Consider the following 72,089-nt stretch of genomic DNA (forward strand, 5'->3'; position numbering starts at 1 on the left):
ATATATATATCTAAAAAAAAAAAAAAAAAAAAGGGATACAGAGTTCTTACTTGGAATCTATTACCCCACTACGCCACATCTACTCCTAAATAAGAATCAAAGTTCTTAGGCTTTTAATATGGAAGGGGTTAGATTTAATCAAACAATATCACAATTAATTTATTCACTATATGACTTATCACAATTAATTACTTTCCAAAAACTATTCTTATTATTTACTATCTATTGGTGAGCGAATTCGATCCTCTCTTACAAGACTCTCGTTTAATGTTCACCAAATAGTGAGAAGTGTCGTGATTTCGATTTAAACAGAAATACTAAACATATATATTTGCTTATATAAAAGGGGAAAAGAAATGATTGAGCAAAGTCTTAATTGCAAAATTCTCTTAGTACTGGCCTATGGGTTTGGGTTTGAAGCCAATATAGATATTAGAACATTGCAAACTTGCAGTTACTGGAATTTGAATGAATATTTCCTTTACTTGTTCTGTATGCCACATTTCATACAACAAAAAACAATCAATCACCTCTGCATGAAAGATATATATAAGAATTGTACACTAACAAAAACACTCGAGAACCGATCAAGCCACCATACAAAAAAGAAGGAAAGAACAGTAAAATCATCTGAAAGACTGCTGGATTTCTTCGAGAGTTCTTCCCTTGGTTTCTGGAACCCAAAGCGAAGTAAAAACAACAGTGAACGCAGTCACTACGGTGTAGATTGTGAAGGTCGCTGTTCATAATTAGCAAACCACCACATAAGTTAATGTGACATAACATTAAGATGTGTGTATAGTGTAATAAAGAAAACAGAGAGAGAGAGAGAGAGACCTCCACTACTCCAATTCAAGAGTAGGTTTGCAGTAAATGTGATAGCCCAAGATGTAAGCCAATTTAAGAATGTTGCTGCACTGCCAGCAAGACCCTTAATGTTCACCGGAAGAATCTGATAGTGTAATTTTAAAAGTTGTGAAGAGAGTCAGTATTCCATGCCATCATAACACATTATTGATACAAAAAAAAAAATCCTTCTTACCATAACCAAGTATTGAACATTTAAGTTTCACAGGATTAAGAGAACTATCACAATGCTTAACAAAATAAAAATTGCATACCTCAGACATAATAATCCAAGGAATAGGTCCCAATCCCAAAGAGAAGAATATCACCACAGCCTGGTAATAAACAATCCAACAAACAAATCAGTCTATAAAGGTGTAACAGTGCAAAATAAATCAATTGAAAGCAAGTAGAAAAGAATCAGACCACAAGCCCAACGAGTGAAAGTACACCCATCACTTTATAGAGTTGAGTCTCTTCTGACACAATCCCCTAGTACAAAGAACAGAAGACATCAAAAAGAAGACTCAGTATGATAATGTTAATAATTCTTAATTTCTTATAACTTAAAACTTGATAAAAGGATTGTAAATGTACAATACAAAGCCATTAATACCAACCTCTATATAAAAGGCAACTGCAACAACGAGGAGGCTAGTGGTCATTCCAACCGATGATACCTACAAAATGATTGAAATTTTGTTCATTTTCAGTTATATCTTTAAATTAAAAAGACAAATAATTACTGAATGAAATATGCCCATACAATGAGGAGCAGCCTTCGACCAGCTTTGTCTAACAACCAAGTTGCTACTCCAGTGGCCAAAACCTGTAATGACGGTCATTTTTAATGACATCAGTATAACTTATTTCCCAACACTCTGAATACTGACTTGATGAAGAAACATGTTATAAATGACTGTACCTGAACGGCCCCAAGTCCAAATGTGGCAACATTACTTGACGAAATCCCTGTTGTATCAATTGCAGTCAAGCAAATAATCAATATAAAAAATTTCAGCCAATAAAGAAAATCACCGCATAATTACGCAACCACACACTTAAGAGAAACCTAAACTGATGGTTATACATCCAAGCAGGGTTGTGAGACAAAATGAGGAGATATGGCAAACTTAAATTGATATACCCAGACATGTAAACAGAGAAAACTAAAGAAGAAATTACCAAACATAGCAAACAACAAATATGGTACTTTCTTACATAGTAGAATAAACTGTATCAATTACTCAAACCCATTTTTTAGTCAAAATTGTGTTTCACCCATTCCAGTGTGTGTGTCTGAATGATATAAAAGCTCAAACATCTCAAGAAGTAGGCCTAACCAGCATTTTGAAAGATGTTGCTAGAATAGAATAAGATGCCATTGATACCACTGAGTTGCTGAAGCACAAGTAATCCAATTCCTACCTGTAGCACAAACATCATCAAGAGAATAGAAATGAACAAAGTAAAATGATAAAAGTTGACATGGAAAGAGAGAGACAGAGAGAGCAAGTTGAGATTACCATCAAGGGAAACCAATATCTTCTTCTCTTGAGATCTGCAAACCGGATTGCAGTTCGCCTGTTTGATGATGACGCTACTGTTCTCTGTAGAAAGTAGATTGTTAAAAACAATAGCAATTTAGTGTGGAGCACAAGAAAGAATTTTTTTTATCTGCTATCATCTTGAACTTGACTAATCAAGTTGTGTGTTGTGTAGATGATATAATATAATTTGGAGCATAAAATTAGCTTGTCCTTTTTCTTTTAAGCAGAGATTTTTCAATTTGATACCTTGATATCATTCACTTCTGCAGTGATGTCTGTGTCAAAACCCCGCAAAACTTGCAAGGAGGATTCAAAATCTTCGGTCATCCCCATTTTGGCCTTCAAACACCCCAAAGCCAAAAAAAAGAGGTAAAGGGCAAACAAAAAGTTGTCAGTAGAATTTAGTGTGTCAACATTCATTTTATAAATTAACCAAATAAGACGCTTACAAGCCATCGTGGAGATTCTGGGATAAAAAATAATCCGGGTATCAGTATTGTGCATGGCAAAATTCCTGCAATAAATAGTTTATGTTCAAATTAGTTCAAAGTGCATATTAATCTTGTGGCACAAAGACTCCTTTCAAAATTGGGCAGTAAAAATTCCAAACCCATTGCAAAGTTTAGCAAGTAAATGAGTTGAAATATATGGGTTCACCTAACACGGCAAGCACTCTCCAGTTCACAAACATCCCCAACAAATAAGCCAGCATTATGCCGATGGTCACTGAGAGCTGTATGATTGATACAAATTCAGTTATGTGCAGAAACATAAAAAGAACAGTGTTAAAAAAATCAACCAACCTGGTTTACAGCCCCCAAGGTTCCTCTCATGTTTTGAGGTGCAATCTCAGCTATATATACAGGTACCTAGATGTAATCATCACTAATTAGTATCAGCCATGTTCTGAGCATTACCCCAGCAGTTCTAATAGAAAGAATCAGGTGTTGAAAAGTACCGTATAAGAGATTATACCAACACCAAAACCTTCCAACAATCTTCCCATGAACAAAAATGATGAATCCTACAATGAACCAAAGAATTATACACCACTAAAAGCTTGCTAGGATTAGAAAATGAAATGTGGCCAAATTATGGATAATTACTTTCGCAAATGATATCGTAAGCCATCCAATGATATTAGGAATTGCAGCAATCATTAGCGACTGTGATCAACAACACAAAGCAGCTCTCAGAAACTGTAACTCGGTATTTTCAACTGGTATTACATAATGCAAATAAAAGTATCCTCAAATCACACATACCAATTCTGTTAGAAAACAAATAATAAAAGTAAACTACTAGTACTAACATGGTTGCTGAGGTGAGAAAAACTACCAATATAATTTGATACTTTTCTAATTTAATCTACTTTCTTGAGGTTAAAGTGATCATTAACATTATCTTGCTCCCGTGTGAATAGTAATCAAGTTTGGAAAGACATAAAGATATGAAGAAAGAAAATTTAGTGAATAGTACTACATAATCTTACACCATATTGAATAGTACAATCAAGTAAAGAGATTCAGAGCATACCCCTTTACGCCCAATGTATTCTGCAATCTGACCACTTGCTATTGCCCCAACCATGGCACCAACATTTGATAAAGAACCGAACAAAGAATACTGAACGTAGCCATTAAAACTCAAATCAGCAAGAGGTAATAATACTAATACACAGAAGGAAACCTCAACAACAAATCACAGCATGAGCCAAAGCCACACCTCTGAAAGAGTAAGATTAAGATCCTTAATGATTGCCGATTGAGTTGGAGAAGAATACCCACACTGCAACACAAACAAAATCAAATTCAATTCAATCTACACAAAATTTGACCGTTAGTTGGAAGATGAACAGGAAAAAAAAAACATTGAATGGAGAAAGCAAGTGGAGTTGAGATTGAGAGACCGTGAATCCGAATTGGATTGGACCCAAAGCTACGATGAGGACACAGAGCACAACGGAGATGGAACCATCACGGAGAACCTGAGCGGAGGAACTGATAATGCTAGATGACTGTCTCGACCCCATTCTGTACCAGCTCCCGGTGTGGATGAACGGTTTCCTAAGGTCCCTTCCTTCATCACTACTCTCATCCCTGAAACTCATTCTAGCTTCCTATGCAAAACTCACCTCTGAATCAGTCAACTGCAATCATCTATACATACATATATATATATATATATACAGAGGAGAGAGAAAGTTGGTCTGTGCGAGTGAGGATCGGATGGGCTTGGCTTGGGTGAGAGATTTTGTAGAACGATTGGGGCATGTGAATACTGACTCGTGTTCATTATTATTATTATTATTATTAACACGAGTTTTTGGACAAGGATTTGTAACTTTTTTTTAGTTAGGTGGTTTGTTTTATTATTTATTTGTATTGATAAATTATATTTATTTATTATTATATTATTTATATTTTGTAAAATAGTTTAAATAGAGCTCCAAAACAAATTTTGGTCAAAATTCTCTCAACTAATATCACAAATAATTCACTAAATTAATAATTCAGAAAAAAAATAAAATTATTTTGCTTAAAAACTGTGTTGTTATATTTAACTTTTTTTCATCAAAATTGAATTTTGGAGTCTATTTTAACCATTTTACAAATACAGGATCAAAAAATGAATTTTTTAAAATACGAAATCCAAACAAGTAATCGAAAAAAACACAATGTCCAAAAAAATATAAACGCTTTGTATAATTACCTCTTTGAGTTTGTATTTTAATAAAAAAAAAAGTTTATTCTATATTTTTATAAAATGATTTAAATAGATTACAAATAATTTATAATAAAAATACAACTATTCTGTTTACAAACTATTCAATTTGTTGTTCATCAAAATTAAATTTAGTACTCTAATGGAATCATTTTATAAAATATAAAATTCAAAAAGTAATTATCAAAATATAATATTTAAATAATTAACATAAAGTCAAAAAAAACTTATTATTATTATTATTTATTAATAATAATAAATACCATTTATTAATAATTACAAAATTTATTATTATTATTATTATTATTAGAAGTGACATGCAACAACAAGATTTGGACCAAAGCCTGATAGATTTTAAAGAAAAGAAAAAGGTTTGGTCGGAGAAGGCTTCTCTTCTTATCCGGAATTATTAATATTAGTCTGTTTTGTATACGTTTTCACTCAATCATTTAGTATTATTTTGTATCATGTGTTTTTGTAAAGAATTATTTTGGTATTTTTTTTTTTTAATAATGTTTATTTGGTATCATATATTTTTAAATCATACATATTTGGTATCTTATACTCTTATTTAATAAATAAAATTTTACAAATGTGACTAAACTGTCATAAGTTATATATAATTAAGTAATTAAATTTGAATTTGAAACTCATATAATTGATAACAGTTGATTAAATTGGTAAACTTTTATAAATTAAATTTAAGTTTAGGGTACCTAATATGTACGATTTTAAAATATATAGTACAAACATGTACGATTTCAAAATATAGAGTATTAAATAAGCATTATTATAAACATAAACTACCAAAATAATATTTTACAAAAATTAAAGTATCAAATAGTTACATACCATTCAAATAAATATCACTTTATCTTGCTCCAATCGCCTAGTTTCGTACTCATTTGTCTTTTTTTGGTTAATTAAAAATAAAAATGTGATCTCTTTATTTAAGATGACCAGTTCAATTTATATATATAAAAAGAAGAAAAAAAGATATTTATTTGGCTATTATTATGGAATCTAGAAGTACAAATATGAATCAATTTAATGATAATAATAAGTAGTTGATATTAAATGCATAAATTTGATGACATTGCTTAGTTTAGTAGTAGTGATGTGAACATACATGCTACCTTAATAATTAAGTCTTAATGGTAAGTATATTTCATGTGTGTGAGTGAGTTAATTAAAGAAAAAAAACTAAAATATCTTTTTTTTTAATCAAAGTAAAATATTTAATTATAAAATTCATATCAGAAGTAAATTAATTTTAATAATAATAACTATATAATAATAATTCAATATATCTTTACGACATATGTAATAATTTAAATTTAAATTTTTATTTATTTAAACTATATATAATTACGATAAAATATTTAATTAATTTATAAATACAATAATAAATTTCATTTTTTATTTTATTTTTCTAATTTATAGTTATTAATTAATTAAGAAAAAAACTCAATCTATTTTCTCTTTTTTCTCTTTTTTATTTAAATAATAATTATGATATATGTCAATTAAAAATATGTATATATATAATAATAATAGCAAATAATAATCTAACTATTTATATTTTTAACTTTTTTGACAAAACACATAGTTTAAATGAGTACAAAATGACTTAAAAAAGTATGTCATTTTCACAAATTATCTATATATTTTATATAATTTATTATATTATATATCTTTAATAATATTTATATTAAAAAATAAATTAAAATAAAATTACAATATAAACAAGACAAGTCCTCACGAGAAGTCTACCCAGCGAGTTAAATTGACATCCCTATGTATAGCTGAGTTAAATTGACATCCCTATGTATAGTTGTTATTTCACATCATAATTAATACACGAACCCATTTTAAAGATGTGATGCAATCTTTACCAACCTTTTTTTCTCTTAGAAATTTAAGCCCAACATTTAAAGTCATTAAAAATAATAGGGGTATTTGTAGTATAAATATCTTATATTTTCAAGTTTATACACTTATATACATAATATATTTTTTCGACGACAAAAATACCGAATGTTACGTTTTTGTTACATTCATCACTACCATGTCTGTTAAGTGTTAACATGATTGTTCTGATGACACGTGTCTCACTACCATTCGAAAAATAAATGTAAAATATAAAAAATAAAATAAAAACTAATCAATTAAAAAAATAAATATCAAATCTTCATTTTCTTTTTCTCTCTCCCTATCTCTTTTTCTTTTTCTTTTTTTTTCTCTCTCCTTCAATTATTTCCTCCGACTTACCTACAGTCATCTATACAAAAATTCCAAAACCCCAAACATCAAAATCAAACCAAAAACGATAAATTCAAACAAACCCCAAAAGACCCCATATGCCAAAATCCAAATATTCATCATTTTTTATTATGAAAATACCCATATGGACCCAACCAAAAAAAAACAAAACTTACAGCCTCGATTGGCTTGAGGGAGAAGGGTGAGTCCCCATAGAAAACACCAACGGACCATGAACCCTCATTGTCCTTCTAACACCCGAGTGAGGCGGTTTCCATGCCGGTACAGAATCTCGACGTGAAAGTGAACAGTGCGTAGAGCATAACAAACGATCTGAACAAGACGAGGCAACCGAGGAAGAAAACAAATCTCGATGATGAGAAGATCCACCACCTCTATTGATGTTCCCATCTCCACCTACACCAACACTTAAGGCTCATATGGCAGAAACTCCCACTGCTCGAACCATTGCTACCACCACCACCGTCGTCGCTGGCCCCACCCCCACCCACAAAGAAGAAGAAGATGAAGAAGAAATCGGGGGAAGAACTGAAGGAGATAGAAAAAAAAACAAAACTTACAGCCTCAATTGGCTTGAGGGAGAAGGGTGAGTCCCCATAGAAAACACCAACGGACCATGAACCCTCATTGTCCTTCTGACACCCGAGTGAGGCGGTTGCCATGCCGGTACAGAATCTCGACGTGAAAGTGAACCGGGCGTAGAGCATAACAAACGATCTGAACAAGACGAGGTAACCGAGGAAGAAAACGAATCTCGATAATGAGAAGAGTCACCACCTCTATTGATTTTCCCATCTCCACCTATACCAACACTTAAGGCTCATATGGCAGCAACTCCCACCGCTCGAACCATTGCTACCACCACCACCGTCGTCGTCGCTGGCCCCACCCCCACCCACAAAGAAGAAGAAGATGAAGAAGAAATCGGGGGAAGAACTGAAGGAGATAGAAAAAAAAAAAAGAGACAAGGAGAGAGAAAAAGAAAAAGAAAATTAAGATTTTTTTTATTTTTTACATTCATTATGAAAAAACCATGTTAGCACTTAACGAACTTGGCAATGATAGATGTAACAAAAACATAAAATTTAGTATTTTTACTGTCGAAAAAATAATTAAGTATAAGTGTAAAAATATGAAAACATAAGATTACTCAAAAATAATATAAAAACTTATAAAAAAGAATTATTTGCCAAGTTTCTTTTTGGTATGATATCTGACAACAAATTGGTATGATATACTTTTTTTTTCTAAGTTAATTGATTCTATGATATTTAAGATATCTTTTGGTTACCTTATAAGCTATTTTAAAAACATAAGGAAGTTGCTAGGTAAAAATGACTTATTTAAGATATTATATAGTAACTTTTAACTGTAAAATTGTAACGCCCCAACTCCAGGGACCGTTACGGTGTGCCTTGTAAACAGTGCTAAACCCGCTCATCGAGTTATTTGGCCAAAAGCGTGTAGCTAAGTATGATTAGCGGTTTAGGGATTAAAATTTTTGGTTAAGATGTAACGTTCCACTATAACGTTTAATATATACATTGGGATCCCAAAAATATAATTTCAGAGTCAATTACAGAAAAATATTTACAACAAGCCGTTCTATGCGACAAAACAGGGTTTAACCCTAGTTCCACTTTAAACCTCGGTCATGGCGGACGAGCAGCTGCTTATGTACACGTCATCACCTAAGCTCTCCAACTCAAGGATGGTCCAACTTTCTCTTGCCTTTACCTGCACCACAAAGCACCCGTGAGCCGAAGCCCAGCAAGAAAACACAATACAACATGATATAATATCAACAGTAATTGTATTAATTGTTCAGGACCAACAGTCCACGCAGATAGGTGACTATCACAAAAGTCACAAATGTGGGGACAGCACCCTTTAGCCATGTGATGATAGGATCACCAGGGCTTAACTGATATCAAAAGTCATTAATATGGGAGCAACACCCTTTAGCCATGTGACGATAGGGTCACCAGGACTTAACAAGTGAGTGAGCATCTCATTAGCTTTAACAGGATAGGTGCATGGTGATTGGTCACCAATATAACCTTCCTCCCGACTCTAGAGTCGTAACTATGGAACAGCGTTCCCTAGCCATGTGACAGACAGTCACCGGGGCCCTATGCCCTGGCTCTGAGTGCTAGTCTTAGACTAGTCAAGCGCTTATATGTTCATCAACTTTAGGGTCGGTCCAGCATTAATGCCATAGAGCTATTCAATGCTGATATCGATTAGATCTAATCTTCACTCGGTCCTGCGTCCTCGACGCTTATGCCGTTTCCGACCCTCAGGTCAGTGAAACACGACCAGTGCTCAACCCGTTGTGAGCTTAATTAATAAGTCACAGCCTCACAAACGGATTTGACACCATTGCCGATTTTGACTAATAAGTCAGTGCCATACACAAGTAAGCCATGCCACCAAACACATATATCACATGTATCCATAAACAAGGTATTCAACATGCTTACTTAACAGGTACTAGTACAATTAGGACCATGCACAAACCCAGAGGCACAAGCTCTGAACAATATCATACTCAGTACTCAAAGCATGTCCTAATCACATGCATTATATTTAACAATCCAACATGCACCAATAATAGTCATGCATGTCATATTTAATAATCAACCAACATACATCAATAACAGTCATGCATATCACATTTAATAATCAACCAACATGCATCAATAATAGCCATGCATGTCACATTTACGCAGGGTGCAGTTTTCTTACCTCAGATTCGAGCTAGAATGATTTAAAGAACGACCCTTGAGAACGATCAACTTTAATCCTTTAGCAGTCACCTAATCATAACCAAAATATAGAATATCATCAATAAAAATAATCAACATAGGTTCCTAAACCAATATCTAGCTTCCGGGACATCAATCCCTTGGGAAATTTAAGCCCAACATTTAAAGTCATTAAAAATAATAGAGGTATTTGCAACATAAATACATTATCTTTTCAGGTTTATACATTCATATATTTTGTTACATTCGTCACTTCTATGTATGTTAAGTGTTAACATGATTGTTCTGATGACACGTGTCTCACTACCATTCGATCACTTTATAATAATTTTTTTTTAAATTATACATATATTTTAAAAATAAATGTAAAATATAAAAAAAAAAACTAATCAATTAAAAAAATCTTCATTTTCTTTTTCTTTTTCTCTCTCCCTATCTCTTTTTTTTTTCTCTCTCCTTCAATTATTGCCCCCTACTTCCCTACATTCATCTGTAAAAAAAATTCCAAAACCCCAAACATCAAAATCAAACCAAAAACCATAAATTCAATCGAACCCCAAAAGACCCCATATGCCAAAATCCAAATATTCATCATTTTTATTATGAAAATACCCATATGGACCCAACCAAAAAAAAAAACAAAAAAAAGCAAAACTTACAACCTCGATTGCCTTGAGGGAGAAGGGTAAGTCCCCATAGAAAACACCAACGGACCATGAACCCTCATTGTCCTTCTGACACCTGAGTGAGGCGGTTGCCATGCCGGTACGGAATCTCGACATGAAAGTGAATCGGGCGTAGAGCATAGCAAACGATCTGAACAAGATGAGGCAACCGAGGAAGAAAACGAATCTCGATGATGAGAAGAGCCATCACCTCTATTGATGTTCCCATCTCCACCTACACCAGCACTTAAGGCTCATATGGCAGCAACTCCCACCGCTCGAACCATTGCTACCACCACCACCGTCACCGCAAGCCCCACCCCCACCCAAAAAGAAGAAGAAAATGAAGAAGAAATCGGGGGAAGAACTGAAGGAGATAAAAAAACAAAAATAAAAAGACGAGGAGAGAGAAAAAGAAAAAGAAAAAGAAAATGAAGATTTTTTTATTTTTTAAATTCATTATGAAAAAATCATGTTAGCACTTAACGAACTTAGAAGTGATAAATGTAACAAAAACATAAAATTTAGTATTTTTACTTCGAAAAAAAATTAAGTAAATAAATGTATAAACATAAAATATATTTCTACTGCAAATACTAAAAAATAATATAAAAACTTATAAAGAAGAATTATTTGCCAAGTTTCTTTTTGGGCACATGCTCAATGTGAGAGTAGAGATATTTATTCTCCAATCTTCCTCGACACAACATCATCACTTATTATAATACAACATAAGTCCCTACTTGACTTACAAAAAATATTTGTTTGACATAATTATAATCTCTACCTAATCAAACATTATACCTTTCAATTAAAATTTACACTCAAATATTATATAACTAAACTTTATACTCAAATATTATATAAATATTGATGTGGCGATACTTTTTAAAATAATGAATGTCAATTTTAATAAATACTTCAATGACATTATGACAAATGATTATGTGAGATGATTAAATGCTTATTTTGAATCCACATTTCAATACTCTAACTAATAATAATATGAAAAAACCAACTCATTACTTGCAGAGCAAGAGAATACAATGTCTAAGCCGGACCATCTTCAAAATTCAAATCCTAATTTGTTAAATACCCAACTCAAAACCCTTATCACGTTTAACCGTTTTCCTCCTCTTTTGCCGGGAAACCGTTATTTTCTCTTCTCTCACCGCCGTTTCTGATGGTTAAACGTGCCCAAACTCAGTCTCAAACGGAAATTCAACCACCTTCTCCTCCCGAATCAACGGAAATGGCCACCGTTAATGTTTCTAAAAAATCCCCAAACTTTTCCAAAATTCCATTCCGGGCCAGAAAAGTCCGAAAACTCTCTTCCAAGTCCCCAATCGGCGAAGTCTCCGTCTCTGTCTTGGACTCCTCCAAATCAGTCGCGATCTCCATCAGTGAAACCCCACCATTGAAACTCTCCACTGTTTTGCCCAAAACCCTTAAACCCTTAACTTCGAAACCCGAAATCGAGCTCGCTCTCGACTATTTGCGGAGCTCCGACCCGCTTCTGGCGACCCTGATCGATTCCCACCCGGCTCCGGAATTCAAATCCGATAGCTTACCGTTCCAGTCTCTGTCGAGAAGCATTATCTACCAGCAACTCGCTTCCAAAGCGGCGAACTCGATCTATGCCCGCTTCGTCACGCTCTGCGGCGGCGAGTCGCTAGTCCATCCCGACTCAGTGAGTTCGCTCTCGGCTCAGAAACTCCGGCAAGTTGGTGTCTCCGGGAGAAAAGCGAGTTACCTTCATGATCTGGCGGAGAAGTTCAGTAATGGGTGTTTGTCAGATTCGTCGATTCTTGCGATGGACGACGAGTCTCTGCTTACGATGCTGACAATGGTGAAAGGAATTGGGGCTTGGACAGTTCACATGTTTATGATATTTTCTCTACACAGACCGGACGTGCTTCCGGTGGGTGATCTTGGTGTGAGGAAAGGGGTTCAACGCTTGTATGGGTTGAAAGAGTTGCCTCGGCCATTGGAGATGGAGAAATTATGTGAGAAATGGAAGCCTTATAGGACTGTTGGGGCTTGGTATATGTGGAGGCTTATGGATCCCCCCAAACCCAAGGCTGAGGAAATCTCATCAACAAGCTAATTCATCTTTCATTTCAGGTACGTACTTGTGAGTCTGCTTAGTTTTTGTTACCATAAAACTTTGGTAGATTAGTTTTGAAGTTCATAGTTGCTAATTTGAGACAGTTGAGTTGGTATAGCTTTGAAATGGCTCCATCCACCTCCATAGTTGGTACTCATCGTAAATGAATTTGAGCTATATATTCAAGTGTTGCATGATAGTTATTAGTTAATATTTTGACTATTATCAAAGCCACTTAACAGCTAATATGCAACGCTGTATGTTCAGCTCCTTGATTCAATTATTTAGGCACTGAATACTTTTAACATGTTTTGATTAATAATGATCATTGACTGATGTTGTTGGAGGTTATACTTCTGGGGGACCTTAGCTTGGAAATCAACAAGGTTGCCTGTTGCAGGGCCCCCTTCACATCTGCCCATTTGACTTCGATCATTGATTGATTGAAATCCCATTTACATGTATCGTCATCATGGACAATTCATCGTTTATTGTTTATCTGATTCGGGTTTTGAGTTTACTGGCGTACTGGCGTGATTAACATTTCTTTCGTCAATGTTAAAAGAGTGTTGTTATTTGGCTGTTTAAGGTGTACAACACCATATGAATAGTACTTTATAATTGTTAGCGATACCTCGTGATACTTATTAAATTCTAATGTGTTAGATTCCATATTAGATTGCACCAATAACGATTTGTCAACTCTTTATGGTGTTGGACACCAGAATCTTAGCATTTCTCATGTTAAAAACAATGCGACTTAGGTTAAATTCAGTTGGAGCTTCTCATTTTGCAAACCATGAATGAATTAATGTCTTTGCTTTGATATAATCCTTCTGCAAATACCTGAACTAGAGAGAAACATATATAGATGAAGATGGAGTTTTAATTTAAGAGAACATAACAAATTTTAGATGGTTGAAGTTATTAACAATCTTATGAACTGTTTTTTCAAGTAAATGGACTGTTTTATTGGTGGTGTAAATAATCTGATGGACTTGAATAGTAAGTAGTCCAAATGTAAAAAAAAAAAAAACCTAGAAGTCTTAATATTCTCTCCATCACCTCCTTTAAATGTTTATGTAAAATAACTTTGCACTAAAATCAATAAATACTATACTAAATGTAGCTAAGTTGCAATCAAAATATGTAAACATTTTTTTATTATCTTTTTTTCTTCTCTTTTGTTAGCTAATTTATTTATTTTATTTTTTTAATTATTAAATAATATTTATAAATATAATAGTTAAATTATGTAAATAAAAATACAAAGAAGCCGTTGTAGGATATAATATAAAATTGGTTGGTAAAATATAAAAAAATGGATTTCCATGGTATATTTTGATAGATGGATTAGAGCATTGAGAGTGATCTTAGTATTTGAAAATGATTTATTTACCTAAAAACATTAGACTTGTCAAGAGTCACTAAAATTAGTTATCTCTTTTCAAAAATACTGAAATTTCAATTCTTAAAACACGTTCCCAATTCCTTGGTAAAAATGATAAAATCAAAAGTATCATTTTGACTGTATTATCTACTTTCTCTTTAGTTCATCCAGAAAAAGAAATTAGTTGACTGTGAGCTTATTTGATGCCTTGATATTCTTATATTTCATCATATGTATATATCTTTTCTATAAGCAAGGTCAATCATATAGCTGTTTTAGAAAACTTTGGGCCACCACGCACAATGAGTTTCCTATAGTGAACCAAACAAGTGATGGGCCAATAGTAGTATATAATAATAAAAAAATCAATGGGATTTTTTTATGGGAAATTTCAGCTTATATGTTTAATAATATATTCTATTTTATTTACGTGACAAATTTATTAAGCATCCTAAATATGTCATTTTGTATAATTTTGACTATAATACATTTTTCATTAAATTTCTCACTCTTTCTTACATTAATGTGCACCCATAATTAATTTTTGTGTTCTACATAAAAAATTTAAGGCTTTAAATTAAATATGTTAAACATACAGATCTCGAAAAAATACTAAAATTAAAAAAAATCAACTAAAACAGACATGTAAGCAAAAATTTATGGTTCACTAAAATTTGTGTCAAATTTCAGTGCAGATCATTGATATAGCATCGATGTACCATCGATTTTGCATCATTTTGACTAAAAATTAAGTTTTCATGATTGTATCGCAAGAATATCGATTTTGTCCAAAACATAGTTGGAGCCACATTAATGGAATGAGTATTTAAGTTGGCATATTTAAAAAATTTCCTATGTTATGATGCATAAAACCTAAAATTTCCCTTTTTTAATCACTATGCTTTAAATAGGTTACCTAGCATAAAAATAATTACAGACACATACTCATATTTAAAAAATTTACACTCTTTCTACACTCATTGTTTGGGGAAAAATTAAATTAACTTGTTACTAATCCCATAATATATCCCAAAAATATGGGTATTTGCTAGCTCAAAGTGCAAAAAGAGGTTAGGAAGCTCGGAGTGCAATTTTTTTTCTCTAATTATGGGTTTTATAAAAGCTACATTTTGATTGTCTTCTAAACAATTTAACATACCAATTGATTACTTTTTATAACACAAATTAATTTTTAGTTTATATTATAATATCTTGTTATTTAAGATACATTTTGAATACCTTCAAATCTTTTTTAGAAAACTAATAAGTTAATAAAAAATGTGTTTTTATTTTACATTTAAAAAGAAGTAAAAGAAGAAGAAGTGAAAAGTGTGGAAATTCGACCCCGTACCCATTTTAAATTATCCATTTTAATTTTTACCCACTATTTTTAACTCTTATTTTAGTTCCCAAATTTTTAATTAATGTACCCATTATACCCATTCAATTACATGTTTTTTTTTCTCCTTAAACACGCTACAATTAGAATGCATTTCTAATTTAACTATAATATGACACATATAATATACATTACAATAACACTTAGAACTATGTGTTCAAATAAGGGTAATTTGGGAAGTCTCATGATAATAATGGGTAAAGTTCAACTAAATATATTTAGTGTCTAATTTTAGTTAACTAATCCTAAAAGTGGGTAGTTCTCAATTTTTCCCGTTCAAACATAAATAAAATTTAACAAGTTACTATTCTGTAGCATATTATTTAAGTTAATATCTAGCAAAAAATTGGTATAGATACTTTTTTTTTTTTAACTTAACTGATTCTATGATATTTAAGATACCTTTTGGTTACTTTATAAACTATTTTAAAAACATAAGGAAGTTGCTAGGTAAAAATGACTTATTTAGGGTATTATATAGTAACTTTTAATTGTAAAATAATAAAATATATTTTGGTAAATCATGAGGCGGGTTGGTTTTGCGTTGAGTTTAAGTTTGGATATCAGTTACTTTTAAAGCCTAATAATTATAGTCATCTTCTCCAACAACAATGAGAAAACCTAAGTTTGTCCTATACAAAAATGAGCTCCTTAATAGTGGGTCGTGTTGATATCACTCTTGAGTCCTAATAATGATTATTAGTAGCGCCAGAATATGCTTAGAAAGTGGCTGATATACTTGCAAACTCAGGTGATGTAAGGGGGAAATGGTGGTTGGGTTTTGTTTGTCTCAACATGTTCGTTCTAATGGTATCACTTTTGATCTTGGAGTGGCTTGAGTTGATTGAAAAATGTAGTCAAAGTCACACCTCTGGTGACTTTGATCGGTGCATGTAGCTTGCTACGATGTCGGAATTTGACAAAATTTTGGAGTCAAGTTCATTGGTCTGTGCTCTTTCTAGATGGACGACACATGTGCGAAACAACGACAGTCAGCAGTTAAGCATTGCCGTGGATGTTCATGGAGAGAGAGAAAGATAAAAAAAGAAGAAGACAAACTTATCATGTCAACATAAATAAGTTATTACATACGTAAATAAACTTATGACGTTATTTTTGTTATTAAAATGAAAAAAAAAAAGTGAAATGTAATCATCCATCAATTTTCTACAAAGCCGGCAATTATTATTAATGTGCTTCTAATCAACTTATAGGAGCACTTGGTTCTCTTTAAAGTCTTGGCACATTTCAACTTTGTTTTGTTAATGAAGGGCTAAGATTTTTTTTAAAATTGGAATCTCGATATTGGAAAGTAAAATGATTAGCATCGAAGCCAAACTATGGTCAGTCACTTCCGAAAAAAAAGCTCCAATTAAAATAAAGAAACCAAATAATATGTGGAAGTTCCACCAATATAATTGAGGTGGATATAGTTTTTTCTTTTAATCATATTTCTAATCGCGCGTGTTTCGTATCAAATCAAAGATTTGACTAAAAGAGTAGCTTATAGAGATGTTAACTTGTTTTAATTATATCCCATGTTATGTTATATATATATATATACACACTAATTATTTCTTCACTTGAATTCAAATAAAGGAGAAAACTCTTGTTCTTTTTTATCAAATGAAAACGTTAGATATATCGTTCATGAAAATATGCCAAAACAATTTGGACCCACGTAATGAGACACGACATGACAAAAAAATTGACACATGAACAGCAGTTGTAAACTAGCTAATCTTCCTTTAGTTGTTTTTTTTCTTTCTTTCTTTGGTTCAAATCATTGTTTTGTTTAACAGTAGATGCATGTGGTGGTGGTGGTGTGGTGCTAGATATCCTAATTCTAAGCCAGCCACCACTGATCTATAATTGAGGTTATCAATTAATTACTCTATAACACCTACTTCATTCTGGTTCATAGAATGAGCTAAATCATTCTTGTTGTGAAACTTATGTTCTCCACGTGTATATATACACACATATATATATATATGTGAGATTCTGATGTAGGGGTTTCAACCGGTGGAGCTCTTTTGTATTCCCAACTGTAAACAATATTTTCGGTGCGATTTTTTTAATGGTCGTGTGTATTGTAGTTATTTAGAGTATCTTGCAAATTTTAAGAAAAATCTGTATGATTTTCAGTGCCGAAAACTACACTGCTACAAAAACACCATTTTATGACATTTTTTAGGACACTCACCTAGATGCGAGTCCTTAAAAGAATTTCTTTTAGGACTTGCTGTATCCTAAAAGTTTGATTTTTTTTTTTTTGCAAATTGATGTGTGTTCTTAAAGTTTGAATTTTTTTTTTTAACAAAAGTTCTTGGACTTTTTAGGACACTCATTGAGAGTCCTTAAAAAATTTCTTTTAGGATTCGCAACGCAAGCCCTAAAAACTTATGTGTTGCCTAAAAGTTTGAATTTTTTTTAACTAAAGATTTATTATATATTAAATGTCAAAGAACAAAAAATAACAACTTATTTTCACTCTCTCTCCTTGCTCTCTTCCCCCTTTTCTCTCTCTCTCTCTCTCACTCACATAGCCACGAACGGTGGTGGTCCAACCACCCGTTGCCTACACGCGACGCTCCCCGGCCCCCAAAACCCCCAGCCCCACTAGCCCATGGCCTCACGTGCTACCTAGCTTAGTCAACGGAGCCTCCAAAGTTCAGAAAATTTTGTGGGTTTCTCCCATGAAACCCCACTGCCCAGCCACTTACGGCGGCTCTCCGGCCACCCACCGCCTACACGCACCGGCCCAAGGTGTTCCCCGGCCCCCGAAACCCCCAGCCCTGCGAGCCCCTAGCCTCACGCGCCCCCTAGCCTAGTCGACGGAGCCCCCATAGTTTGGTGACCATGTGGGTTTCCGAAACGTTTTGAGCATTTTCCGACCACCTCGAGCCACCCCGAGCCAAATGACTACCACCACTGCATTCCTTGTGTTTTGGGCTTCAAAACCCACTAAAGGATCGGACTGAACCACCACCATGGGGTGGTGGCGCCGCCGTCATCTTCGGAGCTCCGGCGAGAGCTTTGGCTACCATCTAATTTTTTAAAAATAAAAAATAAAACTTTTCAAATAGATGACTCGCAAAGTGAGCTCTAAAAAACTTTTTTTATAGTAATTCTAGGTTCAAATATGTTGTTTTCCACGTGCATAGAAAAATTAGTCATGCGTTAACAACCTATTTTTTAGCATAATTTTTGGTACTATAAATTATTCAATTTTTAAAAAAAATTTGCAAGATGCTCTAAAATAACTACAATATACACCATCGTAAAAAATATTACATTGAAAACTATTTATGGTCATGAATGCACAATAACCCCACCAGTGAAACTCCTTTTGAATTCCGTACATATTTTCTCAATATATATATATATATATATATGAGAACACAAATAATAATTTGGCTTTGTTACGTTCAATCAATTGAAGATATAAGATCTTTATACACTTTAAACCATCGGTCAAAAATTAGTTGGATAAAGCTAAATTTTAGCAAATAATATCACAACTATTCAGGTTCTGACTTTTGTCCAAACTTAAATGATGGCATACTTATCGAAAACTATAATGATATTACATATTGGTAAAGATACTTATTAATCTACTTGGTATAAATTACTTTACAATAGTGATTATGCTGTTACCTTTAATTATTGTAATTTTTTTAAAGATCATTTACAATACCAAAGACAAAATGTATGTTTGTGCAATATTAAATAAAGTGATTCGTCAATAATGTATTTCCATAAATGATAAAATCTGGGAAGAAAGTTAGTGTATTTGTTGTTATGTCATTATATTGCTAATATATGTCATGTTTATGGACTTAATGGATATTCATCCGAAAAAAAATATGACAACGAATTAGAGCACTCACGGTAGATTCTGTAAATAGATATATTTTCAAAATATAACAAATTATGGTAAAAAAAAAAAAAAGCACTTCAATGAATGCTTTATAGTTATTTTTTTAATTTTATTTTTACCTTTTGTTGTAATATTTTCTCAACATTTAGAGATTACTATTCATCATTCAATTATTTTTTTAATAATATATTTCTGGTCGCTCTTTTTTTATTTCTTTTCATTTCTTCTCAATAATTAGTACATATTTGAAATAAATAAATAAAAATATTAAAAATATATAATATTTAAACAAAATAAAGAAAAAATAGATAAGTTGGTGTAATGTAAAAATTGGATATAACATAAAAAAAATTTAGTGATGTATTTTAGTAATCTTTTGAAATAACATTGGACTAGAAATGTAGGACACTAACAAATTTTTTTATATAAAAAATGTATTATATTTGTACATACTTTTTACCTACTTTTTTTAGAGAAAAAAAACATGTAAAATAACTATTAAAAAAATTCAAAATCATTAATTGATATAACTATTTCAGTATCAATTTTGTGTATCTCTAACATCTACTCTACTTTAAAAGGAAATACTATGAACCAATACTTTAAATAATGGAGATACCATTATCGTACATATATTTATTTTCTTTCTTTTCCAAAAATATATATCATTATTATCTTAAAAAGAAAGACGTGATCAACTTTCATATAGAAATATTATCGGTATATTCTCAACCATAAACACAATTTGGTATGTGTTACCTCGAAGAGTAGAGAAAAAAAAGAAAAGAAGAAAAATAGTGGACAGGGGTAAATGCTTAAGTCCGCTCTAATAATATTGGAATGTTACCTAATCTAATCTCATAAATATTATCTTTATCTCAAATAGAACACTATAATCAATTATACACGTATCATTATTACCACAAAGTTCAATTATATTGATTAGTAGGGTTGAGTATTAATGGAGGAGCATATATATAGAATGATATAGAATCAAATAAGTTTGGAAAGAAAGTAGTGTAAAATGAAATAGGTTTGTCGTTATTCACAAAAAAAAAAACCAAAATAAGAAGAAGAAGAAGAATAGTATAGAAAAGAAAAGAAAAGAAATAAGCTTGTGTGATGTTCATGTAATATATGCTTTTGTGTTTAACTTTTCTTTTGGTTTTGGTTTTGTTTTTGGTGCTGTGAGATTATTAATAGAGAAATTGATGAAAATAATATTTTATTTTCAAGTGATTTTGTACATGATAATTTTTTTAAAATGGCATCGGTTTAAAATTTAATTGGTTGTTTAAATTTTTTAACTAATTGTTTAAAAATTTTGACTAATTATTTGAATTTTTCGATTAACTGTTAAAATTTTTGACTAACTATCCAAATTATAAAATGACATTTTACAAAATTTTATTAAAACTTAGAACATAACTTTAATAAAAATAAGAAAATGATCGTTATTAATATTATGATGAGGAAGAGATTATTAGATTAGATGAGATTATTATCAGATTAGATAGATTGATAGATTCCAGCTGCATACGCACCAAAGTAAACACCAAAATATTATCGCAGCTAGCGTGCAGCTGATGATGCGACTCCTGACCCCCTAATCCCTATTAGATTTCCTTGTCTCGTTTACTAGATTCCCAGTTTCTCACACACACTCAAAACCTATTCTTCGTACGGTTTTCACTTTTTCTTTTCTCTTCTTTCTTTTTTCTTTTTCACTCACAAAATTTAGGCCACGTGTGAAATTTCATTGCCAATGTGTCACTCTAATTCCTTTTTAGCAAGTTAATATGTGAACTATACGAAATGTATTAATTAAACCACCACTTGGCTCACGTTCTGGTGGGGGCACTCCTTCTTTGAAAAAAAGGTGCATCGTTCGAATCGATTCACATCTTTTTGTTTGCATCTTGTAAACTGTTTTCAGTGTAACTTTTTTAATGATTGTGTATATTATAATTATTTAAAGTATTTTGTAAATTTTTAAATTATTTTGAATAATTTAGAATACCGAAAAACAATGTTCAACCATATTATTTTTCACACGCATAAAAAAAACAGTCACGTATGCAACAACCTGTTTGAACCTTGTTTTCAATACTGTAAATTATTCCGAATTTTCAAAAAATTTACAGAATGCTCTAAATAACTACAATATATATAATCATAAAAAAAAATTGGACGCCGAAAACTGTTCACGGGGTAAGGTGAGGTGCACCATAGAAATACCCTATATACATATGTATTTGTAGGAATATTCGTGGTGAGGGTGGTGCAGTTTTTTTCTAATTTTTTAGACCGCACCGCATAGACCTCAAACCGCATAAACTGCACCACAAAATGTGGTGTGGTGTAGGCAGTTTATACCTATGGCCAAATAATTTAATAAGTAAACATTATAATTAATAAACATTCACAATAAATCTCATAGCCATAGAGTGTTTAACAAAATAATTAAATATACAACAAACTAATAAATTTTTAGCAAAACAATAAAAATATAACAAACAAATAACAAATAACAAAGAAAAAGGTAATATAGAATTAAAGATTTTAGTTAACGAGGAATATCTTTAGATTGAACTAGAGAATGTGTTCACATCCTATAAAACATTATATATTTTTTCTAGATATTATGTATATTTTACTATATAAATATTTATGTATTAATTTTAAATGTGGTAAAAAATAAAAAAATATATAAAAAATGTTAATATATATAATGATGCGGTGCAATGTGGTTTGAACCACATTTATAAAATTTAAAATCGTAAACCGCACTGCATCACGCGGTTTGTATTTTGCTAAACTGCAACCACATCGCGAATGATTTTTAACCGTAAATTACAGTGCGGTATGAGCGGTTTTATAAACACCCTTAGTTATTTTTCCTCTATTGGTGGTGGTATTGGTCCTCTTAGTGGTGGTGCTATTGTTGTTGTCCTCCCTCATCAGTCCCTCCCTCATGGTATATATAGTATTGAGAATTAACATGTAATGATATTAAAAAATATGTATTAATTAAGTTCGTGAACTTAATACAAAGTAACAATTAAGTATTTGATATGTAATTTTTTGACTAATTTTTTATGAAAAAAATTGCATGACATCGCCGCCAAAGGAGAAAAATATACAAATTTTTTAATTTATCATTTTCTTTATGACGTCATAATTTGATATGCAGAAGTTTTTATTTTTCATTGTTTGCTTTTTACATAAAGAAATAAATAGTGATTATGATGTTAATTAATTGAAGCAATGTATTAAATATTTTTGCCTTTCTATAGTGCCACTTAGTAATTATGTCATGCAATTTTTTCGTAAAAAAAATAGTAAAAATAATCACATCATGGACTTAATTACCATTGTTTAATAAGTTCAAGGACTTAATTGCTACATTTTATAGTTCATGGACTTATTTGCTAAATTATGTATAGTTTAAGAGTTGAAATACTAAAATTCATTTTTTTTTGTCAAGTAATATGGTACCTAATAGAAGTTGTATTAAAATATATTAAATCGTACTAGTTATCATATGTCCCCTTGAAGCAATATTCTTTTTTGTTTACTAGTGCTTTATATCTTTTAAACATGAGTTCGTAGTGTAAAGTGTTCTTATGTGTGAACAATTGCGTGTTACAACAACTTACATACGTTTTTATATTTATAAAATATATGTATATATATATATGTCCAATCTCAATTAAATATTCCGATCGATTCCATTAATTTCACGTTATTTGAGTGTTTGGATATCTTAAATTGATAAGAACAACTTTACATCAATGTGTGCTTGAAAATCTTCGATTTAGAAAGAATTTTGAGAGTTTCTATGGTATATTATTCCTTATAATCCGTTAACTATAAATATTATAAATTAAAAATACTCATTTTTTGGGGTGATGAATAAATGGTGTACTATTTTTTTTTTTTTTTGTGAGCATGTATATCATTAAAATATAAATAGCACATGTATTACTAGAGAAATGTTCTTAATTAAAATCACAATATATAAATATATATATTTATTTATTTTCCTAATTCACATATGCTAAAATTTGACAAGGAGATTAGGATATCTGACGCTATTAATGTATGAACTAGACTATGCTTGTAATAATATATATGGTACAATAGTAGCAATTAAAATCTCTAAAAAAATATAGTTTTTTTAATGATTAAAGTATTTTTCGCTAAAAATACAAATAGTTTACTGAATAAGTTGGAAAAAATTATACAAATTAAAAAAAAATTCTTAGATATATTTTTAAACACTAATTACAAAAAATGTGCATTGCATGTTTGCTTAATTTTATTTATAGAATTTATTAATTGTATTTGTTAAATTTGTATCATTGCCATATAAATTTCATATAAATAAACAATATTATATATAAAAACTTAACATAAATATATTAAATGAAAAATTAAATATTTTTTTAAAATATATATACAATATGATAATATTTTTAAACATAAATGATATTTTTTTAATAAAAATTAAGATTATGTATTATATATTATTATAATGATATTTTATTATATTTAAATTTATATTGATATAAGTATTAAATATCTAGTCTTGTATTAAATATTATTATTATAATAATAATATTTTATAATATTTGAATTTATATTAATATAATTAGTAAAAAATTAAGATTATATATTATTATCATAATAATATTTTATAATATTTGAATTTATAATAATATAATTATTAAATATCTAGTCTTGTATTATTTATTATTATACTAATGATATTTTATAACTTTGAATTTAAATTTATATTAATATAATTATTATATATAGTCTTATATTAAATACTATTATAATAATGATATTTTATAATATTTGAATTTATATTAATATAATTGATAAATATATATTTTTAAGTTAGTTTTAAATGTATATTTCGTTAAATATTTAGAATATTCTGTTAAAATTAACAAAACAAACAGTTAAAACCAACAATTTCCGTTGTCTATACCCTTTTTATATAGGAGATATATATGTATTTTTAAAAAAAAAAAAAAACTCCTCAAGAGAATTGTATTATCAAATAATCTCAATATAACATCACGAATACAAGTGAGAAAAGAAACTCAAACTCCCTAATATCGTAAGAGAACCCAACTCATTTTTCCTAGAGCATGGGCAACCATTATCCTAAGTCTAGAAACATGACAACATATAACACCTCCAACCAATAGGATCAAACATTCTCTCAACGCCCACAATTCAACATGTAAAGTTGATTCAGTCGTCTCCAAAATGGTAGCACATAATACCAATACCTAGCCATGAGAGACACGAACAACAACCCTATAACTTGCCTCACTTGAAGCTTAAATAGAAGCATCGTCCAAGTTGAGTTTCAAACGTATTAAGGTGGAAATAGATGCATCTTAAACAATTTAATTTTTTTTAGAGCAGGACCCACTATTTTATATAGGGATATTAGCGGCGATAATACCTAGTTAAGTTAAGTTTCAAAACATCGAACGTATTAAGGTGGAAATAGATGCATCTTAAACAATTCAATTTTTTTTAGAGCAGGACCCACTATTTTATGTAGGGATATTAGCGGCGATAATATATATTTTTTTTAAAGCTACACTTTAATACCCAAATCTTTTTTTTTGCGGTAATAATACATAAATTTACAATTTTTGTGCAACCGTTAAGACTGTTAACTGTCCGTTAAGTATCCACGTGTCATGTTTTTTATACTTGTAAATTTAGGTATTAAAGTGTAACTTTATAAATGATTTAGGTATTATCGCCGACAACGTCCATAAATTCTTCAAATATTATAAAAATCATTTTAAATTTTAAAACATCTAAATGATTATTATAAACTAATTAATAAAACTAAAATTTGTAAATTCGAAACAACCCAGATTAAAATTGAAACTTAAAATCATCTCAAAATCCATATTATTAATTAGTTTTTTAATCTTCTTTTAGATTTTTTAAAATTTAAAATGATTTTTATAATATTTAAAGAATTTAAATAATTTAGTCTAAAATCATCCCAAAATCCATATGTGCCACGTGGATACTTAATGGGCAATTAACGGTGAATACTAACGGTTGTACCAAAATTGTAGATTTAGGTATTACCGCTAAAAGAAATTGGGTATTAAAGTGTAATTTTTGAAAAGATTTTGGTATTATCACTGCAATTAGACTAATAAGAATGTGTTGCATGAATACTTAACATGCAGTTAACGTTGAGTACTAACAGTTGTACCGAAATTATAGATTAAGATATTATTACCACCAGAAAAAAAAGGGTATTAAAATGTACCTTTTGGAAAAAAAATTATGTTTTTTTTTCTTCTAAATGAATTAGTTTTGAGGGATTTTTTCTTCTTCATTTTTTCAGATATTTAATAATTTAACTTTTATAAATCAAAATTGATTTTATGAATTATTTGAGAGATATATGTGCTAATAATATTAAATATTTGTTAATAGTTATACTTCTATACCAATTTAATATTATGATCACGGTACTAATTTGAATGTGCATGACAATATTTAGCTACGTCATTACTTAGTGGTTTGTACTAACTAATGCAACAAAATGTAGAGATTATGTATTATTATCCTTAAAAAAAAATTGGTATACATATACAACTATTTAATATTATTGTCACAAATAACTCTATATAATAAATAATAATAAAAAATTAACCAAGGTCATATCATGGTGGAAAATGCCACCTTTGCCTCTGCCCTCGCATTAGGAGAAAACGAAATATTTCCCATTTTAAGAAGAAATCTTTCGTGAGAAAATTTTTCAACTATGAGAGAAAGATTTGTATTTTATTTTATTTTTTAAATTGTACAAGTTAGTAGTTTTTTTCCATTCTATATTAAATGTGATAATATTTTTTAATATATTTGGTAACTAAAATGAACTGTATTTTTATTATATTAAAAATAATAATGGTTTTTTTTCTTCTTAATTTGTAAAACTGATGGTTAATTTGGAGGAGATTATATTTCAACAATTACGTAGTATTAAAATGTATAGTTTTTTCCTTCCAATTTGTTTGGTTAGCAGCATTTCATGTGAAATAGAGTGCGTGTGTGACAATCATAGTTATTATTTATTCAAGCAATTAATAACACATGAATTAAATGAAAAGAAAATCTGAATAGTAATTAGAATAAATCCGAAGACTACCTGATTTTTTTAATGGCAAAGTACCAAATAGTTCTTGAACTTGTGTTGATTAGTCGAACGATGTAAAAAGGAATTATATGGGATATTTGTTTTAATTATTATTACCATTTTGTTGTTGAAATTACAGTTCAATATTTATATAGGGAAAAATTACTATGTTATAATAGTTTTTTTGTCAAGGTGTTGACAAAAATTGGTTCTGGCATGCGAATAGTTATAAATCCTAGTTTTTCACTATTACAGTGTATATTGTAGTAATTTAGAACCTCCTGCAAATTTTTAAGAAATTTTGAATAATTTACGGTGCAAAAAATAAGGTTCAAACAGTCAAATTTTTCACGCTTGCCTATTTTTTAGTATATGCATGTAACTAGCTGTTTGAACTTTGTTTTCGACAAATAATTTATAATTTCTTGAAATTTTATAAGATATACTAAATGACTATAATATATACTGTCATAATGAAAAATTATAATTTATAACTATCACGTGCTTAAATTAACAAAAAACTGTCATAGTCGTTCCATTATATTTTATTGTAAAAGTTTCCTTCATAATTAGATTAGTGTAGTTGTTGTTCCTTCATTATAAAAATAATGATGATATGGTTGAGAGCAAAAAGAATTTTTTTTACCCCATGTTATTTTTTACTTTTGTCATATATGTTGTACTTATATTTCGATTTTTTTTCTTTTATGAAAATAGTGTGTATTTAAAAACACATGCAACATTTTTCTTATATTTTTTTTTAATGTTATATGAAAAAATTGCATTATAATAACACTAAAATGTTTATGCTTTCAATATTTACCACCTTATATCTAATGTAACATTATTGTATATTTTTTTTATATTTAATAATTTTAAAGTGTTTTGAAATTTTGAATGAATTAGATACGTCTTATGTCGGCGATGTCCATCTTCAATTTAAAAAAAAAAACATTTAGTAACATAACGAAAATTCTTAATTTTAACTTTTTTTTATTTTTTTTCCGTTAATTTTAACAGTAGATTGTAAACATGACTTAAACTTAAATAAACAAATAATTAAACAAATTAAAATAAGATATTTTCGTGATATTTTACAATGATAATTATTTAAAAATAATAAAACTATATATTTTATAACTTAAATAAAATTTAATTAAACTTAAACTTAATATTATATTAAACATATAATATGTAATATTTTGTTATCACTGCCAAATTCAAAACCTAGAACAAACATAAACTTCAACAAAAATAAATAAATAAATGAATTAAAATATGATATTTTTAAGATATTTTATGATAATTTAAATAGTTAAATCATATTTATTTAAAATAATAAAGACAATTATATCATATTTTTATCTTATAAATTTGTGTGATAGTTTGTTTTTTTTATCAAGTGATTGAAGCTATTTTTCTTCATCAAATTCACCAAATGCATTATGAGATACATTAGAAACTAAAAATAATTGATGCTTGTATACTACTGTCTACACTATAATCTTCTATTCTTATTTTATTTCTATTATTAATTTCTTTTTAAATATTATTATATTTTATATATATGTCATGTAGCCATGTAAATATATATTTATGTCAATGTTGTGTTTATATGTCATATATGTAGAGATTATTGATATAAATATTTATATATATTATAGAACTATAATTCATTCTATTATATATATATTTTTAAAAGTGAACCAGTTTTTATTAAAATTGTAGACAATGTTTACAACTTTGAAACTAAGCAAACGTGCATTGTATTTTGCTTCTACCTAGTATAAAAAATGTGTAGATAATAGAAATTATTGGTTTTAACGGTTTATTTTGTTAACTTTAACAGAATATTCTAAATGTTTAATGGAATATACATTTACAACTAACTTAAAAATAAATATTTATAAATTATATTAATTTAAATTCAAATATTATAAAATATAATTATTATAATAATATTTAATATAAGACTACATATATAATAATTATATTAATATAAATTCAAATTCAAATGTTATAAAATATTATTATTATAATGATATATAACACACAACTAGATATTTAATAACTATTTTAATATAAATTTAAATGTTATAAAATATTATTATGATAATCCTAATTCTTTACTAATTATATTGATATGAATTCAAATATTATAAAATAGGTGTTGTGTTTTTTGTTTTGTTAAAATCCTATTTACACTTATAAATAGGGATTTATTGAATTTAATATAATATTAAGGACATATGTGAATGTGAGCCGGAAAAATAAATGTTGAGATCTAATTGCTACAAAATAAAGATTGAGAATCTAAGTGATATCAGTGGTAAAACTTGAGGATTGATAGTGAGAGAAATTAGATGAAGCACCCTATACCCTTAGTTTAACTTATCTTAATATATTATTAAACAAAAGAAAATAGTTAAAAGTCATTATAAACTCAATAAAACTTGCCAAGAATATTATCAATAACAAAATATATTGAAGATCGCATGGTACTTGTGGATATGTTAAACAATTTTATGTGTAACTTGATTCTACTCCAAACATATATGAGACAAATTAATGGAGGAAAATGAAACATCTATATTCTAAATTAGAAGCTAATTTATTTCCATGATTATCTTAATTCAATTAATCATGGCACATAAAAATAAATAAAATAAAAATCACTGACTACTTGTGCTATAAATCCGCACCCTTGCAGTAACAAAACAACAAAAATCATATGCAACAATTTATAGCCACAAATAATTGAGTGGTTGAGAATACTCGATTGGACTATAAGAATAATATTAGCAGGTTTCTCACAAGAAAATAATGACTTTCCCTGCAAAAATAAAAATAAAAATAAAAATTGTCCTTTTTGTGCAAATTAGAGTATCTATCTTTTAGATCATCTGCAGTACTTAAAAGTAAAAAAGAGATTTCATAAAAAAAAAAAAAAAAAGCTTCAGTAGATTTGAATATTTTGTGGTCATCAAGGGTGAATGAATATATGGAAGAACCAATATATGCTTATGGGTTTTTCACTTTTTTATTTATTTTATTTTATTTTATAGATTTTGGCTAATTATACAAGTAGCATTATTATCAGAATAATGTCCCCAAAATACCCTATATTAAGAATTACTTTTAGATATATAGACATAAATATCTACATCAATGTCTTTGATTTTGGGTACCTATATAAATATAATATACAAGTAGAGCAAATTAATAAAAACCAACTATCTTTAATAAAAACCAACTTGGCAACTGTATATAGTTAATTGAAATAATTAGAGTCTTATATTAGTTTTGTTTTGAATTTTTGGGTGGGAAACCAAAGCACACTTCTGAATTTGAGCCCACAGGTTTGAGATGAGTTTAGACAATAATATAAAACCATGAAAGTCTAGGTTAGAACATGGAACAATATCCAAACAGCCTTGAAGTTCTTCACCTCAATGGATTAAGCTAGTTGGCAGTCAGAGTCAGCGACGAAATATTAGAACATTTCAATTTATATAAAATAATAATTAATATGTATAATATATATTTAATTATGGAAAATACTATTTTGGCTTTTGGTCAAATATGCATTTGAATCTTATGTTTTGCAAAATTTAATTTCGGATCTCATGCTTTATAAAATGTATCAAAATAATAATTGAATTCAATTTTGGTAATGTTTTCTTCTTTACTTCTTAACCATATTCTTCGTATCTCTTAACTAATCTCATTGTTGATGACTCAATAATTAATCTTATATTTTAAATTATTTTGACCAAATTAGGTCAAAGTACTATTTTTATTCATTTTGCAAATCACAAAATTTGAAATGTAATTTAACAAAAATATAGTCCAAACATGTAATAGATCAAAACATGGGGCCAAAATAGTATTTTTATCTTTAATTATAGGTTTATGCATTTTTGAACATTCTATTTTGTCTCATTACCTGTTTGGATCCTGTATTTTGACAAATTATTTTTTGGATCCTATATTTTGTAAAATTGTTCAAATTGAATCCTAAACTCGATTTTGGTCAAAGCTTTCTCAACTGAAATCATAAATAATTCACCAAATAAACAGTTCAGAACAAAAAAAAATCATTCTGCTTAAAAACTGTGTTGTTATTTTTAATTTTTTATTTATCAAAATTGAATTTAAGAGTCTATTTGAATCATTTTACAAAATATATGATTCAAAATTGAATTTTTTAAAACACATTGTCCAAACAAGTAATCGAACAAAATATAATTACAAAATTAGTATGAACCCTTAATTATATATAGGAAAAAATTAAAGCAAATAAACAAAGCAAAATGGTCTTGGTTAGGCTTTGGCCACGTCCCTTGTAATCATACTGCAATTACTTGTGCATGCATTGATTACAGAAAACAGAAGCTGTCGTAATAGTTTATTGATAATATTACTATATATTTGATTTTCTCATTCCTATTAGAATAATAATATTAGTTTAATCACTAATAATAATAACAATGTCTTGGAAATTGATATTTCAGCTCCTGAAGTAGCTAGCTAGCTAGGTGTGCCTTTAGATTAGATAATATTAAGAATTGATTTAAGAAAGATTATAGGTAGCTCACGAGATATTCTTGATCTAGTTTTATTATTTAGGAACCTCTCCACGATTAATTACTTCCCAATTATTGGAATAAAATTAAACAAAATGGACTTTTTTTTTCTACCAAGGCATTGTTTCCCAATTTCTATATGTATATTGTGTCAGGCCAAGAGAGCAAAAAGGTAACACATTCAAACGTGGCCACACAACACATTTACATATTTAATTTGTTTTGAATAATTAAAAATACTAGATGCTTCATCAATAATATACTCATATTTTTTATAAAAAAAAAAAGAAAAAGAAAAAGATGAATCAACCCCATTAAATTTTTCATGCCAAATCTATATATGACATCGAGCTTATCAAAGCTTTGGAAAATCGTGTGTATGTATATATGTAAATACTTATCTTGTTTGTGATTTTGAGTGGTATATATGAGAGGTAGAAAAGAATATTATATATATGTGTATGTAGCATTAAACTTCATATTCAAGGGCTGTAGAATTTGATTCCAAAATCTGATATAGAATCTTAGAATAAATTACCATGCATAATTAGGTAAGATATTTCACATTCAAGCTAAATTAACTTTCTCTCCAAATAGTCTAAAAAATGCACTACAGATTCATTGTTGTAAGTATATTTTAATTTTTCACTACAAAAAATCTTAATTTTAGTCATAATAAATTTTGTAACTAAAAATAAAAAAATTGTGATTAAAGAAAAATCATCTTACCTATGTCATTACTAAAAAGTCTGTGACTAAAAATATTAGTCACAAAAATCATAATTTGTTGTCATTAAATGTATTTTTAGTCACAATAAACTTTATCACTAAAAATAATAGATTGTGACTAAAACTACATTAGTAATAATTTGTGATTAAGTATGATATTTTAGTCACAATTAATTTTTTGTTGTTACTAAAAGTGCAATTTAGTCACACAAAATATATGTTTTTATACTTTACTTGTAGTGTTTTTTTCAATCTCCTTTTGTTTTTTCTTTTTACTTTAAGTTTTTTTTTTCTTTCTATAACACACTATATATATAAATGTAAATGCAAGTGTGTGTGCCTTTTAGTGTGGATTTCATACATATACATAATGTGTTTATGATATATATATATATATATATAGGGAGCGACTACAACACATCCTCTTTTTTTGCAATACCGGTGCATCCATTTTCTATTTTTTGTCACCTGGATAGATATAATCCCAGATTATTTTATAACGGTTTATATTGTAGGTATTTAGAATATCCTGCAAATTTTTAAGAAATTTCAAATAAATTATGGTACCAAAAACATGGTCTAAACTGTCTATTGCACACGTGCCTGTTTTTTTGTGTACGCGTGTAAAATTTGACTCATTCTATCAAGGCACCCTAAAAATGAAATATCTAATAGCATCGAGTCCTATCGAGGTCAATCGAGGCACATTCAAAAACAGGCCTACACATATACTATTGAAGTCTATCGAGGCCTATTGAGGTGGGTCAAATTTTTTGAAAAAAAATCCAGATTTCTACCCAGCCCCGATCTATTCTATGAACAAAACATCAATAAAAAACCAGACATTGCAAATTAAAAAGAAAACCCTTGCCTTCGCGTACTTGGGAGTTGTTTCGCCTACTTCGGAGTTGTTTGGTTGTCTTTGTGTGCTTCCAGTCCGATGTTCAAGTGCTGGTTTTGAACACCTTCTCCGACAATGCTTCTCTTCTCCGATTTCGTTGGGTTGAGACGGATTCAAATGTGAATTTTGAGAGTTTTTTTAGTTCGGGCCCGAGAGTGAGAGGGATTATAGAGAGACCGAAAGAGAAGAGAGAGAGTCGGAACAAATGATAGGAGTATTTTGTGTACTAAAGTAAATAATAGGACAAAAATGAGACTCATATAGGTGATAGGGTATTTTTTTAAATACAATTCCCTTATATGCATTAAAAGTCAAATTTTCATTTATAAAATATGTATTGTTTTGTTATTACAGTATTTAGAATGAGTATTTCTATTATTTTTATATTTTAAATTAATTTATGCTTTAGTTTATTTTATAAATTTGGGTTAATTTAAAATAAAATATAATTATTTTTTTAATTATAGAGTATAATTATATTTGACAATATATAGTTAAATATTACAAATATTAGAATATATAGATTTATTATGAGTTTATGCTTTTTTAGATTTTGTGTTTTGGCTCATTACTTGTTTGGACCCTGTGTTTTGACAAATTACTTTTTGGACCCTGTGTTTTCTAAAATAGTTCAAATAGATCCATAAACTCGATTTTGATCAAAGTTTTTGAACTAAAATCACAAATAATTCATTAAACTAACAACTCAGAACAAAAATATAGTTATTCTGCCTAAGAACTGTGTTGTTATATTTAATTTTTTGTTTATCAAAATCAGGTTTAGGAGCCTATTTGAACAATTTTACAAAATACAGGGTTTAAAAAATAATTTGTCAAAATATAAAATCTAAACAGGTAATGAGTCAAAACATAAAGTCTAAAAATGTATAAACTCATTTATTATTGAGGGTGAAAAAAATATTTAAAATGAATAAAAAATATTAAAATTGAGTTTTTGTGATGTAAAATAGAAAAATTGACTTTTGATAGATTGAGATAAAATAGAAAAGTAAAATTTTAGAGATTTAAAATTAAAAAAAAATAACACAACCGTTGTGAGTGCTCTAAAACTGAGTATTACCCCTCACTCTAGGAGGGTAGGCAGGCAGTCAGCAGCCTAGCTAGCTAGTAGTAGGTCAAAAAAATAATCAATAATTTTACATAAACATAAAAAACAAAAAATTTGAAAAAATAAAAATAAATAAATAATAATTAGGCTTAATCAAGATGAGTCGGCAAATTGAAAATTCAAAAAGCTTAATTTGTGTACCTAAAATGTTGGGGTCAATTGTGAATCAGTGCAACTTGAGAGGGAACAGTGGCACTGACCTAAAATGAGGAAGAGCAGAGGTAAGAGTCAAATGGTACAGCATAAAAATTAAAGCTAAGGGAAAATAACATAAAAAAGATAACAAATCTTTCTTTAGATATTGGCCACTGTACCAATAATACAAAAAAAAAAAAAGCAATAAATATTCTAAATAGTGGTGCACAATAAATGTAAGCAAATAAGAGAGAGTATATTGTTTACAAAGTCAATATCATTGAAAGTATAATTTTATAGCAAATTGCTAATCAACATAATTATTTACAAAAACATTTCATATTATAACATTTAATTACAACAACAACAACATTGATTGGAGAAAAGATAAAACTTTAACGTGAGTTCAACACTATAAGTAGATGTCATATCGTTATCACTGCAATTTAATGTTAAGTTCCATATAGTGTTAGGTACCTTAAGGTATCAAATAACAACAGTCTTGATGAAAAACGCTAAATAAGACGTTAGGGATGTTGTCCAACACCATATATTATTATTAGTGCAAATCAATATCAGATCTCACATATTTAACTTTAAATTGGAATATGTGAAATCCACCACTAAATTAGATGACCATATACCACGTGTTAGGGGTGCCCAACCCTAAAGTGCATTATAGGACATAGACATAAATTACAAGGAGACGAAGTCAAGTACTTACTATATGTTGGAATCAAAAGAAGTGATATGATAAGAGAAAGGCACAGTTAGTGGTAAACACTAAAGATAAAGTCATTTGCAGCAGAATTTGCTTCAGGCGCACCCAAACACAGCCCAGCCCAGCCCAGCCCCCTCGTGTAGAGAGAGAGAGAGAGAGAGAGAAAGAGAGAATCTGACACAAACACACTAAAATAAAAAAACAAATGCTGTGTTGTGGACCAGCATTCTCTGCTTTAGTTCCCTCACCCCCACAAACTCAGTTTTCACAAACACAAACATCTTTCTCTTTCTCTTTCTCTATGTGTGTTTAGAGCTTAATAATCAATGTTAATAGAGTTTTATAGCCACACTAATTGAGTATTACGTATATCAATAATAATATATTCTTTTACATCAAAAAGTTTAATCTGGGAATTTGAGGTTGCAGGGAGATTCCAGGCAAGGAAAATTAAGCAACCAGAGAGTAATGTGATCAATGTGATGTCAATTCAGCTATAGCTAGACCACCAGACCAGACCAGACAACTCTCTTTCTCTCTCCTTATTCTTCTTCTTCACTGTCTTAAACACAATAATAACCCAATTTAATATATAATAATAATAATATTAACAAATAATGTGTGGGGTTTTAGGGTTTATGAGAGAAGAAAAGAGAGTAGTGTATAGTAGTACAGTAGTCACTCATAGTAGTAGAGTAGTGCAATAATTAGGAACTGGACCAGGGTGCAGGGTGTGAGAGAGGACTAACATGAGGCTGTCGGTTGTTCTAGAAAGACTAATACTTATTGTACTACTATACTCCTACTACTCTCACCTCAACCACACCCACAACCACAGCCACAGCCTCAACCTCAAACTCAACCAGCTTCTGCATCAATTTTAACCCACCTGTTCCTTTTTTGTGCATATATTGCCATGGATTTTTCTGCCCTTTATTATTGGATGGCTGCTGGGAAACACTAAAACAAAATCTCCATTTTCTCTCACTTCTCAAATTAACATATCCCATCTTTTTCATCTACATATATTTATATATATATATATTACTTATATCTAATCTCACTTTCTCTTTCTCTCTCTCTCTTTATGTATTTATTTATATATATGATCTCACTTTCATCACCCTCCTTATTAGTTTATATTATATGAATGGTTAGTTTTTCACCATATTATATATGATATATACTCTTGCTGGTGCAATTACAGCTTTGTCTCTTCAAATCTACATCTTAACTTATCAGGTAAGAATTTTGTTTTCGTTATTTTCTTTTTCATTTTTCTCCAGCTTTGGTAGGACCACTACTAGCTCTTCTGTTTGAGGCTTTGAGTGATCGAAGTATTATTATTATTATTATTATTTTTATAAAATATATATAAATAATTTTGGGCAGAATTAATTTCATTTTATTTCATCTAAATCCAAACCCATCAGCCAAAATTAACACTCGCTCACGTATAAACAAGTAAGGTTTGAAATCAGTGGAAGAGGTTGGTGGGTTAGCACCCAAAATGTCATATCAAAATAAGGGGAAAAAAAGGAATATTTATAATCATCCCTTTGATTAGCTAGCTAGTCTTATAAATATATACTTATATTATTTTAAAATATATATTTTTTCTTTTTCTCTTATTTGTTTTGTAATTAGGGTTGAGAAGAAGATCCCCTACATGTTTTGAGGTGGATATTTTACATTATTTTTCTTGAGTATAATAATAGGGATTTAGAAAGAGAGAGAGAGGGAGAGGGAGAGAGAGAGAGAAGTGTTTGGAAGATGAGAAAAATGAAACAAGGTCAAGGGCAAGGGTAGCTATAATAGGGTATCGGATTTAATGGAAGTAAGAGATGAGGAATTAGATAAAGAAAAAGGGATGCGAAACACTACTACTTCTACTACTCTGGATTATAACTCACCCAATAGGGACTCTTCTCCTGTGGGATCAGAAAAATTAAGCCATGGCAATCCCATCATACTCAACCCTCCTCCTCATCAAACCCTAGCAGCCTTCCCCCATAACCAATATAATCTCTCTTATCGACCAGTAAGCAAGCCCAGAAGTAGAAGTACTAGAGATCATCATCATCACAATCAGGGGTCGAGCCCAGATCCAGTCACCACTGTCAGCCCAACTTCGGCCACCCCAGTCGCTAGCGGATCACATCTCAAGACTACTGCTACTGCTACTGCACCAGCGAGCGCCGCCGTCGAGGGGGGCATCATCGTCGTCCCCGTTTCTTCTCCTCCGACAAGATACCGCGAATGTCTGAAGAACCACGCAGCCAGCTCTGGCCGCCATGTCCTCGACGGCTGCGGAGAATTCATGCCCAGTGGAGAAGAAGGCTCTGCGGATGCGTTGAAATGCGCCGCCTGCGACTGCCATAGGAATTTCCACCGGAAAGAGATCGACGGCGGCGAGTCTCAATACGTTCCGGGGTATAAAGATATCAACAGAAGAAACTCAATAGTACTGCCACCCCAACATTATCATCATCTCCATCATCAACCTCATCCTCATCCTCATCATCACCCCTTCACATTACATGGCCTTTCGTCGACACCGGCGACCGGAGCGGGGCTGATTCCGCCAGTGATGATGGCATTCGGGGGCGGCGGTGGCTTGGCGGCAGAGTCTTCGAGCGAGGATCTCAACGTGTTCCAATCGAATTACGGCGGCGGAGGAGGAATAAGGGGGCAGCAGTCGTCTGATGCGGCGGGTAATTCTTCGAAGAAGCGGTTTCGGACTAAGTTCAATCAAGAACAGAAGGAGAAGATGATGGAGTTCGCCGAGAAGTTGGGGTGGAGAATTCAGAAGCATGATGAGCAAGAGGTTCAGGTGTTTTGCTCCGATGTCGGAGTTAAACGACAGGTTTTCAAGGTTTGGATGCATAATAATAAACAAGCTATGAAGAAGAAGGAAATGTAAGCCATCATGCACATCCCTAAACAAAATTATATTAGTGTTAATTGTTGATTAATTATTCATAAACAAAAAAAAAAGTAAACATTTGTGATTATATTAAGATAATTGATCATTTTTGTTACTGAGAAAAAAAAATTAGATCAATGTTTAGATTAATTAGAATCTCTCTTGTTCATATACTATATTATATATCATCTCTTGTATTTGATTAATCACATAAATATTTTCTCTATGATTGTCATGATTTTTTTTTTCTTGTCTCAAACTAATACATTTCAATAATGGTAATTAGGGCTATTGAAAGTCAATTATTGATTATGTCATGTATTAATAATATAATTGTTTCATTAATTTCTTCTGTATATATATATATATATATATATATGCATGGAACTTTCCTCTATTGTTTTCCGGTATACTAGCTGCTACTTCTACCACTACTATTACCTTAAAACACTTTATTTAATAAGAAAAAAGGTAGTAAAGGAAAAAAATAGAGATTTTTTAAACATCTTTTGGTCTTTTTTTAGGTGATGAACGTGGAATGTCTTTTGTTTGATGCAATAATTCTTTGTCATTTTATATATAATATATATAAAAAGATTGTTCAATTTACAAAAACAGTGGAGCTTTCTTAACTTTATATTTCCTTCAAATTAAGTTATTAGACAGTTTATAAAAACCCTACCTTAATCTTTGCTTAGAACTAACAAGCATGTGTATATATATATATCACCAAACTAATGGGTCCAAACTCACCTTCTTTGGAATTTTTAAGTTTTTCTGTCACACTATATTTTGAATTAATGTCTGAAAGTAGCTTTGGGTACTTTCTTGACCATGGTTGCACTCAAAGGTACACATGATCAAGAGGGGTAATTTCGGCATCTCAAATAATATGGTTCACAGAATTTAGACATTCCTAATGCTTTGATTAACATTTTTTAAAAGAGAGAGAGAGAGAGAGGAATAAGAAGATAACAAGGAAGATATGGAATCAATTTTATAGAGATGGGTCTAGCTGGAGGTACATACTGGAAAAGAAAAATTAAATAATAATAACAATAATAATGAAAGAAAATTAATCTCCAAAAACTTATTAATTAATTTAATGGGGTCCGGAATTGATTATTTCTGCAAAAACATTTATGGCTGAATTGTACACACGTCTTAGTTGAAACTTACATTAATTAATCGTACGAAGTACAAAACAATCATTTACTCATCTTTGTAACTGTTATGCTGTGAAAATTTAATATTGTTGAATTTTCTGCAAAGTATTCAATAAAGATATATTTGAGCCAAAGTATAAATAAATAGTCATAGTTTATTAAAAGTCGTAATTAATCCTCAGATTACATCCATTTTTTCCACTGAAAGTTTTAATTATAATGTTTCGATCTGTCATTGCACTTTGGCTGAGTAAGATCTCAGACCGTAATAGAACATGTACAAAGCTGGTACGGACATATATATATATATAGATATAGATATTTCACTATAACTCCATTAAAAAAGATATTAGTTTTGACAATTAATATCATATAATATGTTTGTTAATTTGTGTGCAAATCAAATCTCAAAGGAGCCCTTTCCGGCTGTCTGCTATATTTACCTATAGAGCTCATAATTTACCTGTAAATGTACCTACCTATTACTCTAGTGAGACCTAGCTAATCTTTTAATGAGATTAGTAATACTTAATTGACCAGAATTTAGAGTTGAATATAATAACTAATCTATATTAAGTTTAGGGGTAAACCAAAATTAAGCTATATATGATATGATCAATACATTTGTTAGTAATAGATTACTACGTTAATACTCTTGATTATCGTGGAACCATCTTAATTAGTAGTTATTGTCTGATTAATATCATTGTATATGGTAAATTAGTTGAAAAATAATTAATTATAGTTTTTATTCAAAAAAAATATTTACCAAAATTAATAAAAATGTACAATTTTAAACTACTTTACCATACACAAAGTATTGAAATGACATTAAATAAATAATAAAGTACTAAATTAAACTCAATAACAAACAATGACATGTATACATTCTCTATATAATATATATATATACATACTAAGATGTAAAATACATATAATTTTACATATTTTATACAACTCATAATTTAACAAGATTAAAGGATTTAGTAATGTAGAGTAATGAACATAATTGCCGAAATTGACAACAAGTAACTAAATAATTAATGATTCTTTTTATAAGAGTCTTGTTATTTGGCATTTTAAGGTGTCTAACAATATATGAGGTGACACCTTATGGTTAATTAGCGAAATCTAATAATATTTATTAAATTTAAATGTGTAGGACTCAATATTAGATTGCATCAATAGTGGTATGTCACATTTTTATCGTATTGGAATTCCTTAATAATTATCGATCAATAATTATAATTATATGGACCTAGCTAGCTAATTAGGTAGTACTACGTGATTAGTAATTAATATCTCGAAAAAAGTATTACATGAAAGACCGTGCAAATTGAGACATATGCTAACTTATGAAAATTTTGTAAAAAGCTAATCTCTTACTAGCATCATACATTACAAAACATATGCTATGGAGAGAGAGAGAGAAACTTAGTTTGGCAGGTTAAATATATTGCATGTGAAAATAAATGGTCATTACATGTTTTTATCAGTTTCACATATACATGTACCATAATACTAAAGCTATATATCTATACACTATATTATGTAGCATATAATTACATGTTAAGACAAAAAATAATTACATTGACTGGTAAACATTGTACAATAATTTACTATAGCAGATTGAATAAAATAGCTTTTAAATCTTCAGACAAAAAAATACAAATAATTGCTTAAAAGTGATTATATGGAGCACAATCAAAAGCTGTTTGAACTTTGAGTGGAGTTACGAACAGTAAAGGAAAAGATTTTCTGAAGGAAGCTGATGAGTTGGAATAACATTATATAACATAGGACAAACTCATATAGATAGTTATATATAAAATAGGAGTAATGATATCTGTACTTAAAATATACACCTTAATATTATACACAGTAATGTGATACTGTTTTTTAAAATAGAGTCTCAATTTTGATATATGTGATTAACTAGGTTAAATTGTCAGTACATATTTTGAGTGCACATGTCATTACTCATAAAATAATCCCATATACAACACTAAAAATTATACACATGTCATTAATATATATTAACCATGAATTCACGTGAGATAAATGATGTTATTTTAAATAGTGTAATTACCGCTAATTAATGACATATAATTATATTTTATGAATATCTCAAGCATTATATTCATAAATAAGGAAGATGAATAAGGATTACAAAATAGCAATGATATATTTTTATAAATAAATGCATTCACTCAATTTTCATATAAAACGTACATGCATGCACCTTTTAATCATATTCCAAAATAGTGTGCATACTATTAATTGTATCATATATTTTCATTAATGTCACATATATATTAAACCTAATGTTTCTACTAAAAAATGTATAGCTAGGCTGAATATATTGATTTCAGATGAATATATAGAATAAGTTAGCCTTCTATAAATGTATGAGTGTATATGACCACTACTATACTAACATAACTTCTAGCTAGCCTAATTCAATATAACTAGCTACCTCTCTTTTTACCGAATCCAACTCCCCATTTAATTATGTTATACTTTTTGTGTAGAAAACAACTATATCAACTTGACATATATAAATATATAGAACTACGCATGGAGCCCAAAAATAAAAGACGTACTTTGTCTTAGGCCCACTCATATTGGACAATGGACACATAACACTACAGTACTATATATATATATGCCCAAATCATCATATAGTATCCAAAAACACTGAAAATGCCTACAAGCCTAGCTATAGTTCTCTTTCTTTGAAAAGCCTTCCTTTTAGGAAAGATGAAACTAATGCACATATATATAAGACCTAATAAGTTCTATCAATATGTTATAAGTACTATATATGCAAAGCAAGGAAGAAAAACTATATATATATATATATATATTTATATATAACTGTTAGAAATGTATAACAATCGAGATATTACAATCAAAATGACACAAAATATATATAATATTAAATAAGTTCAAAACCTTTGTCCTAAAAGATATTTCTTCCTTCATAAAAACATTTTGAGAAAACTCTATAGAAATGTATCTAAGGATTTATCAAGTATTCTCATATCCATCGTAGTGTTTTAAAGATGAGTATGTTATCACAAGTGTTCTAATCTATGTAGTGTGTTGTTTCACATTCACATATTACATCCAAGAGAGCAAAATAGTTTCTATTTATAGAGTTCTCATCCACTGTTTGATTTTCTAATTCCACTAAACTCCCTTGGGAGTTAGAAATATGCATACAACAACTATAAAATATTATAGCTAATGAAAATCAAATTCAAGACGTGTACTCCTTTTACACATCAATTGGTGAATATTTGTGGAGAGTAAAACTTATGATCATCGGTTTTTAAGAATTGTAACTCTACTCTATATGTTACACAAAACTTATTATGATCATCATTTCTCAAATTTTAACTCCACAATATATGTTACATTTGACAAAATAGCATTTCTCACACTCTATTATTTGTCACATATTCATTTAATCAAAATATTATATTATTTATAAAATAATATAACATTCCCCCACTTGATTAAATGACACTTCTCTGGTGACAAATAATTTGTAACATTTATTTAATCAATCAAACACTATATTATAGAATAATATAATATTCCACCACTTGATTAAATAATTCAACTCTATATAGAAACTGATGCATTAGTGCATAAAGTAAATTGTCTTTCAACTTGAATTTTACCTTAGTGTAAGTATCACAAAATTTGTTGAAATTTTGGTAGCCGAAACATTGAACCACTATTATTTGATAACAAACCGGTGATAATATACACTTTTGCTATGCTTACTTGAGAACCTCATGGCTCACTTTTGCACCGCTAATGGCCATGTGCACAAATCCATTCATGGATTTTTCTTGAGAATGAACTCTCGATTCTCATGAGAGGCAGCACCACCCCTAAGTTCATATAGGTGAGACTTTTATAGTATCTTGTTACTCTTAAGATACTTGTCATCTCAAGACTATGTTCTATTAAAAAAAATTCAGTTTTAACTCTCCAATCGGTAACACTTAGTAGTTATATATCAGATGGGACAATTTTAAGTACTATACACAATTACTTAGTTGACTTGTTATTGTTTATTGAACCTAATACTAGTTTGAGTAACTAGCATTAAGATAGGTTACCATCAACCGTGAATTTCTTTAGGGAGTTTTAGTCCCATCCCTCGAGATGTACTAAATCTTTTGTAAAAGATTTAGTCATTTGCCAAGTTTTCACTTAACTTCTCAAAATTTTGATTCCATTTTGAATCGTTTCATTTTCTCGTATATGCATACTTAATGAGTCATCACTCTCTCAATATTTTTATTCATACTTTGTGGTAGCTATAGTTTGAATAAAATATTTACACATTTAATTTATCAAAATAGTGAATTTTGACCCAAGCCAACACCTCCACTATTTTCACTCAAGATAAATGTATTTTCTTGAATATTGACTCAAGAAACCTCTTTGTTTCTAGAAATCCTTTTATGTATTATAAATTGATTCTTTCTTGAACCAAATATATCTCACAAACTAACCTTAGACATCAAGCATAGATCACTTATATTATATACATAAAGCTTAAAATGATTTAGAATATGGAAATCCAAATCACTTAACTTGTATATGTATACATTTTGATAAAAGACCAAATTAATCAATTTTCCTCAACAAAATAAATTGATTAATCTTGGAGCATCACCCCCACATTTCTCATAATAATAAATATCACTTTAAATATATAAATATCTTCATTTCTATTGAACTCTTCATATTATCCTTCAATATAATGCTAGACTTATAAACCAAAGGATTATGATGAGTCCTTAAACCACATTATAGTTTCACAATAGATCAAAATAAACAAAACCTCAATGTTAGTTTATTTTGACTCATTTACTTGCAAAATGAAGACACAATCATTTAAAAGTAACTTTCACTTAGTTTGTTTTCTTTTCATATTTTACAAAATAGAATAATAGTTTAACACTTTAATCAATTATTCATATTTTATTAAAAAAAATAATGTTAATATTTCACACAATATACTCACTTAATATTTAAATTAAATATATACCCAGATTAATAAAATATCTTCATTTTATTATAAGTTTTGTATTATTCTCAAAATAACTTGCACTCATGATAATAACTAAGTTACTAATTTTCTTTAATTGTTCAAATAATCTCAAAATTATTTAAGCAACTTATGTGTATTTCATAAGAATCTCTTTGGAATCCTATTGAAATTACTATTTTGACACTTATTGATTTTCTCATCAAAATCAATTTTAGAAATGTCAATTTATAAACACTCAAATCAAAGAAAGTAAATCCTCATTGATTTAATTAAACACTTTGAATTCTCATAATCTTAAAATTGGTTTTACAATTAAAAATGTCTCATCATTGAGATTAAATTAATCATATCACCATTTTATTATCTTTAATCAAGAAACAAAATTCTCATCAATTTATTCACTATTTTTTATTTTAAGATTCAAAATTGCTTATCCAATTTTGTAATATCTCCTCATTGACACAATGAATATTTAAGAATTATTGTCACTAAATAATTTTCAAATATTTTTTCATTTGACCACACTTTAGACTCCAAGTCTGTTGGACAATATGCTATCTCAAATTTTGGATCCATCTTGATCCAATTTTCTTGCAATAGCAAGAGATATACTTCCACCAAAAGATGTAACCTCTTATTAGGTTCATCTTTTCTTATCTCATAAAATGAAATACTCATCTCTTAAATAAGAAAATTTAAATTCCCAAATAATTTTTTTTTAATAAAAGTGCAATACTTCAATAAGAACTCATTCCCAAATAACTTTTATTCACTAAATAAATCGTAACTCATCCCAACATAATAGGATAAATATATTCACACCATATTAATATGATAATTCAAACACACACACATATATCATATATATAGCTCGTGAAATTATTATGCAAATAATTTCTTATTTCCATAAAAATATAACATGCTACCACATTACTCAATATGTTAATTAATCACATAGTAACATATAAATTATTTTATAGAACTCACTTCACAAAATTACACTATATTCCCAAAACATGTGAATATATATATATAAATATATATATATATATCTCACTATACTATTATGTAAAATAGTATATTATAAAATTTAAATAACCATGCTTACCCATAAGTGGTTTGAGATCCACCTTTACACCTTATGAATGTTCTCCATCTCCCTTCTAGCCACCACCTCCTGTGATGTGTCAAGAGTGTCACTTGATCCTCCTCCAATGGAAACCTTGATTGTATGACCTTCCAAGAAAAATAACTTTTAGATTGTTAGAAATATATAACAATGAAGATGATTACAATTAAAATGACACAAAATATATATAATATTACATAAGTGAAGGAAAAAAAAAGAGAAGAGATTACATAACTTATGTAAATCAACATAAAAATAGAAAGTACCTAGAAGATGAAGATCTCACGCCTTAAACAAAGTTCAAAATCTTTGTCCTAAAAACTATTTCCACCATCATAAGAACACTTTGGGAATACTGTCCAGAAATACTTCGAAGGATTTATCAAGCATTCTCTCATACACATCACAGTGTTATAAATATGAGCATGTCATCACAAATGTTCTAATCTATGTAGTATTTTTTCACATTCATACATCACATCCAAGTGAGCAAAATTGTTTCTATTTATAGAGTTCTCATCCACCATTTAATTTTCTAATTCCACCAAAATCTTTTGGGAGTTAGAAATATGCACACAACAACTATAAAATATTACAGTTAATGAAAATCAAACTCAAGATGTTTAACTCCTTTTACACATTAATTGGTGAATATTTGTGGAGAATTACAAAACCTATGATCATCACTTCTTAAGAATTGTAACTCTACTCTATAAGTTACAAAATTTATTATGATCGTCATTTATCAAATTATAACTCCACAATATATGCTACATTTGACAAAATAACATTTGCCACACTCTATTATTTGTCACATCATTCATTTAGTCAAAATATTATATTATTTATAAAATAATATAACAATCACAAGCTGCACTAATTAAACTATAAAACTCACAGAAAATTATTATGTCATGGATCATGAAGAATTTACAGCTCTTCTCTCTTCTCCCTTAGCCTTAGAACTTCCCCAAGATCACCAGCAGCTTGTGAAACATTTTCCTTGGCAGCCTCATTCCTAGCTTTTTCCTCTTCGGTCATTTTCTCTTTGGCCAACCTATAAGAAGCTTTCTCATTTTCTTTAGCTTCGTTATAATTAACTCTTGCTTTCTCTTTTCCTTTCTTATGAGTTTGATCATCATCATCATCTTCTTCCACATCATAGGCTTTGTCCAAAACCTCATTATTGGTAACCAAGTCAATAATAAACTTCTTAGTTCGTTCATACGCATCACTCGCTCTTTCTATACCAAACTCCAACGCTTCAAGCATCGTCTGCTTGGCGTCATCATAAGTCCAACCAGCTGCCTCACCATTCTTGCTCTTGTCTAAAACAAGGACAAGTAAAAATAATTATTTTAGCAAAATTTGTATATATATATATTGAGAATGGGTTCCTGCAAAACACAGCTATGGCAGAGCAAAGAAAGAAGAAAACAATATATGGCAATTGATCAAACACAAAGTAAACAAACAAGAAAAAATGACAGTAAACACCAATATACTTGGTTCGGAATTAATCAATGAGATTGACTCTACATCCAAAACAAGGCAGCAATGCCACATATGTATAATCTTCAGTTCTTGAACTCAAAACCCAGATCCCTCAAGCTTATTACTTCTCTCTAGTTCTCTCACACCAATACAGAAAGAATTAATGAAAAATTGCGTAACCCAGGTTGATCAGTTCAGGTTAAGGGCATACATTGAAGAAAGAAAGTTACTAAAATGTCCAATACTCAAGCTGCAGCCTTCAAGAATTAAGGGACAAATTAGTAATTTGCTTACATCAGCAATCCAGATAATAAAAGACCATTGGGTAGAGTATAACTCAGGATAATTCTTTCTTAGGTCATAGAAAATGCTCCTACTCTAGGATCATTTTCTATTTATGGTATTTAGAAAAATTATAGACCAATTGTCTTTTCATAACAGTGTATATTATAGCTATAGCAGACATCTCGATAATTTTTCAGAAAATTCCGAATAATTTACAGTACCCAAATTAGAGTTCAAACTTAAAAAAAAAAACTTAGTCACGCATGCAATTGATTGTTTAAACTTTGATTTTGCTACTGTAAATTTTTCAAAGTTTTTCAAAAATTGGTGGGATGAGTACTATAAAACTAATATACACAATTATAAAATAAATTGGGTTATAATTTTTTCAAAAGCCAGAAATAGAAAATGTCCCAACAATATATGAGCATTTTCTATGGCTTTACCAAAGAAATATCCTTCACAATATATAAATATCTCAAGGAATTCTTGTTCAAAGAATTAATGATAATTAGTGATATATACCAGGTGAAGCAGATTTCACTGCATCCGTTGCCATAGATGGTTCTTCCCAAGCATTGTTTATCACCTTATTTTCAGATTTTTCTGTGCCAACACTGCTTCGGCCGAATGACATGTACAATTAACGCAAGTGATTATAATCAGCAATCAGGTTAGCTATCCAGCTTAATTATAATTAAATCAAGGGAAATATTTATTATAATCACATGGACAAATATATATTATAAGATAAGATAGAGAAGTCGAAATTCATATAGTAAGAGAAGGTTTAGAGAGTATGAAATGAGATTCATATACATATACAGTTCCATCTAAAAATTAATTAGCTCTTTTGGAGCACTAATACTAAATTTCTAACAGCTCGATCTTTTTGACTCACTATTATTTTGGACCAAACAGTTGTTGAAACTACCAGGCTCTGATTATAGAGTGAAAAGTTTGGTAAGAGAAAGTTTAAGAACTATGAGATAGAAAAGTTACATTATATATAGAGTGAAAAGTTTGGTAAGATTCATGTAGTTTCATTTTAAAACTAATAGGAAATAAAATGAGCAATCAATGGTTTTATAAGTAAATTGATTTTCTTACATCTATTTAATATTCAATATGGTGGGGACTCCAATATATATGTATATATATTTGTTTGCAAATTGAATTATATGAAGAGATATATTTGTTGTGAAAGTACTTAAATTATTACGTTTGTAGTACTTAAACACCAAATTTATTTTTTTGACAACAAAAGTACATTCTATCCATATTATGATACATACGTCTATTCCCACCATTAAGTCTGTCTGCAATATGTAAATGAAAGTACCTAATTAAAGGAATATTTGTAGTGAAAATATTTAAAGTATATATAAGCATATTTGACGCCACATATGCGGACTTAACGGTGATTCAAATGGTTGCACCAAAACATGAACAAAAATACTTTTGCTGCTAAAAAGATAACTTTCATACTTCAGTGCTGCAAATGTAATATTGCTCAGTTACTTTTGGGGCAAATATATCTTATATGAATATATAAGAGTTAAGATATTTGTTTGTGACTTGTGAGGATAGAAAATTAGCAATATAAGATGAGACAAGATTCTTATGCTAAAGTGTGGTTCATACCATAAATCCTTTGGTTTGGTTAAAGTAAAATGTTGAGGAATATATATGCTGGAAAGTGACCAGCTATGAATAACTCTATTTCATATTAGCATGGATATTTAACAAAATATATATATATATATATTTATACATTAAAAAATTTGGATGGAGATGAATTTTTTTTAAAGGTGAGATCAGAATTTATTGATGATTTCTTTTACACTTTGAAAGTTGCTCAATACTTGAATCCTTGTTGGCATTATGCTTTGATTAAGATTTTCCAATCATGGGATCAAGTTAGGCTCCCTCCATTTGTGTTCCATAAAATAATAATAAACTAATTACAAAACCAATAAGAGAGAGAGAGAGAGCTGGCAACCTCTAAATGTAGTATCACTATAATAATAATAATAATAATAATAATAATAATAATAATAATAGAGTACATTTGTGTAAAATAAATTTTGTTAATTAATCTTTTGATTGAGTTGAAGGTAGCTAGGTGATACAAAAAATTTCTATTTCTAAACTGCATGATTCTTTCATTTCTTACTAATTAAAAATTGACAAATCATTGTTTATGCATATAAAAGTATATGGTTATGAAAGTGTGGTTTAAATAAATATGTGAGAAAGTGTATTAAAGTAAATAGTTGATTTATCAAATTTTGAGCTGTAAAACAGGAAAGAAACGTAATTTGGAGACAAAATAGTTTCATTCTCAATTTGAAGATGTCATTCTTGCACAAATGCTAATATATAGAGAGAAAATGAGTAATTTTAGGCTTGACTTTGGCATATATGATTATGTATAATAAAAGATTTGAAAGATAGCCATTTGAAGTTGAAAGCTCTCTATTGAATGAGAAAGATGGTTTGATATTATGTTGGTTATTAATTTGTGATGATGAATATTAATGTGCCTTAAGCTTGTGAGGGAATAAAATGAAAAGTGACAAAATTCACCAAGGAAAAATTTCATCACCACTTTAAGGAGAGTTGCTATTTTTGAATTATGATCATCAAGAGAAAGCTCTATAGTCAATACTTTAAGTTTCATAAGTAATAATGAAGTCTATTAATGTTGTTTTTTTTATTCATTTTAGTGAAGAGAATAAAGAAGAATACATTGGATGTGGAGGAAAGTGATGACAGTGATGATGATGAAGAGAGAAGATTCTTCAAAAGATTTTATTAATTTGAATCATTATTATGAGATGGAAGATGATTTTTGAGTCAAGTTCCACTGCTCCATTATTTGTTCTAGGATAGTAGGGCTTAGGCTTCTAGCTAGTACAAACTATATTATATCTTAAATTTAGCCTTTATAAGATTATATTATGCTTTAAGCTAATTGTGAGACATTAATGCTGCTTTTTGAACGTTTTATTATTGTTTATATAAGAATTTAACCATAATTTCTAGTGTTGTATGATTTCCAGTCTCTATATTAGTGTTGATTAATTGTTTGGTATTTTATTATAAATTTTTAAAAAGTAATTGTTTAATATGTGGTTTTCAGGCTTACACCTAGCTAGCTAGCCTTTACCAAGACAAAATATCTGGGGGCTTTATGTTTTTTAAACCTTGAATTCATCGAAATAATATTGGAACTTTTTAAGAAAGAAATAAAAATTAAGGGAAAGAGAAACATATATAAATGAGATAATATTTAAGAACCAAGCTATACTTGAAAGACATATATGAATATATACTTATCAATTTTCTATCACACACACACACATATATATTTATTTATATGCATCTAGGATTTCACTTAAATTCATTGCTTGCATTACAATAATAATAATAATAATAATAATAATAATAATAATAATAATAATAATCAACAAAAAATGAATGTTCATTAGGGATAAATTAGCAGTTAGGGTCTTGCTCCAAGCATCCAACAAGGCCTTGAGAATAAATTCTTCATATTCCCTAATTTATATTTGGGTTTAGGGAAGGCAAAATAATGTAATAATATATATATATATATATACATTTATATTTCATTTACATGCTCTGGCCTTGAGGTGGCCATAATTGCGGAAAGCAGATCATATCAAAATTCAAACTATAATATAATATTATTATGTAGGTTTTCATCAATGACAGAAATTAAGAAAAAAATTTGCTTAGATTCATTTAACGAAATAAAACATATTGTTATGATTTTTAGTTTTTAAAAATAAAAAATCTATAACATGCTTGGCAATCTGTATTTCATATTTATTTTTGTTTAAAATCATCATATTTATGAAAATTTTTCTACATTTACAGATATTTTATAAATATAAATTAATATTATTCTCTCTTTCAAATTTGCACTGTTTGAAAAAAAATCAGAATATTGGAAATTCTTCATCCAACACTACTTTTTTCACAAAAAATGTGCCTGCTAACCATTTTTGTAAACCATATTAATATTAATGTTGTCTAGCAAACATTTAAAATTTATATAGAAAACAAAAATGCATGAATAAAAAATAATCAAAATAACATTAGGAGACTAGAAGCAAATGTTAGAATCTTTAGTAAAATAAGGATAACAGCACATTTGTATATATATATATAAATATAAATATATATTGTGAATGATTAATAACTCAACTATACTAATTATATATTACGATCCACACTTAAACCAAAATATATTATTTTGAAGCTAACTTTTTTTTAAGGTTTTTGAAGCTCATTAATAGAAGAGCTAAGAGTTTATATTATGAGAAGAGAGTATATGACTTGTTAGTGTGATTGTTCCCTGTTTTGTTCCTTTACAGATTATTAATTAAGAGTTATAAAAATCTCCAACCCCTGATCTAAACATTCTATGATTTATTTTTTATTTTTTTATGAGTGTTATTAATTGTTAATGATTTTGGAACCATCATTTTTTATATACAAATCAAGGGACAGTAAATATAAACGCCTTCCTGAAGAAATTAAAATAAATATATAATCTACCAATTAATTCATCAATATTAAAAATAAATAAAAAGTGATAAAGTGAATATATTACTAGCAGGGTAATTTCTGAGAAGAGCCCAATGAGTTTCCCGTAGCCTCCTCCGCCAGCTGATTCTTCACCCTCTCACGGGCTTCATCGGCGGCGTTCTCGGCCGAACCCCAACGAGGCCCGGCGCACAAAGCCACTGCGCAAAACACCACTAGTAAGGCTCTCGTCTTTGCCATTGTCTGATCTGATCAGAGTGAGAGTAGTCATAATAATAGTAAGAACAAATAAGAGAGGGTTTGATTTTGTTCCTTTGTACGTGCCTTGGTTTTTTGGGGCTAACGTGGCAGCCATTAAGAGCGTCGTAAGATGGGAAAACGACGCCGTGTCTACACGTGTTGGCCGGACTTAACATTCACGTGTTTTGACTACTTTGGCTTTTTGTACGATTGTCTTTTCTGCACTTGAATTGCTCCTTAAAAGGCGGAGAATGGCCCTTCGTTGCACCAGAGTAGCACATTTTGTAATAAAGCTTTTTAACCAAAAAGGAAAGAAATTTAATACTTTAGGAAAAGTAATGACTTTTTTCGTTCTAATATTCGCCGCCATAATTCTCAATTTTTTTTTAAAAGTCATGCTCTATTACCCAATTTTTTTTATATGTAATAATACACAAGTCAATAATTATGGTACAAGTGCTACTACTAAGTAATTCTTTGTTATCTATCTACGACATATTTTTATATTCGTAAATTTAGATATTAAAGTGTAATTTTATAAATATTTTAAGTATTATAACCGCCAACATCTCTAAATTCTTTAAATATATAAAATTCATTTTAAATTTTAAAAAATCTAAACAACTATTAGAAACTAATTAATAAAACTAAAGTTTCCAGATTAAAAACAACCCAAATTAAAATTGAAACTCAAAATCATCTAAAAATTCATATTATTAATTAGTTTTTAATAATATTTTAGATTTTTTAAAATTTAAAATGATTTTTTTAATACTTAAAAAATTTAAATAGCTTACTCTAAAATGATCCTAAAATTCATATGTGACACATTGATACTTAACATGCAGTTAACAGTGAGTATTAACTATTGCACCAAAATTGTAGATTTAGATATTACCGCAAAAAAAAAGGCATTAAAGTGTAACGAAAAGATTTAGGTATTATCACTGCCAATTAGACTAATAAAAATGTGTCACGTGGTTACTTAACGGTGAGTACTAACGGTTGCACCAAAATTATAGATTTAAGTATTATTATCGCCAAAATAAAAAAGATTTGAATGTTAAAGTGTAACTTTTGAAAAAAAATGAGTATTATCGCCGCCAATATCCATTTATCTTTCTTTAATTATGTATTCTTACCATTATATGTCTGGTTTATTATTATTTTTTTAAATGTAGATTAATTGAGTTTTACAAATACAAGAGTATAAATTAATCAAATTAATAGAGAACACTACACTAGTACTTACAAATAATGAAATTAGATCTAAATATGACTTGATTGTATTATAACTTATTTTGGTTTCAACAGTTTGAAAAAATCATAAACCATGACAATTTAAAAATAAAAAAAGAAGCCAAAGATTAGAAAGAAAATATATATATATATGTTTACCGAGTTTTTTTGGAAACTATAAATATATTGAGAAATAAGAGCTAGAAAGAAAGGTAAAGAAATGAACAAAATCACAATTTTTACGTGGTTGAGGCATTAATGAGTCTTAGTCCATAAGTTACTAGTATTGAGCTTTAGAGAGTTTAACAATGGAGAATTTTTGGAAGTTCAGCAGTGTTTATGCATACAAGAGAAAATCTGATCCTTGCTACAGTGCACGAATGACCCTATTTATAGGCAGTCGTGTGACTTGGTCAGACTAATCCGGAACCAATAAGTATATAATCATAAGTGATATCTAACAGAGCTATAATACAAGAGTGTGACATGTAAACATGTCGTTAATCTAGGCCCACTGGGTCGTTTAAGTGTAGTAGAGCCTTACAGCTGCCCTTTGTCTGTTAGTGGATTGGTCCGCGTGGGCTACCAAGGGGATCCTGGGGACATGATTTGTCAGAGTAGTGGCAGTGCCGTTTCCTAGGAACATCGTACGTTCCATGCATATCCCATTCTGTAGGTTAGTTAGAGAGACCAACTGCCGAATTTCTCGGGGACACGTCAACTGTGGGAAGAACTTGGCTTGCTGCACCCGGTCATATGGTCGAGGTTCGTTTACCAATGTCCAGGTTCATTGATCAAGACCCGGGTTCATTTACCAGGGCAGACATCAGCTAGCAATGATGGATTGAAGGACATCCTGACAGCGAAATTAGAATGTTGAGGATGGACCCGGAGACTTCATCTGGATCACACTTGATGGTGGAATGGACTGTCCGCCACTATAATTGTAATGCCCCGAAATCCCTAATGAGGTTTAATGATTGGATTAGTAGGCCGGGAGGACCATAATTGATTTATTATGCCATTAAATCATTATATACATGTTTATGTGAATTATATTATTATATGATGTTAAATGCATGCATGTGAGTCCATATTTCATTATAGGGGCATTTTGGTAATTTGGCCCGTTGATGGCATAATTGTGTATTTGCATGCATGTTGATGAATTATTGATGAGGCCACATTATAATGTAGATTTGTTCGATCCATTCGGCATGAGACGATCTTTTAAGGCAGGTTAGCGGTTTGGTCATAACGGAGTTGATTTCGGGGCTCGGGGTAATTTGAGGATTAGAACATTACCGAGAATTAAAGGGTAATTGGATATAAATTATTGGTATTTGAGAATATTGGAAATAATGAGAATTGGAGAGCGTTAATTAAGATTAACGAGATAGGCAAGAAATGACAGTTTTGCCCTTGGAGGTTGTTTAGGGTTATAATTAAGCTTAGGGGCAATATAGTCTTTTCACCCTAAGGATAGATACAACCATTAGAAAGCTGTAGAACTTGCCAAAACAGAGTATGTTTTCTTCTTCTCCCGTGCACCATTTCCTTTCTTTTTCTCTTTGGATTTTTGAGCTTCTTTTGAGGATTCAAGCTAAGGAAATGAGTCTTGAGGGCTTAGGATTGTGTTCTACCATTGAAGAGGGTTCTAAACTGAGCTTGAGGTGACAGCTAAGGAATCAAAGGAATCGATCATTCTCAAGGGTCGTTCTTGTATTAATTCTCGCTCGAACCAGAGGTAAGAAAACTGCACCCCATATGTGACATGCATGGTTATTTATGAGGCATGTTGAGTGATGTATATGTGGACATTGATTGCATATCAAATGCTTAACAAATCTTGCTTACTTGTGTATGGCACTGACCTATGAGTCAGGAATCGACAATGGTGTCAGTATTGACTGTGAAGTTGTGACTCATTAGTCAAGTTCGACAGTAGTATTGGGCACTGGTCGTATGGTATTGGCTTATGAGTCAAGAGCAGTATTAGCGTGTTTAACGCAAGCCGAAAAGATTAGATCTAATCGACATAAGCATTGAATGACTCATCATGAGCATTAATGCTTGACCGACCTTAATTTTGATGAAAAACAAAAGCGCTTGTCTTGTCTAATGGCTAGTTACTTAGAGCCAGGGCCAGAAGGCCCAGGTGATTGCATCGTCACATGGCTAGGGTGCGGAGCCCAAGTTAGTGACTTACTCATCAGTCACTCATCTGGTTTAAGTTAGCGAATTAATCATCAGTCACTCATCTGATTTAAGTTAGTGTTTTACTCATCAGTCACTCATCTGATTCAAGTTAGTGTCTTACTCATCAGTCACTCTTCTTATTAGGACTACAAGCCCCTGCATGGTTACTAGAATCTTGAAGTGATATTCACTCATCGGTTTAGGGCTATAAGCTCTGTATGATTATCATGATCATCATTTGATATTATATGCATGCAGTAATGAGTTTTCTTGCTGAGCCTTGGCTCACGGGTGCTATGTGGTGCAGGTTAAGGGAAAGAAAAGCTCACCCAACCTTGAGTGGATTGTTGTGTAAAATCGATACGCAAGTGCACGTAATCGTAACAAGTAATAAAGAGTAAGTGAGATCGTTCCCATGAGGACTGTATACTAAGTACCCAAACTTAATTCCTATTTCTATTTGGCTAACAATAATTGAGTCACAAGAATTAACTAAAATTGTAAAACAAAAATCTAAAATTAACTTCAATAACTGAAAACAAATAACGTTACGAAAATTCAATGGATTAGAAACTAGGGCAATTAATTTCATCAACCATCCTCTTTAATTCTCCTTAACACAAATCTTACTATTCAATTATTCTCTTGTGATAGCAGGTCAACAATAATAACTTATATTCGTACTAGGATATATAAGTCTCAATCTTATGCAAATTTTCTACATCTCTGTGATAAATAAACATAAGATAGGCATTAAGATTAACAACCCTAAAACTACACAGACCACACAGGTACTCTCATCCTAATATGAAATCTATGTTTATTCAATTATAGCATATTCAATTCTCACTTCTCAGATTTCGAATCAAAATCATATATTTCATGTCAATGGTGATCAATCATTCACAAGCATTAGAATCAAATTGAATAAATCACAAGATAAAATTGAAATCATAAAACTTGCATTAATTTAAAATAAAGGTTCAGGAGAATCCATTAACACCCTAGAAAATTAGTTTAGTTCATGATCAAATCCATAATAACCACAGAAGAAATAAAAGACATCCAAAATACAGAAAATCAAAGTAGAAAAGAAGAAAAACTGTGATGAATTCTTCAAATCCGCTCGCAATCCTCTATCATGTGCCTTCAGCCGTCTCCTTAGGTTAATCCCCTCTAAAAAACGTCATTAAGAAAGCTTTTATAATCCCTAATTAATTATGTGCGAAAGGACAAAATTGCCCTTGAAAAATGCCCTAAATTCGGCTTTCGTACGGACTGGAGCCGCGGCTCCACTTGATAGAGCCGCGGCTCAAATTGCCTTTTAACTGCTGCCTTCTCTGTAACTCTCAGGGCCGCGGCGCTAGTGCATAGAGCTGCGGCTCAAATTGCATTTTTTCACCAAATCTTCAATTTGACCCCCGATTTCACTAACTTCCATCCCTTAGCCCGTTTAACACATTCTCTTCAAGAATTAAGCAATTTTTCTTCAATTTCAAATTTTTTCCTTCATAACCACACTAAATCCTGAAAACACAATAAAAACCAGCATAATATCGCACAAAACCAAATAAAAGATTAAAATTGCCTCTTAAAACATGTCATAAAACCATACCATAACTAGTCCTAACATGGATAGCTTAGGTGGCGATGTGTACATATGCGGCCGCTTGACCGCCACGACCAAGGTGTTTCTCAGAGGAACTTGGGGGGTTAACCCTTTTTTTGCTGTTTAGGTCGGCGGGTTGTAATTTTACACTGTAATGACAATTTTGAGTTGTAAATAACTTGTAAACATTTTTATGGGCCCATGTACGGATTTATGTTTTAAATAAAATATATCATTTCCTTTTGATTGAGTTTTTTTCCTTAGCCTATTAATAAAACTTAGATGCACGTTTATAACCAAATGACTCGATTAGCGAGTTAAGCACGGTTCAAAGCTCACAGTAATGGTCTTGCAGTAACCGAGGCGTTACAACTTGGTATCAGAGCGTGCCAAGGTTTAGGGTTCCTGTAGACTGGCTGGGCATGTACACTCACCACTGAAGACAAGCTTGACTCATGGTTTGGTAACTATTTATGTAGTTATATGTTTAACTGCTTAAATAAAGTATAAATGCTTTACCTGTCTACATGAGATACCTTGATAAGGCTGGGCCTTTACTACTGCATCATCAACAAGAACGTGCTTACTAGTACTGATATTGCTAGAACATACTCATTAGTATTGTTCATTGTGAATTAATAACTGATACATGTTTGTTATCCCCAAAATTTGAAAACAATGACGTGGCAATAGAAGTAACAAATGGCAAGGAATGGCTGGGTGATCTGGCTTAGGAGTGATCCGGTAGACTGGTAAAGATTTTTGACTGACCAGTCAAGTGTCATGACTGACCGGTCATGTGCTTGACCGACCAGTCAAGTGTCATGACCGACCAGTCATGCGCTTGTCCGACCGGTTAGGGGCTTGTCCGACCAGTCAAGTGTTTGGCCGACCAGTCACTTGTCTTGGCCGACCAGTGAGGATGTGGCCGACCAGTGAAGTGTTTTGGCCCTTCAATTTTCCTTCTGGGTCTGACGTTGACCGACTAAACAGAACATGCTACGCAAAAGATCCCAATAACAGTTTCACCAAGAATCTGTCATACCTGCGCGGGAATCTCTCATTTTATCCCGAAGAAGTAATGTATTGTTGTATTTTGAATATTGTTATTAATTAAATATAGTGAGAATAAAAAAATATCCCGATTATGGGGGACTTCATTTGTACGATCCTGAGCCTATAAATACAAGGCTCATGGCATCATAAAAAGGATTCGATTATAATTTTCTGAGAGAATATTTGTATCTGGAAAGAAATATTGTATTCATTTCATCTGCACTAAAGAAACTCAGTTGACTCAGGTTCATCTGATCTTGAGTGTAGATCTATAATCATAACTCTAAGTGGACTAGGCTATTACCAACACATTGGGGCTGAACCATTATAAAAATTGTCTGTGTCGTATATTTCTCTTGAAGGTTTTTTGTCATTTTGACGTCTATACGTCGTTGGCCAAAAATGTGGTCAACATTTTGGTGCTTTCATTGAGAGCTTGAAGAGAAAGACAGACAATCACTGTAGCATTATGGCACCTAAGAGCACCAATGTGGCCTCCAAGAAGCCAGGTTCCTCTAGAGAGCCTGCTAGATCAGAAGGTCCTGGTCCTCAAGACCATGAGATTGAGTCTAGAGTCCTGCTCGAGGATGTGACTCTATAGGTTGAAAAACTCCAGGAAGCCATGGGAGTTTTCCAGGAGGAAATGGCACAATTCAACGCCAAACAGGAGTCGTTCGCTGAAGAAATGGCTAGGCAGAAGACTGCATTTGAGCAGCAAAGACGAGAGATAGACGCTATGAGTGAAGAGATTAGGCGACAACAGGAGGAGGCCGATAGGCGACATTGCGAGGCTGCACTCGCTCTGGAGGCAGCTACGTAGCTGGCCCAGGCCAATGCCCAAGCTGCAGCACGAGGATCAGCCGCCCAAGGAGCAAGGACCACGGAAGCTGGTCGAAAAAACACTGACAGACCCAATTCTCGAGGACCAAATAGAAGCGGTAATAACCCACCTGGTCGGGAAGAAGATGGGGTCCGATCGGGCACTGCCTCAACCCAAAGGGGGAACTCCAGAACCCTCTCAAGGAGCCACCGATCAGAGATTTCCAGGTTTGGTAGTCACAAGTCATGTAGTAAGAAAACACCACCTGAACAGGAGCAAAATAGAGCTCCTCGAGGGAAAGAAACTTCACACTTCAAAGACGGGCATGGTCGTGATGAAGCTGATAGTCATCACACTAATTAGTCGAAGGAGAAGAATGACAACAACCAGCGAGGAGGAAAAGACCGCCCAATGCAGACAGGAAGGCCACCACTGCATTCTAACTAGTAGCGCAGTGGCAAGGAGCATGTCCCACACGGCAGGCCTTCCAAAAAAACTCGGAGTACGGTGTTCGATCGGTTAGGGAGACATACCCCTTAGAAGGATCTAAGAGATGTCATTGCTGACAGGAGAAGGACCGTCCCGGTCGAAGGGCGAGATCCGAACCGACCTAGCAGTCAAGTAGAAATACTTGATGATGGTGTGCCGGATAGGAGCGCCCGACCAGGCGGTCCCGAGAATGAGTCCCAAGTAGTGGCCCCAGGCATCCAAGCCCAGCTTGATGCTCTGACAGCAGCAGTTCAAGGTTTGTCGAAATGACCTTTTGCAATCGATGCAGTAGACCACAGGAGTGGAGCCCGTTCTGTGCTCGAATTAGAGCAGCCCAGCCACTAGCGAAGTACAAAGCACTGATACTGCCAGTTTATACAGAAAAGGCAGATCCGATAAGGCATGTGGGGAAATTCGAAGACCAAATGGAGCTGCTCGGAGTGAGTGATGACTATCGGTGCAGATTTTTCCCCACTACATTGTCCGACACTGCCCAAGAGTGGTATTGGAAATTTAAGCCAAACTCCATCACTTCTTGGGAAAGTTTCAGGAAAGAGTTTTGTAGACAATTCAGCACTGCTCGGACCCCTCCAGTTTATGCCAATCACTTGGCAGATATTAAACAAGGGAAAGATGAATCTCTCAAAAACTACATACAAAGGTTCATGAGAGAAGCAAACCGAGCAACCGCAGTTGGAGATGAGGGGAATATGGTGGCCATTTCTTCTGGAATAATCTATCGGAGTCCTTTGTGGGACAATATTCATCGCAACCCAATTTCAACGTTACAACAATTTCTTGACGGGGCGGACAAATATATGAAATTGGATGACGCGATTGAGAAGGGAGAGAAGGGCCTGAAAAATCCGAGCAGATCAGCTGATCCCCCCAAGAATGGTGGAAGTGATCAAAGTGGTGGTAAGAAATGTGGAAATAACGGGTCTGACCGCCACAATGAAAAGAAGGCTAAGTCGGGACCAAACGACAAGCCAACTATGTATGAACCTCGGTTCACCAATTACACCACTCTTTCGCTCAGCCGGGCGGAGATATATCTTGCAAGTCATCAGGAGGTCCCCTACAGGAAACCCCCACCCATCAAGAAGGAGATGAGTAAGAGAGATTTTAATAAGTTCTGTCGTTTCCATGGAGACTATGGTCACGACATGAATGAATGCAATCATCTCAAGAACGAGATAGAGTTTCTCCTCTGGTCGAGGAAATTGAAAAAATATCGATCAGAAAATACCCAAGGAGAGGGAAGTAACAATAATCTTGGGTTTAAGCGACAGCGGTCTCCCCCTTTGCAACCCGAGCCTGTGGACTTCACTTTAGACACCATATGTGGAGGTCCACATCTAGCTGGGGATAGCAACAAGGCAAGGGAGAGGTATGCTTGAACACTCCGACATGAGTTGGACGCAACATCAGCATCCGAGGTCATGACTGTAGAGGAGCGGCCTTCAAAGAACCCATGATATGAAAGTGAGTCCCTCACTTTCACTAAAGATGATGCACGATACGTGAGATATCCTCATAATGACCCTCTCGTCGTGACAGTCCAAATAGAAAACATGAAGGTGAAGAGATGCCTCGTCGACACAGGGAGTTTTGTGAACATTATCTACAAATCATCCTTTGAAAGGATGAAGCTATCTATCAATGACTTGAAGCCATGCTCTCAAGTCATTTATGGATTTACTGGAGAAGGGTTGTCACCGGTTGGAACGATCAAGTTACCAGTCACAACAGGGGATGCTCCCAAGCATGAGATAGTTATGACAGAGTTTTTGATAGTCGACCGCCCGTCCGCCTATAATGTGGTTATCGGTCGACCACTACTCACAACCTTGCATGCGGTAGTCTCTATATGGAACCTTTTTATGAAGTTCCCAACCAGTGCAGGCGTAGGGTGCATCTAAGGAGACCAGAGAGAAGCTAGAGAATGTTACAATGCCTCGGTGGCTAAAGCACGAAAGGGGGCCAAAGAAAACAACATGATTGTATGTGCCGATAGAGAGAAGGTAGACGAGATGGATGTCGACCAAAGCATTACAGTCATGGCCGATCGATAAACAATGTTTGAAGAGTTGGGCCAAGAAAGCACTCTTGGTTTAAGTGAACAACAAGCCCCATTCGGTGATAAAGTCACCAAATAGGGCGTTGCCCAAAGCGAGGGAATGGACTTTGATCCTTGCTTTGGGGATTATGAAAGTGATGTGGGACCTACCGAGGAGTTAGAGGAGGTTCTAATAGATGACAATGACCCGACCAGAGGGGTCAAGGTTGGAAAAAAGATGAAAGTAGAAGTAAAAGCATAGCTGGTAGAATTTTTGCGAAGGAATCAAGATGTCTTCGCCTGGTCTCACAACGATATGGTGGGTATCTCACCAACTGTGATCAGCCACGTGCTCAACGTGGATGAAAACTATCCAGCAGTGCAACAGAAGAGGAGGTCGCTCGACAAGGATCGAGCAAAGGCTCTCAAGGAGGAGGTGGAGCGGCTAAAGGAAAACAGGTTTATAAGGGAGGCATATTACCCTACCTGGGTTTCAAACCCAGTGTTAGTGCCCAAGTCCAATGGAAAGTGGAGGACTTGTGTGGACTTTACCGACCTGAACAAAGCATGTCCAAATGACTGTTTTCCTTTGCCAAGAATAAACCAGTTGGTGGACGCGACCTCTGGTCATGAAGCATTGTCCTTCATGGACGCTTACTCAGGGTATAACCAGATTAGTATGCACCCTCCCGATGAGGAGCATACCAGTTTCTGAACAGACATAGGGCTGTACTATTACAAGGTCATGCCATTCGGCTTAAAGAATGCGGGAGCCACATACCAGCGTTTAGTGAATGGCATGCTCCGTGACTTAATTGGCAAGAATATGGAGGTTTATGTAGACGACATGCTGGTAAAGTTGAAGGAAGCTGAAGAACATGTACGAGATTTGGAGGAATGCTTTGCAGTATTGAGAAAGTACAGCATGAAGTTGAATCCCCTTAAATGCTCGTTTGGAGTAAGTTCTGGAAAATTCCTTGGGTTTATTGTGAACTCGCGAGGAATAGAGGCAAATCCAGAAAAGATAAAGGCGCTCGCAGAAATGAAGTCTCCGGCCAGAATTAAGGATGTGCAAAGCTTGACTAGGCGGATTGCTGCTTTAAGCAGGTTCATCTCTAAATCGACGGACAAGTGTGTCCCATTTTTTAACTTACTTAGAGGAAGCAAGAAGTTTGAATGGACGGAAGAATGTGAGCAAGCTTTTCAAGCCATAAAGGAGCACTTGGCTCAACCTCCTGTTCTTTCGAAGCTAGTTGATGGGGAAGACCTCTTTATTTACCTAGCAGTCACAGAGCATGCTGTTAGTGCTGCTATAGTACGAGAAGAAGATAAAGTGCAGCATCCGGTGTACTACGTTAGCAAGCGACTGATAGGAGCAGAGTCCAGGTATCTCGTGATCGAGAAGTTGGCCTATTGCTTGGTACTTGCGTCACATAAGCTGCGACCATACTTCTAGGCACATTCCATTAAAGTCCTTACCGACCAGCCCCTACGTCAAGTCTTACTGAAGCCGGAGTCATCTGGTCAGCTACTTAAATGGGCGGTTGAATTGGGCCAATTAGAAATCAAATACCAACCGAGGACTGCTATCAAGGGACATGCTTTGGTAGATTTTATTGTTGAATGTACTAAGATTGCTGATATTCCCGACCAGCAAGAGCGTGTAACTGGGCAGAGAGAGGATCTTCCTGCTTGGCAACTTTTTGTTGATGGGTCGTCAAACGAACATCATTTGGGAGCAGGAATTATATTAGTCACGCCGGAGAAGCACCGAATTCATTGCGCATTAAGATTCAGATTTAACGCTTCCAATAATGAGGCAGAGTATGAAGCCCTCCTAGCAGGCTTGCGCTTGGCAAGAGATGTTTGTGCCCGGTTGGTTGAAGTAAACGGTGATTCCCAATTGGTGGTTTACCAAGTCTTAGGGGAATATCAAGCAAGGGGCCTACGCATGATGGCGTACTTCAATAAGACCAAGGATCTGCTAGCACAATTCGAGGAGTATACTATTAAGCTAGTACCGCGGGAGCAGAACTCTAACGCAGACGCTCTAGCAAAATTAGTTAGTGCAAAAGATGCTGAAACTCTGAATATAGTACCAGTGGAATACTTGGTAGAGCCGAGCATTAATTAACAAGAAGCCATGCCCATCACAATAGTTGACACTTGAATGACACCCATCATTGCTTACCTTGAGCTAGGAATCCTCCCAGATGATCGTAATGAAGCAAAGAAGATTATGAGGCAAGCTGCTAAGTACATTATGATGGATGGGGTGTTGTATAGAAGAGGGTACTCTTTGCCTCTACTAAGGTGCATAGAACCCGACCAGTCAAAAAACTTATTGGCTGAAGTGCACGAGGGGTTTTGTGGAGATCATGCTGGGGGGCAAAGTTTATCTAAAAAGATTTTGCGGCAAGGATTTTTCTGGCCTACAGTGAATGAAGATTCAATCGAGTATGTGAAGAAGTGTGATAAATGCCAGAGATTTTCTAAAGTACCCAAGGTGCCTCCGAATGTCTTGAAGCAAATGCAGAGCCCGTGGCCTTTTGCAGTATGGGGCATTGATCTGATCGGGAAACTACCCAAAGGGAAAGGAGGAGTACAGTTTGCAGTAGTTGTTGTGGATTATTTCACCAAGTGGACCGAAGTCGAACCACTAGCAACGATCACCTCGAAGAAAGTGTTCGATTTTGTGGTTAAAAATATAATATGCCATTATGGTCTGCCCAAGAAGATAGTCTCTGACAATGACACTCAGTTCGATAGTGACTTATTTACCGATTTCTGCACCAAGCATGGCATTACGAAAAGCTTTTCCTCGGTAGCTCATCCGCAATCCAATGGGCAAGTTGAAGCACTAAATAAGACTTGGAAAGATACTCTAAAAAAGCGTCTAGAGCGAGCTAAGGGTGCTTGGGCAGAAGAATTACCAGAAGTTCTTTGGTCATACAGGACCACTGCTCGGACAGCAACTGGTCATACCCCTTTTTCCTTGGCATATGGGTATGAAGCCATGTTACCTGTGGAAGAAGACCCACCATCTCATCGGAGAACCATGTACAACCAGGAGGAGAATCACTAGTTGCTAGATGAATCTTTAGATTTCCTTGAGGAGGGACGAGAAAAAGCAAGCTTGAGAGTTGCTGCTCATCAGCAAAAGGTGGCCCGCTATTTTAATTCCAAAGTCAGAGATCGAAAGTTCCAGGTCGGAGATTTGGTCCTCAGAAAGGTGTTCATCAGAGACCCGGCGGTTGGAGTACTAGGACCAAACTGGGAGGGACTGTATCAAATTGAGCAAGTCTTGCCACCCGGCACTTACAAACTTGCTCGATTAAATGGAGAGCTGATCAGGAACTATTGGAATGGCGAGCACTTAAGGAAATATTATCAATAAATACTGCTTACAGAGTAGTAGCTTTGTCTCAAGTGTTTAACTTGTTATTTAAGTTTGTTTGTGAACTGGCTATTTGCTAACTAGTCATGTTATTTTGAACAATTTTATTTTGTTTGAGACTCGTAATTAGACACGCTTTGTCCTTTTTTTTATGAGTAATAAAAGAGATCACGCGCAGTGCAGTCGAATCTTGCTACAAATTTTGCATATGTGTTGATTATTCTTGCTTTGGCAGTGTTCAACTGTCATTACAACTTAAAACAAAAAAGGTTCTTTGAAGGAAATACCGGGCAGTGTTCAACTGGTCGGTATCCATCAGAGGAATGACCAACGTTTAAATAAATGCGTGTTTTTGCAGTGTTTAACTGCTGAAATATCTTTTGTATATTCAATGTGTTTCACGAGTAATAACTGCTTGGACAAATTCGGTCAAGTAACAAGTGATCAAGGATTTTTCAACCCTCAATCACTTGGGGGGCACATAGGGTATACTGGTATACAATTCAACACAAGCAATAAGAACACGAGCAAAGATATTTGTTTTCAGGCTAACTTGTAAATCTTTGAAGTCAAACGGGTTGTTAAGCTAACTTGTTTTACAAAGCTTAATTAACTTGGAATTTTTTCAAAATTTTAAGTTAAGAACAACTATTCGTGTGTAAATAAAAAGCTATGCTCATTAAATGTTAGAGCAATAAGAATGTGAGAAAGCATGCTTAGTAGTAACTTATGAAATGTTTAGAATTTCTAAGTTAGAAAACTAAGTACTCATATGAAAATATAAGGCATCTATGTAATAAAACTTTTAAATTATTAAGTCTAAAAAAGTGAAGTGTACATGCCAATAGCTCGGCCATACGAGCAAAAGTACAGTAGCAAAATAGAAAATAAATGTCTACTAGTATGCTAAGGAGTCAGCTGGTCGGATGGAGGATCACTGGTTGGCTATGGGGCTCCCTGGTCAGGTTGCCACTCGGGTTGATCAACACCTTCCTCAGCATCAGTGGCTTCTTCTGGTCGGAACGATAGCGTGGAGGAAAAAGGTGTGGTACCAGCAGGATTAGCTGCCTCCTCAGCAGCCTTTGCCTCGCATTTGGAAAGCTCTTCTGCCTTGGCCTCCTCTGTGAGAAAGTTGAGGTTGAGAGGTTTGTTTAGCTTCCACACCTGGTAAAAGCAATTGAAACAAATTTCCTCGTAGCGAGCGAGATCGGCTTCTTTCTCTCGCTTTAGCTCCTCGTTCGCATGAGTCAATTTCTCTAGCGATTCAGTCAACGACTTGTTGATTTGAGTTTGTTTTTAGTTTTCTTTAGCCAGCCCCCTAAGAGACTCATTCCGCTCAGCCACAGTCTTCTCTGCCTGCTCCACCTTGGATTTGAGATCTTTTTCTGAGGAAGTTAAAGTCTCCACTTTAGTTTGGGCGTCCACTAGTTGATCATTTAAGACCTTGGTCAATTCCTTCTAGTCTACTGCTCGATGTTGAGCGTGGCTGATAGTGATAAGCGACTGCATGGAAAACAGGAAGTTACTACAAGTAAAAATGATTAATAACAAACTGTCTTGTGATAAAATACTTACATTCATCAGCTGAGCGAGCCCTCTTTGTAAGACGACTTCAACACTAAGCCGAGGCAAGGATTCAAATCTTTGAATCATTGAAGAATCATGAAGGGTTTGGTCAAGCAGTTCCTTCCCAATGTTACCAGCAGTGCGAAGGGCCTCACTCAAGCCAGTCAGGTGAGTGGGGGTTAGGCTCGCAGAGGGAGAAATCGACAAAGGGGTCAGCTGCGGGATTGTAATCAGCTCCTCGGGTTGTCTTCCTTGGCTGGTCAGGGTTGTCCTTGGAACTTTGCTTGGGGGGTTTGAGCCACTTCCTTCCCCAGATTTCCTCTTTTGGGCAAGAGTGGTGTTGAATTGCCTGAACATCTCTGAATCTGCAAAAGAGTAAACACAAGATTTGTTAGTATAAAGTAAAGCAACATGTGGGTAAATACTTTACAACTACCAGACAGCTCTATAAATCCCATATAACCAAGTTATTTAAAATCAAACATCTCACTATGACTACTAGACCTGAGTTTAGGATTTGGTCAAGGAAGTCATCCTCTTCATCAGATGATGAGCTTAAGTCTCTATGAAGTTGGATGGTCTTTCCTTTCCCAGGCTGTGTGGGAATAACATGTCTAGGTTGATCCTCTGGCTGGGGTTCCCTAATGATAAGGTCACCTGGTCTACGAGAGTAGGGAGACGGTCCGGGAGAGAACTGATCGGTCACTACCTCAGTATCAGCGTTGGACTAGTCAGTTGCATTCGCTTCGTCAGTAGTACTCTCTGCTATGATGTTCTGGTTACTTGGTAGCAGCCCCACCATCTGGAGATTATCCACAGTAACCAACTCTTTCACGTTCTTCTCCTCGGTGTGCATATTAGCCAATTCTTCTGCCCTGGAACACATTTCCTTGGTAGGCAAAGGCTGGTGAAATGGACCCGCATGTGTAAAGGCTAAGTTGTTGGCTTTGATGTCTGAAGTAAGAAAATACTCTGTATAGTATTTTCCAGGATTTGACTTGTGAGCGATACCATGGAGGTATTTAATCCCTTTATGCATGTGGAAGAGGTGGAAAAAGCCTGTATTCTTGTGGCTTGGGTTGGTTCTGAAGTCGAAGAGATAATGCACTTCATGAGGAGTGGGTGGATCCCAGCCTTGCAGGAAGTAACTGGTGTATAGAGTGGACAACGCCTAAATCCCATTGGGGGCAATCTGAAAAGGAGAGACGTTGAAGTAGTCTGCTACTGACCGAAAGAAAGAATGCAGCGGGATGGTAGCTCCTGCGTATACGTGGTGCCTAGACCAGGCACAGTATGGTCCGCCAGGCTTATTGGCTCTCTGATGAGGGCGCGGACATATCACGTTAACCCCTCTCAGGCTTGAGGCTTGAATATGTTTGTCGAACATGCCGAGGTTAAGTTTGGAGGGTTTGGCTATAAACCAAGAAGGTGTTTCTTCTCCGTCTTTTCTTGGTTTTTGAACGAAAAATTGCTGAATCTCGGTGATAAATTTCTGAATGATTTTTCTCCGAGGCTTGCCGAGTTTTTGTGTCTGACGAGGCAGTCTTGAAGAAGCCGCAGTTCGGACCTCACTGCGTTCCACTACTTTCGGTGCCGCTTTGCGAGCTACCTGAGGGTCCTGGTCCTGAGGAAGTTTGTTATATTTCTTTACCCTCATTTCTGACTGCTCAGCCTGATGATTGAGAAACTGTTCTTCGTGGAGGAAATATAAGGCTGATCGGGGAAGGATCTTTTTAAGACGGTGAAGACGATCCTCGGGGGTGCGACTGCTAAGAGACTTCGATGAAGAGTCGCTGCTTTAAGGATTATCGCTCAATTGCGGAATGGAAGTGTCAGAATTTGTATGGTTGTCACCTCCCCTATAGTCGAAGCGATTCATCTACAAAAAATAATTAAGGGGAGGTGAGTGACCAAACAAATATAATTCAATTAATGTAAAGGAAAAATATTTGTTTACTACTCAGAAAATATTTTATTGGGTAGTAAAAATATATTTTTACTCCTTAGAATGAACATGTATGAGGGAAAAAATGATAAGCATAAATTTGGTGCCTAAAGTGCGTGATGTCCGAGCGGATGTCTTGGGGTGTCCGAGCAGATGGCCTGGGTGTCCGAGGAGTGCAGCAGGCATGTGCGTGACATCCGATCGGTGCACCTGTGTCACGCCAAGGCATCCAAGTAGACCGTGCCTGTCCGAGGTGTGCAGCAAGTGTATGCGTGACATCGGACCAGTGCACCTGTGTCCCGCCGAGGCATCCGAGCAGACTGTGCGCGTGTGTCCGAGGGGCCTTTCGTCCGAGCAGTTAATGGTGCATTCGAGGGGCTGGGGTTAGTCCGAGGTGTTCCGATCGGTGGTCACAAGGTTGAACCAAGTGTGCTTGAGACCGAGCAGTGAGAGGCGTGTCCCATTGATTTTGGGGCATGCCCGAATATTCAAACAAAAAAAGGCCATGGCCGATCGGCCATGAACACCTTCCTTAAACCCATTTCGAAGAAAAAAAACCTAAATCCCATAGGACACAAACACATTTCCTCACCCAAAATACATAACAACAAGATCAAAATGGGGGATTTGAAAGGTTTCAAAAGTTCTAGGGACCATATCTATCATCAAATACCCATAAACACATATATGCAATTTAGGTTGAAAAATTCATTTTTCTTCAAATTTCCATGAAATTGAAGATAAAATTAAGTTACCCATAGCCTAAACAACATCAAAACAGCCACAATACACATTATGTATCAAAGATTCATACACAAATTCAAGCGAAAATTTCTTATGGGGGTTTCGGCCTACACATATTTTTTCTTAAGCTTTGAGAAAAAAAACATAAGTGGAGATGAAGAAGAAGGACTTACCCAAATATATCTTGAAGAGGTTTTGATTTCTTGAAGAACCCTTGGATTTGCTTGAAGAAATTGGAGCTTTTCCTTGAAATCCTTGAGCTTTCGGCCAAGAAGAGAACTTTTGGGGTATTCGGCCAAGAGAAAAAAAGATGAGGGAGATGGAAATTTTGTGCACTTCCTTCTTTGCTTATGAGATTATGAGCACTTATGGGTCTATTTAAAGGGGAAAAGTGAAAGTTTCCACTTATTCTTAGACTCTTGGAATTCCCTTGGGTATGTTATCTCCCCACGATTATGAGCAGTTAATTCCAGTGATCGTGGTCTGCTGTGGCGTCGTGGTTTGTTGCATAGGCGGGAAGATGTACAGTTTGATTTTTTATTATGGTGCCATTAGCCGTGAAGAAAAAAGTTTATTATGTGAGTATCTCATATAATACACATGGGGGGCAAATGTTATCCCCAAAATTTGAAAACGATGACGTGGCAATAGAAGTGACAAATGGCAAGGAATGGCTGGGTGATCTGGTAGACCGGTAAAATTTTTTGACTGACCAGTCAAGTGTCATGACCGACCAGTCATGTGCTTGACCAACCAGTCAAGTGTCATGACCGATTGGTCATGTGCTTGACCGACCAGTCAAGTGTCATGACCGACTAGTCATGCGCTTGTCCGACCAGTCAAGTGTCATGACCGACCAGTCATGTGCTTGTCCGACCAGTCATGTACTTGTCCGACCGGTTAGGTGCTTGTCCGACTAGTCAAGTGTTTGGCCGACCGGACATGTGTTTGGCTGACCAGTCACTTGTCTTGGCCGACCAGTGAGGATGTGGCCGACCAGTGAAGTGTTTTGGCCCTTCAGTTTTCCTTCTAGGTGTGACGTGGACAAACTAAACAGAACATGCTATGCAAAAGATCCCAGTAACAGTTTCACCAAGAATCGGTCATACCTGCGCGGGATTCTCTCATTTTATCCCGAAGAAGTAGTGTATTGTTGTATTTTGAATATTGTTATTAATTAAATATAGTGAGAATAACAAAATATCCCGATTATGGGGGACTTCATTTGTACGATCCTGAGCTTATAAATACAAGGCTCATGGCATCATAAAAAGGATTCGATTATAATTTTCTGAGAGAATATTTGTATCTGGAAAAAAATATTGTATTCATTTCATCTGCACTAAAGAAACTCAGTTGACTCAGGTTCATCTGATCTTGAGTGTAGATCTATAATCATAACTCTAAGTGGACTAGGCTATTACCAACACGTTGGGGCTGAACCATTATAAAAATTGTCTGTGTCGTATATTTCTCTTGAAGGTTTTTTGTTGTTTTGACGTCTACACGTCGTTGGCCAAAAATGCGGTCAACAGTGTTAAATGCTAAATGATATGGTCATGTATCCATCTGTATATCTGTATAATTGTGGAATATGATGATTATCTATTGATCTTGGACCGTGAGGCGGCAAGAGGATTGGTTATCACTGCTTAACTGGCCGCATTGATTGTTTCAACAAGGTTTAAGTTATAAGAATGATTCCAAGACAGACAGACAGATTCATCAACTGGTTAGGATGATCAAGGCCAGAATAACGGACAGGGTCAAGAGAATGACCAAAATCAGATTCCACAGCCAACTCCTGATAACTGGCAGCAGTTGTTTAATGGCTTGTAGGCCAGAGTTTTGAGGTCTAAAGAAGAAATCAGCCTCCCGAGCCAACAGCAAGTTCCTGTAGGGACCAGTGTTCCTGAGGCACCACCTGTATCGGTGCCAGTAGTTGAGCAGCTACCTGAGGTTGGTAGCAAATAGGAACCTCTTTATGAAAGGTTCAGGAAACAACAACCTCGAGTATTTGAGGGCAGTGCAAATCCTGCTAAAGTTGAGCAGTGGATGAGCATGATTACCACCATCCTTGACTTCATAATGGTGTCTGGTAATGAGAGGGTGGCCTGTGCCACGTACATGTTTTGGGAAGATGCTCGAATTTGGTGGGAAGTTATATCCCAGACCAAAAACACCAATGCCCCGAGTTGGGAAGAGTTTCAGACTCTGTTCAACGAGAAGTATTATAATGATGCCATTAGGGCTCCAAAGGCTGAGGAGTTTATCAGATTACTTTAGGGGAGTTTATCAGTTACTGAATATGCCCTAAAATTTGATAGATTGACAAAGTTTTCCATGGAGCTGGCGCCCACTGATGGGACCAGAAGAGAGAGGTTTCTCTAGAGGCTACAGCCTAGATTAACCCGGGATGTTCGTATCACCACTATGGCAAGAGTTACTATTTATGCACAGGTGGTGGAGAAGGTGCTCACAGCTGAGAGCGCAGAGAACAAGATTTGGCAGGATAATGCAGCCAGCAAAGAGTTTAGGAGGACAAGTCCTCCATTTGTGGGTTCAGGTAGGGGTAGAGGTCCCAGTGATCAGAAGAGGAAGGTTCCTGACACCTTCCCAGCTCTAGGTCCTGACAGGCGACCCCATGGTATTAAAATTGGTTGTCAGGGTGGCAATGAGGCCTGGAAGACTTATCCAGAGTGCCCTAGGTGCAAGAGGCGTCATTTGGGAGAGTGTAGAGCAAAGACCTGCTATTTGTGTGGAGCAGTAGGTCATTTCAAGAAAGACTGCCCAAAATCAAGAAAGGAAGAACCCAGGAAAGTGGACAGCTTGGCCCCAGATCGAGTGTTCGCATAATACAAGCAGAAGCTGAGGCTTCACCCTCAGTAGTTACAGGTCAGCTTCTTAGTGCTAGAACCCCTTATACTGTTTTGATTGATTTTGGTGCTACACATTCTTTTGTTGCTAGTAGAATTATTGATAGACTGTGTAGACCATGTGATTATTATGTTGTGGGGTTCGGGACCTTATTACCCACTGGGGAGTTAGTGATATCCAGGA

The 72,089-nt window shown here is 32.8% G+C and overlaps 4 protein-coding genes across 5 annotated transcripts; 2 read left to right on the forward strand and 2 right to left on the reverse strand.

Moving 5' to 3' along the window:
- Positions 1–428: 428 nt before the first annotated feature.
- Positions 429–4,672, reverse strand: LOC133812631 (sugar transporter ERD6-like 4). Its single transcript, XM_062246418.1, has 18 exons — positions 4,306–4,672; positions 4,122–4,184; positions 3,933–4,022; positions 3,503–3,562; positions 3,355–3,420; positions 3,200–3,265; positions 3,054–3,129; positions 2,846–2,910; positions 2,643–2,735; positions 2,373–2,456; positions 2,190–2,274; positions 1,772–1,818; positions 1,613–1,675; positions 1,467–1,526; positions 1,273–1,338; positions 1,122–1,181; positions 838–952; positions 429–739 (listed from the first exon to the last, which is right to left on the reverse strand). Exons 1-18 carry the CDS (start codon positions 4,504–4,506, stop codon positions 627–629), a joined length of 1,473 nt encoding a protein of 490 aa, XP_062102402.1. The 5' UTR covers positions 4,507–4,672; the 3' UTR covers positions 429–626.
- A 7,167-nt stretch (positions 4,673–11,839) lies between these two features.
- Positions 11,840–13,615, forward strand: LOC133812632 (DNA-3-methyladenine glycosylase 1). The gene is made up of 2 exons (XM_062246419.1): positions 11,840–12,960; positions 13,291–13,615. Exon 1 carries the CDS (start codon positions 12,020–12,022, stop codon positions 12,941–12,943), a length of 924 nt encoding a protein of 307 aa, XP_062102403.1. The 5' UTR covers positions 11,840–12,019; the 3' UTR covers positions 12,944–12,960; positions 13,291–13,615.
- A 22,059-nt stretch (positions 13,616–35,674) lies between these two features.
- Positions 35,675–38,163, forward strand: LOC133812634 (zinc-finger homeodomain protein 6). The gene has a single exon (XM_062246420.1). The coding sequence runs from the start codon at positions 36,843–36,845 to the stop codon at positions 37,932–37,934; it is 1,092 nt and encodes a 363-aa protein (XP_062102404.1). The 5' UTR covers positions 35,675–36,842; the 3' UTR covers positions 37,935–38,163.
- Positions 38,164–45,100: 6,937 nt separating this feature from the next.
- LOC133812635 (uncharacterized) lies at positions 45,101–51,933 on the reverse strand. Of its 2 annotated transcripts, none has more exons than XM_062246422.1 (4): positions 51,734–51,927; positions 47,614–47,705; positions 46,208–46,637; positions 45,101–45,432 (listed from the first exon to the last, which is right to left on the reverse strand). In XM_062246422.1, exons 1-3 carry the CDS (start codon positions 51,904–51,906, stop codon positions 46,240–46,242), a joined length of 663 nt encoding a protein of 220 aa, XP_062102406.1. In that variant the 5' UTR covers positions 51,907–51,927; the 3' UTR covers positions 45,101–45,432; positions 46,208–46,239. The 2 variants fall into 2 exon arrangements, with proteins under 2 accessions (XP_062102406.1, XP_062102405.1); XM_062246421.1 differs by having other exon boundaries at positions 45,103–45,416; positions 51,734–51,933.
- Between the last annotated feature and the right edge of the window lie 20,156 nt (positions 51,934–72,089).

The sequence above is a fragment of the Humulus lupulus genome, chromosome 1 (genome assembly GCF_963169125.1).
Source record: "Humulus lupulus chromosome 1, drHumLupu1.1, whole genome shotgun sequence".
NCBI lineage: Eukaryota > Viridiplantae > Streptophyta > Magnoliopsida > Rosales > Cannabaceae > Humulus > Humulus lupulus.

Bases quoted from the DNA above. Each gene is read 5' to 3' on its own strand.
- LOC133812634 (XM_062246420.1), top strand. From the start codon at position 36,843: ATGGAAGTAAGAGATGAGGAATTAGATAAAGAAAAAGGGATGCGAAAC.
- LOC133812631 (XM_062246418.1), bottom strand. From the start codon at position 4,506: ATGAGTTTCAGGGATGAGAGTAGTGATGAAGGAAGGGACCTTAGGAAA. The intron at 4,023-4,121 runs GTGTGGCTTTGG...GGCTACGTTCAG, and splicing joins TTAATCTTACTCTTTCAGAG to TATTCTTTGTTCGGTTCTTT. The intron at 1,182-1,272 runs GTCTGATTCTTT...GTTTATTACCAG, and splicing joins TTTCACTCGTTGGGCTTGTG to GCTGTGGTGATATTCTTCTC.
- LOC133812635 (XM_062246422.1), bottom strand. From the start codon at position 51,906: ATGGCAAAGACGAGAGCCTTACTAGTGGTGTTTTGCGCAGTGGCTTTG. The intron at 47,706-51,733 runs GTAATATATTCA...CGGCCGAAGCAG, and splicing joins TCTCAGAAATTACCCTGCTA to TGTTGGCACAGAAAAATCTG. The intron at 46,638-47,613 runs GTATATATCACT...TCCTTGTTTTAG, and splicing joins AGTGAAATCTGCTTCACCTG to ACAAGAGCAAGAATGGTGAG.
- LOC133812632 (XM_062246419.1), top strand. From the start codon at position 12,020: ATGGTTAAACGTGCCCAAACTCAGTCTCAAACGGAAATTCAACCACCT.